General features: G+C 44.9%; 1 protein-coding gene and 1 pseudogene across 1 annotated transcript; one reads left to right on the top strand and one right to left on the bottom strand.

Annotated features, from left to right (window-relative positions):
• Positions 1-39,543: 39,543 nt before the first annotated feature.
• LOC125551727 (nucleolin-like) lies at positions 39,544-43,260 on the top strand. Its single transcript, XM_048715030.1, has 3 exons — positions 39,544-40,180; positions 42,272-42,527; positions 42,722-43,260. The coding sequence occupies exons 1-3, from the start codon at positions 39,872-39,874 to the stop codon at positions 43,084-43,086; spliced, it is 930 nt and encodes a 309-aa protein (XP_048570987.1). The 5' UTR covers positions 39,544-39,871; the 3' UTR covers positions 43,087-43,260.
• A 14,402-nt stretch (positions 43,261-57,662) lies between these two features.
• LOC125532768 lies at positions 57,663-58,807 on the bottom strand (annotated as a pseudogene).
• Between the last annotated feature and the right edge of the window lie 13,282 nt (positions 58,808-72,089).

Here is a 72,089-nt window from a genome sequence, read left to right as displayed (position 1 = left end):
TTTCTTCATGCGCTTTACACCGATATGACCTAAACGACAGTGCCACAAATAAGTTGCACTTTCATTATCAACTCTGCATCTTTTGGCTTCAACATTATGAATATGTGTATTACTACTATCGAGATTCAATAAGAATAGACCACTTCTCAAGGGTGCATGACCATAAAAGATATTACTCATATAAATAGAACAACCATTATTCTCTGATTTAAATGAATAGCCGTCTTGCATTAAACAAGATCCAGATATAATGTTCATGCTCAACGCTGGCACCAAAAAACAATTATTTAGGTCTAATACTAATACCGAAGGTAGATGTAGAGGTAGCGTGCCGACCGCGATCACATCGACTTTGGAACCGTTTCCCACGCGCATTGTCACCTCGTCCTTCGCCAGTGTTCGCTTAATCCGTAGTCCCTGTTTCGAGTTGCAAATATTAGCAACAGAACCAGTATCAAATACCTAGGTGCTACTGCGAGCTCTAGTAAGGTACACATCAATAACATGTATATCACATATACCTTTGTTCACCTTGCCATCCTTCTTATCCGCCAAATACTTGGGGCAGTTCCGCTTCCAGTGACCAGTCTGCTTGCAGTAGAAGCACTCAGTTTCAGGCTTAGGTCCAGACTTGGGTTTCTTCTCCTGAGCAGCAACTTGCTTGCTGTTCTTCTTGAAGTTCCCCTTCTTCTTCCCTTTTCCCTTTTTCTTGAAACTAGTGGTCTTGTTAACCATCAACACTTGATGCTCCTTCTTGATTTCTACCTCCATAGCTTTCAGCATTGCGAAGAGCTCGGGAATAGTCTTGTTCATCCCTTGCATATTATAGTTCATCATGAAGCTCTTGTAGCTTGGTGGCAGTGATTGGAGAATTCTGTCAATGACGCAATCATCCGGAAGATTAACTCCCAATTGAATCAAGTGATTATTATACCCAGACATTTTGAGTATATGCTCACTGACAGAACTGTTCTCCTCCATCTTGCAGCTGTAGAACTTATTGGAGACTTCATATCTCTCAATCCGGGCATTTGCTTGAAATATTAACTTCAACTCCTGGAACATCTCATATGCTCCATGACGTTCAAAACGTCGTTGAAGTCCCGATTCTAAGCCGTAAAGCATGGCACACTGAACTATCGAGTAGTCATCAGCTTTGCTCTGCCAGACGTTCATAACATCTGGTGTTGCTCCAGCAGCAGGCCTGGCACCTAGCGGTGCTTCCAGGACGTAATTCTTCTGAGCAGCAATGAGGATAATCCTCAAGTTACGGACCCAGTCCGTATAATTGCTACCATCATCTTTCAACTTTGCTTTCTCAAGGAACGCATTAAAATTCAACGGAACAACAGCACGAGCCATCTATCTACAATCAACATAAACAAGCAAGATACTATCAGGTACTAAGTTCATGATAAGTTTAAGTTCAATTAATCAAATTACTTAAGAACTCCCACTTAGATAGACATCCCTCTAATCCTCTAAGTGATCACGTGATCCAAATCAACTAAACCATAACCGATCATCATGTGAGATGGAGTAGTTTTCAATGGTGAACATCGTTATGTTGATCATATCTACTATATGATTCACGCTCGACCTTTCGGCCTCCGTGTTCCGAGGCCATATCTGCATATGCTAGGCTCGTCAAGTTTAACCTGAGTATTCTGCGTGTGCAAAACTGTCTTGCACCCGTTGTAGATGGACGTAGAGCTTATCACACCCGATCATCACATGGTGTCTGGGCACGACGAACTTTGGCAACGGTGCATACTCAGGGAGAACACTTCTTGATAATTTAGTGAGAGATCATCTTATAATGCTACCGTCAATCAAAGCAAGATAAGATGCATAAAAAGATAAACATCACATGCAATCAATATAAGTGATATGATATGGCCATCAACATCTTGTGCTTGTGATCTCCATCTCCGAAGCACCATCATGATCACCATCGTCACCGGCGCGACACCTTGATCTCCATCGTAGCATCGTTGTCGTCTAGCCAATCTTATGCTTCCACGACTATCACTACCGTTTAGTAATAAAGTAAAGCATTACATCGCGATTGCATTGCATACAATAAAGCGACAACCATATGGCTCCTGCCAGTTGCCGATAACTCGGTTACAAAACATGATCATCTCATACAATAAAATTCAGCATCATGCCTTGACCATATCACATCACAACATGCCCTGCAAAAACAAGTTAGACGTCCTCTACTTTGTTGTTGCAAGTTTTACGTGGCTGCTACGGGCTTAAGCAAGAACCAATCTCACCTACGCATCAAAACCACAACGATAGTTTGTCAAATAGACTCCGTTTTAACCTTCGCAAGGACCGGGCGTAGCCACATTTGGTTCAACTAAAGTTGGAGAGACAGTCGCCCGCAAGCCACCTATGTGCAAAGCACGTCGGGGGAACCGGTCTCGCGTAAGCGTACGCGTAATGTTGGTCCGGGTCGTCTCGTCCAACAATGCCGCCGAACCAAAGTATGACATGCTGGTAGGCAGTATGACTTATATCGCCCACAACTCACTTGTGTTCTACTCGTGCATATAACATCAACATAAATAACCTAGGCTCTGATACCACTGTTGGGTTTCGTAGTAATTTCAAAAAATTTCCTACGCACACGCAAGATCATGGTGATGCATAGCAACGAGAGGGGAGAGTGTTGTCTACGTACCCACGCAGACCGACTGCGGAAGCGTTGACACAACGTAGAGGAAGTAGTCGTACGTCTTCACGATCCAACCGATCAAGCACCAAAACTACGGCACCTCCAAGTTCGAGCACACGTTCAGCTCGATGACGATCCCCGGACTCCGATCCAGCAAAGTGTCGGGGAAGAGTTCTGTCAGCACGACGGCATGGTGACGATATTGATGTACTACAGCAGCAGGGCTTCGCCTAAACTCCGCTACAGTATTATCGAGGACTATGGTGGCTGGGGGCGCCGCACACGGCTAAGGAATAGATCACGTGGATCAACTTGTGTGTTCTTTGGGGTGCCCTGCCTCTGTATATAAAGGACTAGAGGGGGGAGGCTGGCCGGCCAAGGGAGGGCGCGCCAGGAGAGTCCTACTCCCTCTGGGAGTAGGATTCCCCCCCCCCCAATCCTAGTTGGAATAGGATTCCTTGAGGGGGGAAAGAGAGAGAGGGGGCCGGCCACCTCTCCTAGTCCTAATAGGACTAGGGGAAGGGGGGAGGCGCACAGCCACCTTGGGCTGCCCCTTTCTCCTTTCCACTAAAGCCCACTAAGGCCCATATAGCTCCCGGGGGGTTCCGGTAACCTCCCGGTACTCCGGTAAAATCCCGATTTCACCCGGAACACTTCCAATAACCAAACATAGGCTTCCAATATATCAATCTTTACGTCTCGACCATTTCGAGACTCCTCGTCATGTCCGTGATCACATCCGGGACTCCGAACAACCTTCGGTACATCAAAATGTATAAGCTCATAATATAACTATCATCGTAACCTTAAGCGTGCGGACCCTACGGGTTCGAGAACAATGTAGACATGACCGAGACTCGTCTCCGGTCAATAACCAATAGCGGGACCTGGATGGCCATATTGGTTCCTACATATTCTACGAAGATCTTTATCTGTCAGACCGCATAACAACATACGTTGTTCCCTTTGTCATCGGTATGTTACTTGCCCGAGATTCGATCGTCGGTATCCAATACCTAGTTCAATCTCGTTACCGGCAAGTCTCTTTACTCGTTCCGTAATACATCATCTCACAACTAACATATTAGTTGTAATGCTTGCAAGGCTTATGTGATGTGCATTACCGAGAGGGCCCAGAGATACCTCTCTGACAATCGGAGTGACAAATCCTAATCTCGAAATACGCCAACCCAACATGTACCTTTGGAGACACCTGTAGTACTCCTTTATAATCACCCAGTTACGTTTTGACGTTTGGTAGTACCCAAAGTGTTCCTCCGGTAAACGGGAGTTGCATAATCTCATAGTTATAGGAACATGTATAAGTCATGAAGAAAGCAATAGCAACATACTAAACGATCGGGTGCTAAGCTAATGGAATGGGTCATGTCAATCAGATCATTCAACTAATGATGTGACCTTGTTAATCAAATAACAACACTTTGTTCATGGTCAGGAAACATAACCATCTTTGATTAACGATCTAGTCAAGTAGAGGCATACTAGTGACACTAAGTTTGTCTATGTATTCACACATGTATTATGTTTCCGGTTAATACAATTCTAGCATGAATAATAAACATTTATCATGATATAAGGAAATAAATAATAACTTTATTGTTGCCTCTAGGGCATATTTCCTTCAATGGTCTCTCTCAAGCAACCCTGCAACCAAATAACAAAGAGTCTCTTGTGTCCCCAACACACCCAATACAATGGTAAATTGTATAGGTGCACTAGTTCGGCGAAGAGATGGTGATACAAGTGGTATATGGATGGTAGATAAAGGTTTTCGTAATCTGAAAATATAAAAACAGAAAGATAACTAATGATAAAAGTGAGCGTAATCGGTATTGCAATGATAGGAAACAAGGCCTAGGGTTCATACTTTCACTAGTGCAAGTTCTCTCAACAACAATAACATAATTGGATCACATAACTATCCCTCAACATGCAACAAAGAGTCACTCCAAAGTCACTAATAGCGGGGAACAAACGAAGAGATTATGGTAGGGTACGAAACCACCTCAAAGTTATTCTTTCCAACCAATCCGTTGGGCTATTCCTATAAGTGTCACAAACAGCCCTAGAGTTCGTACTAGAATAACACCTTAATAAACAAATCAACCAAAACCCTAATGTCACCTAGATACTCCAATGTCACCTCAAGTATCCGTGGTTATGATTATACGATATGCATCACACAATCTCAGATTCATCTATTCAACCAACACATTGAACCTCAAAGAGTGCCCCAAAGTTTCTACCGGAGAGTCAAGACGAAAACGTGTGCCAACCCCTATGCATAGGTTCATGGGCGGAACCCGCAAGTTGATCACCAAAACATACATCGAGTGAATCAATAGAATAACCCATTGTCACCACGGTTATCCCACGCAAGACATACATCAAGTGTTCTCAAATCCTTAAAAACTCAATCCGATAAGATAACTTCAAAGGGAAAACTCAATCCATTACAAGAGAGTAGAGGGGGGAGGAAACATCATAGGCTCCAAATATAATAGCAAAGCTCGTGATACATCAAGATCATACCACCTCAAGAACACGAGAGAGAGAGAGAGAGATCAAACACATAGATACTGGTACATACCCTCAACCCCGAGGGAGAACTACTCCCTCCTCATCATGGAGAGCACCGGGATGATGAATATGGCCATCAGAGAGAGATTGCCCCTCCGGCAGGGTGCTGGAATGGGTCTAGATTGGTTTTCGGTGGCTACGGAGGCTTCTAGCGGCAGAACTCCCGATCTATTCTGTACCCCGATAGTTTTAGGGTATATGGATATATATATATATATATGCGGAAGAAATACATCAGGGGAGCCATGAGGGGCCCACGAGGGTGGAGGGCACGTCCAGGGGGTGGGCGCGCCCCCTGCCTCGTGGCTTCCTCGTTGATCCCCTGACGTGCACTCCAAGTCTATCCGGTTGCTTTCCTTCCAAAAATAACTTCTTCGGAAGGTTTCATTCCATTTCGACTCCGTTTGATATTCGTTTTCTTCGAAACACTGAAACAAGGGGAAAAAACAGGAACTGGCACTGGGCTCTGGGTCAATAGGTTAGTCCCAAAAATAATATAAAAGTGGATAATAAAGCCCAATAATGTCCAAAACAGAAGATAATATAGCATGGAGCAATCAAAAATTATAGATACGTTGGAGACGTATCACGAGGCAAAAGAACTTTGACACGCCCCTACCTGGCGTGCTGAATGTCGGAATCGAGGCTCCACGGACCCAAACAAGGTTCGAACACTGGGGCGTGTGCGAAGGACTCTGCTAGGCTACGACTTGCTGCTCACTGCCTCATGGCCAAGCTCCGGCGTGTTCGAGTGGGATGAGAGGGCAAAGGGACGCTAGATTTACCAAGGTTCAGGCCACCTTGTAGTGTAAGACCCTACCCCTGCTTTGTGGTGGATTGCCTCGCGAGGAGGATGAGTATGAACTGGTACAAGGGATGAATCGCCTCGTGAGGGCTCGAGGGGTGAATGGATCGGATTCGGTCTCTCCCTCTCTATGGTGGAGGCTAGTCCATATTTGTACTGGCCCGGTCCTCTTCCCTCATGGCATAGGCGGGAAGGGATACCACAGTAGCCAATTTTGAAGGGGGCAGTAGTACACCCTATCCTGACTAAAGGTGGTCTTCACCTGCAAAGCTTATGGTCGTGATGCAGTGGTGGACTCAGTGATGACCTTCGTCCTGCTGAGCCCGTGGTCTTGATCTTATTGCACTGGAATGGAAACCCTTGGGGATTCCTTGGGAAACCGCATACATCCTTGCCTACTTAGCACCAAAGAGAAAATTGTCCTAGACTGCGCCCGCTGGCGCCCTTCTGGCTCCCTTCATCATGGCTCATGTCACCACATGCCTCGTGAGGCGGGGTGCGAGCCTCGGGATGTCCGCCCCTCCGGAGGAGGCCTCGGGAGACCCTCGCAGGAGGCCACGATGTAGTTCGCCTCGCGAGGCCAGGGGCACTTGCGAGGGTCTTGCTCAGGAAGTCTTGATGCTGGGCCGCGCCAGGCAGTTGGTGAAGTTGCGGGCTGGGCCGTAGGCAGACGGGTCTGGGTACCCTCGGTCCCAGAACCCTGACACATGTGTCGTACAACTTCTAAATCCGACCATGGCATGAGAAGGAAAATATTGAAACTTCCCTCTTGCGATGGCGGTTGGGAATGGAGCGAGCTCCATATGGGACCTCCCCAGCCTCCAAATATGGACAACACGAGGTCGATTACGGAGTGAGCTTCATAAATTATGCTGATCGACACCCTTGTGGCGACTCTGCAAGAGTGTCATTTTTGACGCAAAATCGCCATATGGGCGATTGGGGTCATATGGCCAGTTTGCTATAGTTGCTCTAAGAAAAGAGATATTTCCCACGAAATTGCGTTGGAGCACTCGGCAACGAACCCCATCGGAATCACGCCCACTTAGTTGTCTCGGGATTGACACTCACTATATTAGACCCTCTGTACTGGCATCATTAATCGTCTCAGTATTCTCTCTAGCTTCAGATGCACTCGAAGTGTTTGGAGATGCTTCTGACCACACCTAGCTACCAACACCCAACTACCTACTAGTCCATTCAATGCAGACATGCTCCTCTTCTTCCCAGCCATTTCATCTCATCTTCCACGCATCGGCTCCCCCCACACCCCCTTGCTATTACCATTGTTTCTTCATTGTTCTTTCAATAGCTCAAAGCATCAAGACTTCGTTCTACCCTGATCTCTCGATGGTCCTGACAACCATGTCAAGTTCAAGCACATCACATGTCAGCCTCGACGAGCAATCTCCGTTGCCGCTAATGGTTTATCCATACTGCAACAAGGGCATGGTATAGTGGTGGGTCTCTCGTACAATTTCCAACTCGAGGAATCACTTATACAAGGGTTAGCATAAATGGGAAAGTCTATCGCACATAAATCTATAATTTCAGCCCCATCTAGCACAGCTGGATTTGATCTTTTCCTCTGTCTGTTATTGTAGTCTGGCAAGTGCAACTTTTGAAAATGGGAGGAATGCTATGTCAACGTTATCCGTGCAAAGTGGCCGATGATGTTCACTATCCCAAATCGCAAACAGAGGATATTTCACCGTATCATCATCGGGCTTCTAGTCCTCAACCTGCTTGCTTTGCTCTACGTTGTCTCAAAGGTCGCCTGAGCAGTGGGATGCTGCTGCCGAGACGCCAATGCTACCGCACCATCCTCTGTCCGCGTGTGCTAGACATGGATTATCAACTACTATATATTTTTTATTCCAAAGCACCGGACCTAGTTGCTACGTGTTGAGAAACTTGTATGACCTACTTTGGGTTAATCTTAAATGTGTTTATGTGAATCTTTGGACGAAACAAATTATTAATTACGGTCTTCAATTTGTACTATGCATTTCGCCTGGCGGCATGTGATAATGCATCATACAAATTTACAATTACTGTCACATCCCCCAGCACCCACATTTTCACACACCAATGTTTACCTGGGCTTTGTTTCACTAGTGCAGAATTGTGTTTTAGCGCCGGTTCGTAAGGGCCTTTAGTGCCGGTTCTACAACCGACACTAAAGAGTGGGGCCTAAAGCCCCCCCTTTAGTACCGGTTCGGCACGAACCGGTGCTAAAGTGCCACCACATGGTGAAGGAAATATGCCCTATAGGCAATAATAAAGTTATTATTTATTTCCTTATATCATGATAAATGTTTATTATTCATGCTAGAATTGTATTAACCGGAAACATAATACATGTGTGAATACATAGACAGACAGAGTGTCACTAGTATGCCTCTACTTGACTAGCTCGTTGATCGAAGATGGTTATGTTTCCTAACCATAGACATGAGTTGTCATTTGATTAATGGGATCACATCATTAGGAGAATGATGTGATTGACTTGACCCATTCCGTTAGCTTAGCACTTGATCGTTTAGTTTGTTGCTATTGCTTTCTTCATAACTTATACATGTTCCTATGACTATGAGATTATGCAACTCCCGTTTACCAGAGGAACACTTTGTGTGCCACCAAACGTCACAACGTAACTGGGTGATTATAAAGGTGCTCTACAGGTGTCTCCGAAGGTACTTGTTGGGTTGGCGTATTTCGAGATTAGGATTTGTCACTTCGATTGTCGCAGAGGTATCTCTGGGCCCACTCGGTAATGCACATCACTTAAGCCTGGCAAGCATTGCAACTAATGAGTTAGTTGCGGAATGATGTATTACAGAACAAGTAAAGAGACTTGCCAATAACGAGATTGAACTAGGTATTGGAATACCGACGATCGAATCTCGGGCAAGTAACATACTGATGACAAAGGGAACAACGTATGTTGTTATGCGGTTTGACCGATAAAGATCTTTGTAGAATATGTAGGAACCAATATGAGCATCCAGGTTCCGCTATTGGTTATTGACCGGAGACGTGTCTCAGTCATGTCTACATAGTTCTCGAACCCGTAGGGTCCGCACGCTTGAAGTTCGGTGATGATCGTAATTAGGGTTTTTGTGTTTTGATGTACCGAAGGTTGTTCGGAGTCCCAGATGTGATCACGGACATGGCAAGGAGTCTCGAAATGGTCGATACATAAAGATTGATATATTGGAAGCCTATATTTGGATATTGAAATTGTTCCGGGTGAAATCGGGATTTTACCGGAGTACCGGGGGGTTACCGGAACCCCCCCGGGGGTTAATGGGCCTACATGGGCCCTAAGGGAGAAGAGGAGGGCCGGCCAGGGCAGGCCGCGCTCCCCCTCCCCCCTAGTCCGAATAGGACAAGGAAGGGGGGGTGCCCCCCTTTCCTCTTTCCCCCTTCCCCTTTCCTTCTCCAACAAGGCAAGAGGGGGGAGTCCTACTCCCGATGGGAGTAGGACTCCTCCAGGCGCACCCCTAGGGGCCGGCCGCACCTCCCCCCCCCCTCCCTCCTTTATATACGGGGGCAAGGGGCACCCCATAACACACAAGTTGATCTTCGTGATCATTCCTTAGTCGTGTGCGGTGCCCCCTTCCACCATATTCCACCTCGGTCATATCGTAGCAGTGCTTAGGCGAAGCCCTGCGTCGGTAGAACATCATCACCGTCATCACGCCGTCGTGCTGACGAAACTCTCCCTCAACACTCGGCTAAATCGGAGCCGGAGGGACGTCACTGAGTTGAACGTGTGCAGAACTCGGAGGTGCCGTACATTCGGTACTTGGATCGGTCGGATCGGGAAGACGTACGACTACTTCCTCTATGTTGTGTCAATGCTTCCGTTGCCGGTCTACGAGGGTACGTAGACAACACTCTCCCCTCTCGTTGCTATGCATCACCATGATCTTGCGTGTGCGTAGGAATATTTTTGAAATTACTACGTTCCCCAACAGTGGCATCCGAGCCAGGTTTTATGCGTTGATGTAATATGCACGAGTAGAACACAAGTGAGTTGTGGGAGATATAAGTCATACTGCTTACCAGCATGTCACACTTTGGTTTGGCGGTATTGTTGGATGAAGCGGCCCGGACCGACATTACGCGTACGCTTACGCGAGACTGGTTTTACCGCCGTGCTATGCACACAGGTGACTAGCGGGTGTCAGTTTCTCCAACTTTAGTTGAATCAAGTGTGGCTACGCCCGGTCCTTGAGAAGGTTAAAACAGCACTAACTTGACAAACTATTGTTGTGGTTTTGATGCGTAGGTAAGAATGATTTTTGCTAAGCCCGTAGCAGCCACGTAAAACTTGCAACAACAAAGTAGAGGACATCTAACTTGTTTTTGCAGGGCATGTTGTGATGTGATATGGTCAAGACGTGATGAGATATAAGTTGTTGTATAAGATGATCATGTTTTATTGAAGTTATCGGCAACTGGCAAAAGCCTTATGGTTGTCTCTTTATTGCATAAGATGCAAGTGTCAAATAATTGCTTTACTTTATCCCTATGCGATAGCAATAGTTGCAAGAGCAATAGTTGGCGAGACGACCATGTGATGACACATTGATATAGATCAAGATGATGGAGATCATGGTGTCATGCCGGTGACGATGGAAATCATGACGATGTTTTGGAGATGGTGATCAAAGGCACAAGATGATGATGGCCATATCATGCCACATATTTTGATTGCATGTGATGTTTATCTTTTATGCATCTTATCTTGCTTTAATTGACGGTAGCATTATAAGATGATCTCTCACTAAATTTCAAGATAAAAGTGTTCTCCCTGAGTATGCACCGTTGCCAAAGTTCGTCATGCCCAGACACCACGTGATGATCGGGTGTGATAAGCTCTACGTCCATCTACAACGGGTGCAAGCCAGTTTTGCACACGCAGAATACTCAGGTTAAACTTGACGAGCCTAGCATATGCAGATATGGCCTCGGAACACTGGAGACCGAAAGGTCGAGCGTGAATCATATAGTATATATGATCAACATAATGATGTTCACCATTGAAAACTACTCCATTTCACGTGAAGATCGGTTATGGTTTAGTTGATATGGATCACATGATCACTTAGATGATTAGAGGGATGTCTATCTAAGTGGGAGTTCTTAAGTAATATGATTAATTAAACTTTAATTTATCATGAACTTAGTCCTGATAGTATTTGCATATCTATGTTGTAGATCAATAGCTCGCGTTATTGCTTCCCTGTTTTATTTTTGATATGTTCCTAGAGAAAACTAAGTTGAAAGATGTTAGTAGCAATGATGCGGATTGGATCCGTGATCTAAGGTTTATCCTCATTGCTGCACAGAAGAATTATGTCCTTGATGCACCGCTAGGTGACAAACCTATTGCAGGAGCAAATGCAGATGTTATGAACGTTTGGCTAGCTCAATATGATGACTACTTGATAGTTTAGTGCACCATGCTTAAACGGCTTAGAATCGGGACTTCAAATACATTTTGAACGTCATGGACCATATGAGATGTTCCAGGAGTTGAAGTTAATATTTCAAGTAAATACCCGAGTTGAGAGATATGAAGTCTCCAACAATTTCTATAGCTAAAAGATGGAGGAGAATAGCTCAAGCAGTGAGCATGTGCTCGGATTGTATGGGTACTACAATCGCTTGAATCAAGTGGGAGTTAATCTTCCAGATAAAATAGTGATTGACAAAATTCTCTAGTCACCATCACCAAGTTAGTAGAACTTCGTGATGAACTATAATATGCAAGGGATAACGGAAACGATTCCCAAGCTCTTCATGATGCTGAAATCGACGAAGGTAGAAATCAAGAAAAGCATCAAGTGTTGATGGTAAACAAAACCACTGGTTTCAAGTAAAGGGGCAAAGGAAAGAAAGGGAACTTCAAGAAGAACGGCAAGCAAGTTGCTGCTCAAGTGAAGAAGCCCAAGTCTGGACCTAAGCCTAAGACTAAGTGCTTCTACTGCAAAGGGACTGGTGACTGGAAGCGGAACTGCCCCATGTATTTGGCGGATAAGAAGGATGGCAAAGTGAACAAAGGTATATTTGATATACATATTATTGATGTGTATTTTACTAGTGTTCGTAGCAACCCCTCGGTATTTGATACTGGTTCAGTTGCTAAGAGTAGTAACTCGAAACGGGAATTGCAGAATGAACAGAGACTAGTTAAGGGTGAAGAGACGATGTGTGTTGGAAGTGGTTCCAAGATTGATATGATCATCATCGCACACTCCCTATACTTTCGGGATTAGTGTTGAACCTAAATAAGTGTTATTTGGTGTTTGCGTTGAGCATGAATATGATTTGATCATGTTTATTGCAATATAGTTATTCATTTAAGTAAGAGAATAAATTGTTGTTCTGTTTACATGAATAAAACCTTCTAGGTTCATACACCCAATGAAAATGGTTTGTTGGATCTCGATCGTGGTGATACACATTCTCATAATATTGAAGCCAAAAGATGCAAAGTTAATAATGATAGTGCAACTTATTTGTGGCACTGCCATTTAGGTCATATTGGTGTAAAGCGCATGAAGAAAATCCATGCTGATGGGCTTTTGGAATCACTTGATTATGAATCAGTTGATTCTTGCGAACCGTGCCTCATGGGCAAGATGACTAAGACTCCGTTCTCCGGAACAATGGAGCAAGCAACTGACTTATTGGAAATAATACATACTGATGTATGCAGTCCGATGAATGTTGAGGCTCGTGGCGGGTATCGTTATTTTCTGACCTTCACAGATGATTTGAGAAGATATGGGTATATCTACTTGATGAAACATAAGTCTAAAACATTTGAAAAGTTCAAAAAACTTCAGAGTGAAGTGGAAAATCATCATGACAAGAAAATAAAGTTTCTACGATCTCATCGCAGAGACAAATATTTGAGTTACGAGTTTGGTCTTCAATTAAAACAATGTGGAATAGTTTCACAAAATCATGACACCTGGAACACCACAGCATAATGGTGTGTCCGAACGTCATAACCATACTATTATTGGATATAGTGCAATCTATGATGTTTCTTACCGATTAACCACTATAGTTTTGAGGTTATGCATTAGAGACAGCTACATTCACGTTAAACAGGGCACCATATAAATCCGTTGAGACGACACCGTATGAACTATGGTTTGGCAAGAAACCTAAGCTGTCGTTTCTTAAAGTTTGAGGTTGCAATGCTTATGTGAAAAAGTTTCAACCTGATAAGCTCAAACCCAAATCGGAGAAGTGCATCTTCATAGGATACCCAAAAGAAAATGTTGGGTACACCTTCTATCATAGATCCGAAGGCAAGATATTCATTGCTGAGAATGGATCCTTTCTAGAGAAGGAGTTTCTCTCGAAAGAAGTGAGTGGGAGGAAAGTAGAACTTGATGAGGTAACTGTACCTGCTCCCTTACTGGAAAGTAGTTCATCACAGAAATCTGTTCCTATGACTACTACACCAATTAGTGAGGAAGCTAATGATGATGATCATGTAACTTCAGATCAAGTTGCTACCGAACCTCGTAGGTAAACCAGAGTGAGATCCGCACCAGAGTGGTACGGTAATCCTGTTCTGGAGGTCATGTTACTTGACCATGACGAGCCTACGAACTATGAGGAAGCGATGATGAGCCCAGATTACGTGAAATGGCTTGAGGCCATGAAATCTGAGATGAGATCCATGTATGGACTTTGATTGACTTGCCCAATGATCGACGAGCCATTGAGATTAAATGGATCTTCAAGAGGAAGACAGACGCTAATAGTACTGTTACTATCTACAAAGCTAGAATTGTCGCAAAAAGGTTTTCGACAAGTTCAAGGTGTTGACTACGATGAGAGTTTCTCACTCGTATCTATGCTTAAGTATGTCCGAATCATGTTAGCAATTGCCGCATTTTATGAAATCTGGCAAATGGATAAACAAAACTGCATTCTTTAATGGATTTATTAAAGAAGAGTTGTATATGATGCAACCAGAAGGTTTTGTCAATCCTAAAGGTACTAACAAAATATGCAAGCTCTAGCGATCCATCTATGGACTGGTGCAAGCATCTCGGAGTTGGAATATACGCTTTGATAAGTTGATCAAAGCATATAGTTTTATACAGACTTGAGGTGAAGCCTGTATTTACAAGAAAGTGAGTGGGAGCACTACAACATTTTTGATAAGTATATGTGAATGACATATTGTTCGGAGATAATGTAGAATTATTTTGCAAAGCATAAAGGAATGTTTGAAAGGAGTTTTTCAAAGAAAGACCTTGATGAAGCTGCTTACATATTGAGCATCAAGATCTATAGAGATAGATCAAGACGCTTGATATTTTTCAATGAGTACATACCTTGACAGGATTTTGAAGTAGTTCAAAATGGAACAGTCAAAGAAAGAGTTCTTGCCTGTGTTACAAGGTGTGAAACTGAGTAAGACTCAAAACCCGACCACGGCAGAAGATTGAGAGAGAAAGAAAGTCATTCCCTATGCCTCAGCCATAGGTTCTATAAAGTATGCCATGCTGTGTACCAGACCTATTGTATACCCTGCCCTATGTTTGCCAAGGGAGTACAATAGTGATCTAGGAGTAGATCACTGGACATTGGTCAAAATTATCCTTAGTGGAATAAGGATATGTTTCTCGATTATGGAGGTGACAAAAGGTTCGTCGTAAAGGATTACGTCGATGCAAGTTTTGACACTGATCCAGATGACTCAAAGTCTCAATCTGGATACATATTGAAAGTGGGAGCAATTAGCTAGAGTAGCTCCGTGCAGAGCATTGTTGACTTAGAAATTTGCAAAATACATACGGATCTGAATGTGGCAGACCCGTTGACTAAACTTCCCTCACAAGCAAAACATGATCACACCTTAGTACTCTTTGGGTATTAATCACATAGCGATGTGAACTAGATTATTGACTCTAGTAAACCCTTTGGGTGTTGGTCACATGACGATGTGAACTATGGGTGTTAATCACATGGTGATGTGAACTATTGATGTTAAATCACATGGCGATGTGAACTAGATTATTGACTCTAGTGCAAGTGGAGACTAAAGAAAATATGCCCTAGGGGCAATAATAAAGTTATTATTTATTTCCTTATATCATGATAAATGTTTATTATTCATTCTAGAATTGTATTAACCAGAAACATAATACATGTGTGAATACATAGACGAACAGAGTGTCACTAGTATGCCTCTACTTGACTAGCTCGTTGATCGAGGATGGTTATGTTTCCTAACCATAGACATGAGTTGTCATTTGATTAACGGGATCATATCATTAGGAGAATGATGTGATTGACTTGACCCATTCCGTTAGCTTAGCACTTGATCGTTTAGTTTGTTTCTATTGCTTTCTTCATAACTTATACATGTTCCTATGACTATGAAATTAGGCAACTCCCGTTTACCGGAGGAACACTTTGTGTGCCACCAAACGTCACAACGTAACTGGGTGATTATAAAGGTGCTCTACAGGTGTCTCCGAAGGTACTTGTTGGGTTGGCGTATTTCGAGATTAGGATTTGTCACTCTGATTGTCGGAGAGGTATCTCTGGGCCCACTCGGTAATGCACATCACTTAAGCCTTGCAAGCATTGCAACAAATGAGTTAGTTGCAGAATGATGTATTACGGAACGAGTAAAAAGAGTTGCCGGTAACGAGATTGAGCTAGGTATTGGAATACCGACGATCGAATCTCGGGCAAGTAACATACCAATGACAAAGGGAAGAACGTATGTTGTTATGCGGTTTGACCGATAAAGATCTTCGTAGAATATGTAGGAGCCAATATGAGCATCCAGGTTCCGCTGTTGGTTATTGACCGGAGACGTGTCTCGGTCATGTCTACATAGTTCTTGAACCCGTAGGGTCCGCACGCTTAAAGTTCGGGGACGATCGTAATTAGGGTTTTTGTGTTTTGATGTACCGAAGGTTGTTCGGAGTACCGGATGTGATCACGAACATGACGAGGACTCTCGAAATGGTCGAGGCATAAAGATTGACATATTGGAAGCCTATATTTGGATATCGGAATCGTTCCGGGTGAAATCGGGATTTTACCGGAGTACCGGGGGGTTACCGGATCCCCCCCGAGGGTTAATGGGCCTACATGGGCCCTAAGGGAGAAGAGAAGGGCCAGCCAGGGCAGGCCGCACGCCCCCTCCCCCCTAGTCCGAATAGGACAAGGAAGGGAGGAGGCGCCCCCTTTCCTCTTTCCGCCTTCCCCTTTCCTTCTCCAACAAGGCAAGAGGGGGGAGTCCTACTCCCGGTGGGAGTAGGACTCCTCCAGGCACACCTCTAGGGGCCGGCTGCACCTCCCCCCTCCCTCCTTTATATACGGGGGCAGGGGGCTCCCCATAACACACAAGTTGATCTTCGTGATCGTTCCTTAGCCATGTGCGGTGCCCCCTTCCACCATATTCCACCTCGGTCATATCGTAGCGGTGCTTAGGCGAAGCCCTACGTCGGTAGAACATCATCACCATCATCACGCCGTCGTGCTGACGAAACTCTCCCTCAACACTCGGCTGGATCGGAGCTGGAGGGACGTCACCGAGTTGAACATGTGCAGAACTCGGAGGTGCCGTACGTTCGGTACTTGGATCGGTCGGATCGGGAAGGCATACGACTACTTCCTCTACGTTGTGTCAACGCTTCCGTTGCCGGTCTACGAGGGTACATAGACAACACTCTCCCCTCTCGTTGCTATGCATCACCATGATCTTGCGTGTGCATAGGAATATTTTTGAAATTACTACGTTCCCCAACACGTGGCACGAGCCAGGCCCGGGTGCGGGTAGACCATTAGTACTGGTTGGTAACACCGACCGGTACTAAATGTTTGGGGGGGTTGGTTTTATTTTTTATTTTTCCTTTAATTTTGTGTTTTCCATTTAATTCTTTTTTGTTTTGCTGGTATTTTACGATACTACATAGTATACACGTTATGCATATATATAAATAGATTTTCTCGTAGAACCGATCATATATATATATACACATAAACACTATTCTGATCACGGGATCAGAATAATATTCTGATCACAACCTGACCTGCCCCGCTACTAGTACATTGAACTTCCCTGTGAACTAGGTTGAACTTCTGCCAACATTGCCTAAATGAGGCTTACGATATACCGTTGGAAAGCTATGGACACCAATATCATGACCCAACTTAATTTTTTGGCAAAATATAAGCGGTTTAAGAGCAGTTTTGAAAACTGTTTTTTTCTTCGCACAAAAAATGTGAATCATATTTTCAATCGCATTTCTAAACCGTTTATCGGGATGAGGCATATAATATGGCGTTGGAAAGCTGCTGCAAAACCGCTCCTTCCACATGTTGAAAGTTTTCTCTAATTCCCTATGGTTAAAGTGTAATTTGAAAAAACATAAAATTTCGTAAACCAAACAGCTAAGTTCATTTTTTCGATGTCATTTCTAAATGGCTAATCCAATGGAGGCATATGATACGGCGTTGGAAAGCTTATAAAAATGCACTACTTTTTCATATTGATAGTTTTTTTTCTAATTTTGAATGGTTTAAGAGTAATTTAGAAAATGGTCCAAGTCCTACCGAGTTCACATTTTGGAGCTAATTTTTTTACCATGCGTCTGAATGCAGAAAATGATATGGCGTTGGAAAGCTTGAACAAATGCGAAACTTTTTTGTATGTATTGTTTCTCCCAATTCTTTACGGTTTTAAGTCAGTTCTGAAAATGGCGAAAAACGTATTTTCGCCGTAATTTCTACAAACTTTATCGGAATGGGGCAAATAATATACCGCTGAAAAGCTACGGAAAATGCGAAACTTTTTCATGTTGATGGTTTTCTCTGATTACTAGCCGTTTTCAAGTAATTTCGAAAACGGCGGGATCATGCGTTCTGCCTTTATCGCGAAACAGATTCTTCGAAAATGCACCGCGTGAAGAACCTGAACTTCTCGGCGCGTGTACCTGAACTTCACTCTGTTTTTCACATGATTTTTTTCTCGTAGGTCTCCATCCACTGCTCGTAACTCTCCATCCATTCACCGGAATTGAGCAGGTGATATACGGATGGAAAGCTGCTGTAAGCATGCAAGTTTCCCGTGTTGATCATCTTTTCATACTCGCGACGATTTTAAAAGTTTTTCATCTAAAATTCATTCAGCATAGTAGTTGAACTTCCTGCTGTTTTCACGTTGAACTTCTGTGACGTATTTTTGTTTGTAATTTTCTCATCCATTCGTTAGTGTTACACAAATAATATTCCTTTTGTACAAACGTCTCTCACAATAATTTTTTTATCTTTCTCTGATCGAGGACTTGAACTTACACAAATGATATTCCTATCGTTTTGAGGTAAATTAAAAAATGGCGAGATCATGATTTATGCGTTCATCGTGAATGAAAATGCACTGTGTGAAGTAGTTGAACTTCTGGGGCATGTTTGTTTGAACTTCACTCTGTTTTTGACGTGTTGTTTTTTGCACCGCGTGAAGTAGTTGAACTTCTGGGACATGTCTGTTTGAACTTCACTCAGTTTCACTTTATTGTATTTTTCTTATATGAAATACACACCATGTATTACGTGAACTTCCGATTGTTATCACTTTGAACTTCTCTCTGGTTTGAGAGAATTATTTTAAAACACAAAAAACTACATTTTTTATGTATTTTGGACATCTAAATACATGGTGAACCTCTCTCACAAGAATTTTTTGAAATTTTCCTCGCCGAGCACTTGAACTTCTAGCAACCATTTTTTCCATTTATGAGTTGTTTTTAAAAGTGCAAAAAATGGCGTTGTGTTTTTTATTTTTTGAACAGGTAAATCCTAGGTTTTAATAAACTCCGAACTTCTGTGTTATTTCAGTTTGAACTTCACCTTTTTATAGTTTGATTAAAGAATTGTATTCGATTTTTATATGAAAAAAATCGAGCATGGAAATACAAGGTGAACCTCTCTCACAAGAATTATGAATTTTTCTTGGGCCGATCACTTGAACTTCTAGCAACAAAGTTTGTAGAGTTTTCCTTCTAATTCTTCCTTTTGTTCTCGTTTGAACTTCGTCTTTTTTTAATGATGAACTTCCTTTTTTGATTTTCGGTGACGTGATAATTTCTTCCTTTTGTTCTCGTTTGAACTTCATCTTTTTTAATGATGAACTTCCTTTCTGATTATTAGTGACGTGATACTTTCTTCCTTTTGTGCTCGTTTGAACTTCTCCTTTTTTTAATGATGAACTTCTCGCGTGAATTTTACATGGCTTTTCCCATGTGTTTAGAAGTGAGAGAGTGAATGAAATCTGTTTGTTTATGTCATTGTTGTTTTTGACTTTTTTGAATGTTATTTTTCTTCTTTATTGTCAAGTATTACATATCTTGAAATTTAACTATTCTTGTTTTTGAACTGCAAGTAGTGAAAATGTTAGAGCAAATAATTTCAAATTCTTTTATAAAGTTCTAGTGTGAATTAGAGTTTAAAAAAAGTTCAAGAAGTTCAAGCTTTATAGCTGATCGTGAGCACTAGGTAAATAGAATGTTGCTTTTTCTCTAAACAACAAGTTATTTTTATCACTGAATAGTAACACACATCCCTTATCCTCTCACACACCACACGTTTCATATCCACACCACGTAGGCACTCTACTCTTTTATCTCTTTCACTCCATAATTTTCTCTCTTTGTCTTCTTCCTGGTAACGCCCAAATTGGCTATGCAAGCTAAAACAAGCAGTAGCAACAGTAGCTCGGTGCTGGCCTTTCTTCTCCTCTATTGGCGGTAGGAGAAACACATAAATTAAGACAATTTCAAGAGGAAAATGGTCCTACCGCCGCAGCCTACACCGCATAGCGAAATGTTGTTGTTGCCTTTTCTGAACCTGAAGATGTAGTAGAAGAGCAACAACAACAACATGATATCTTGGTCGTCCTTGTGGCGTGGAGGAGGGGTGCAATGAGACGCTGGCAGTAGTGGGGCACCACCTCGGTAGGCTTCGACGACCGGCGCAGGCAACCCAGTAGATCATACAGTCTAGAACTCCAGATTTAGACGACCTGAAACAACCTGACAAATTGTACATGTTTCTAACCCAATAGAACTCTGAACCTTCTGAAGAAAATCACGGTTTGAACAAGACTGTACGATAAGCTGAGTTCGCCTTAACCCAATAGAACTCTGAACCTTCTGAAGAAAAATCACTCTCCGACGGTCCCACACAACGCAAACACAGAAAGCACACCCAGTTCGCCATCTCACCTGGCATGCGGCGAAAAAATGTATTACATGTTGAAAACAATTTATCGCGGCACAAACTGAGCCCAGGGCGCATACAAGATTACTCTCGAAATTACTTGCTAATCCTGCTGTGTTCCCGACACCATATCTCGTTCCATCAAGTGATGCAGCAGCTCAAGATACACAAGGATGTTGTTTCTCCATGGGCTTGTCTATTTGCGGTCTTGAAGCTTCATCAGGCACTGTGGGTAGTCTGGGTACAAACAACATCAGCTAGGTAGTGGAAGGAACCAATCTGGCATGCACGCCTACTTATGTGCTATGGAAGATGAGTCCATGACGCTGCATTGATTTGTCCATGAACTGCAAAATGGGTACAAGAAATGAAGGAGATCAATACTTGGCGAACAAGTAGGCCGATAACAATCAGAATTCAGAACATCCAACCACGTATATCTAAGCATTCCAACAAGGAGTAACTAATGGAACTTATCATGCTTTGCTTGAAAGTATACACTAAAAGTAACTTCTGAGATGCTTCACTCAGCTGATCAGCTACAAGAAACCAAAAGTAATACACAGCGATCTAATATTTTCATTTTTAGGGGAGTAACATCTAAACACTAGGAAGTGCATAAACCAGAAAAATTTGTCAGCCACAAGTGTTTTTGTGTTCCCCTACATACACACAACAATCATCATCTTCCATATGCATGGACTTCATTTTTCTTACAACATGAACTTTGTTGCTGTCGCTGTATATGAACTTCTCCTGTAAACAAAGAGAGAGAATGCACTGAGCCAAGGTAGAATATTACAAAGAAAACACACTTTTTGTTTGAGGCATATACACAAACAGCTTGTGTGCACTGCCAGTTAAAGGAGAGGGCAGCTCAATGCGGAGGCTATGGAGTCCGGGGGCAGATTCGAAGGCAGCAGCAGCATGGAGGAAGAGGGCAGCAACAGCATGGAGGAAGAGGGGCGCTAATGCTGACTAGTGTGGTGCGCGGTGGCACTGCTCTGTACAGGAGCGCCGGATCCGGGAGGTCGACCGGGAGGAGCAAGGTGGCAGCGCGGGGTGGCGTGGGTAGCTCTCAGGCCGGCGATGGAGGGAAGAGAGTGAACTCAGGGGGAGGGTCATCGGTGGGGGAACGTGCATCGCGTCGCCGATCTGGGGAGGCACGTGAGGGAAGAAGGCCGCAGTGGCAGAGGTGGAAGGTCGCGGCAGCAGAGGAGAAAGGCCGCTGAGGGGCGAATTCCGGCGACGCGGGAGGTGAGTTGGTGGCTGTCGCGCGATGGCAGGATCCCGGCGATGGGAGGTTGGGTTGGTGGCGGATGTGCAGCGGCAGGGAGGTGGATTGGCGGCTGGATCCCGACGGCGGGGCGGTGGATTCGTGGCTGGATCCCGGCGGCGGGAAGGTGGGATGGTGGAGTTCGGGACGCGAGGTGGAAGAGATGGGGTGCAGGGATAGTGGGGGCGCTGTTTTTTCTTCTTTCCCACCGTTCGGGAGTTCGGGAACACCTAATCGGCCCTATATATGGTGATCGTGATCTAAATAGTTATTCTAATCTTGGGATTAGAATAGTGCTACTATATATATATACATACATATAAACACTATTCTGATCACGGGATCAGAATAATATTCTCATCACAACCTGACCTGCCCCGCTAGTAGTACATTGAACTTCCCTGTGAACTAGGTTGAACTTCCGCCAACATTGCCCAAATGGGGCTTGCGATATACCTTTGGAAAGCTATGGACCCCAATATCATGACCCAATTTAAATTTTTGGCAAAATATAAGCGGTTTAAGAGCAGTTTTGAAAACCGTTTTTCTTCGCACAAAAAACATGAATCGTATTTTCAATCGCATTTCTAAACCGTTTATCGGAATGAGGCATATAATATGGCGTTGGAAAGCTGCTGCAAAACCGCTCCTTCCACATGTTTAAAGTTTTCTCTAATTCCCTATGGTTAAAGAGTAATTTGAAAAAAAATGTAAAATTTCGTAAACCGAACAGCTAAGTTCGTTTTTTCGATGTCATTTCTAAACAGCTAATCCAATGGAGGCATATGATATGGCGTTGGAAAGCTTATGAAAATGCGCTATTTTTTCATCTTGAAAGTTTTTTTTTCTAATTTTGAATGGTTTAAGAGTAATTTAGAAAATGGTCCAAGTCCTACCGAGTTCGTATTTTCGAGCTAATTCTTTAACTGTGTGTCTGAATGCAGCAAATGATATGGCGTTGGAAAGCTTGAACAAATACGAAACTTTTTGGTATGTATTTTTTCTCCCAATTCTTTACGTTTTTAAGTCAGTTTTGAAAATGGCGAAAAATGTATTTTCGTCGTAATTTCTACAAACTTTATCGGAATTGGGAAAATAATATACCGTTGAAAAGCTACGAAAAATGCAAAACTTTTTCATGTTGATGGTTTTCTCTGATTCTTAGCCATTTTCAAGTAATTTTGAAAACGGCAGGATCATTTGTTCTGCCTCTATCGCGAAACAAATTCTTCAAAAATGCACCGCGTGAAGAACCTGAACTTTTCAGCATGTCTACCTGAACTTCACTCTGTTTTCGACGTGCTTTTTTCTCTCACAGATCTCTATCCACTACTCGTAGTTCTCCATCCACTCCCCGGAATTCAGCGAGTGATATACCGATGGAAAGCTGCTGTAAACACGCAACTTTCCCGTATTGATTATTTTCTCATACTCGCGATGGTTCTAAAAGTTTTTCATCTGAAATTCATTCAGTGTAGTAGTTGAACTTCCTATTGTTTTTCATGTTGAACTTCTATGACATATTTTTGTTTGTAAATTTTCTCATTCATTTGTCTGTATTACACAAATGATATTCCTTTTGTACAAACCTCTCTCACAATAAATTTTTAACTTTCACCGACCGAGGACTAGAAATTACACAAATGATATTCACAAGTGATATTCCTACCGTTTTGAAGTAATTAGAAAATGACGAGATCATGATTTGTGCCTTCATCATGAATGGAAATGCACTGTGTGAAGTAATTGAACTTCTCGGACATGTCTGTTTGAACTTCACTCTGTTTCTGACATGATTTTTTTGCCTGTAACTCCCAGACAACTTACTGGAATTGAGCAAATGATATACCGATGGAAAGCTGTTGAAAACACACAACTTTTTCGTGTTGTTCAGTTTTTCATACTCGAGATGGTTCGAAATATTTTTTTGAATGGGTAAACCATTCATCAGAATATAGCATATAATATATCATTAGAAAGCTTATGAATAGGAACATCTTTTTCATGTAGACACATCTTACAATTTTTTTTGTTTGAGAGCATTTTTAATTTTTTACCTGTAATTAAAGGTCGGACGTCTCGCACTAGAGATCTTGAACTTCACCGGGAGGAGCACGTGAACTTCTTGCAACAATCCTTTTAAGCTCTTTGTTTTCTATTCATATATTCTTACGTGAAACACATTCCGTGTAGTAGTTGAACTTCCTGTTGTTTTCACTTTGAACTCCTGCCATGTATTTTTGTTCATAATTTCTCACCCGTTCATCGGAGTTGCACAAATAATATACCATGGAGATTACCTCTCTCATAAGAAGTTTTGAACTTTGCCGTGCCGAGCACCTGAACTTCTTGCAACGAAAATTTTATAGTTTAACCTTTTATTCTGTTTTCTCATTTGAAAACACACACTATGCAATACGTGAACTTTTGCAGTTATTAATTTGAACTTCTCTCTGTTTTGCTTTTAGTAAGGAAAAAGTCTGAGTTTTTTATTGACATAGAACTGCTCTAACTTTTTTATTTTAAGTTCTTTGTGTTTTTTTAGAAATGTGAAAATTAAAGTTTTTTAGAAACATCAAACTTCTTCATTATTTTGAATGGAACTTATTAGTTTTATTCTTTTGCAACCGGAAAAACTGAGTTTTGAAATAAATATCAAACTGCTCCACTTTTTAAAAATTGAACTTCTCGGTTTTATTCTTCAGTAACAAGAAAAAACCGAGTTTTTTATATGCATTGAACCACTCTATTTTTTAAAATTGAACTTCTTGGTTTAAATCTTTAGTATCGGGGAGAATATGAGATCTTATAAACATCAACTTCAATTTTGAATTATGAATTCTTGGTGTTATTCATTAGTAACGGGAAAAGTCCTAGTTATACAAAAAAATGTTCCTTTATTGCAATTTTCTTGGTTTTATTATTAGAAGCAGGAAAATTTGTTATTTTTATTAAAATTGAACTACTCTGTATTTTAATTTGGACTTCTTGGATTTATTTATAGAAACGTAAAAAACCAAGTAGTACAAGCACATACAGACATGCCACTACGCATGGTGATTCACAAGCAAAATATTCAAGATAAGGCCACTATTTGAACTTGCGTGCACTTGTTCTTTCAGACACAAACAATTGTAGTTAAAAATTGGATCTCGTGTTTTTCAAGATAGGGCCAATATTTGAACTTGCGTGCACTTGTTCTTTCAGACACAAACAATAGTAGTTAAAAATTGGATCTCATGTTTTACGTGTACCTTCTCCTGTAAACGAGGTTAAGGAACCTTTTTTCACAAGCGAACTTTTGACATTTGAAAAGGAAAAATTACTATGAACCTTCAAATATGTCAAGAACATACATATGTGAGGAACACCTCCAGATTTGCATTATCTTTTAAACACATAACAAACATTAGACCGCGTACATTTTTCAACCATAACGGGCAACATTACAATAGCCAAGGAGATGCTGGGAAGAAACAAGCAGAGCAGACGCAGTTATAACCAATAATATGCCACAAGTACCAAAGTTTATGGGTCGACAGCCGAGGGGCATCTAAGAAAATTACAAACATAGAACGGATACTATGGCTGCACTTTTTGTCATCGTAGTCTTGACTTTTCAAAAGAATCTACATTCCCAAACTGAAGAGGTCGTATGTGTTGACAACTAGAGGAGCCAGACTAGAGAGAGCTTCTCGCAATCTCTAATGCATCTTCGACCGCAGTCGCACTCTTGAGCTTAGCTTTGTTGAAAATGGGCCGTGATCTTGCGAGCTGTGGAATAAGAGAGAATTCCTGAAATTTTGCAGAGATGTTGTTACGAATCCAGAATGGTTCTTACAAATGAAGTTGCAAGAAGATATTGCCATGTTGAAGGTGATGTCCGCTCGTTGGTAAAAAAGGTGTTGTCCGCAAGTTATTACCTCTGAGGTTCCACTCTCAAGGAAAACACCCTCAATCGCCAATCTACAAGATATAACAAGGTAGTAAAAGATTATAAAAGAGGTCAAGAAAGATTGCTGCGGCTACACAACAGGAAAATTTGTCAGCCACAAGTTTTTTGTGCTCCCCTGCATACACACAACAACCATCAACTTCCATATACATGGACTTCAATTTTCTGACAACATGAACTTCTCCTGTAACCAAAGAGAGAGGATGCACCCAGCCAAGGTAAAATCTAAAAAAACACGTTTTTGTTTGAGCCATATACACAAACAGCAACATGGAGGAAGAGAGCAGCAATAGCATGGAGGAAGATGCAATGAGTAGGCACCAGGAAGTTGTTCGGGGCAGGAAGGGTGGGGATGGGGCTGCGGCGGAGTAGGAGGGCAAGCCGGAGGGAAGGGAAGGTCGCAGCGGCATAGAAGGAAGGTCGCGACGGACGGGAGGGAAATTCGCGTTGGAGCAAAGGAAAGCTCGCGCCATAGGGGAAGTTGGGGCGAGGCAGAGGGCGTGTGGCCGGCGAGTGGTGGCGACGGATCTAGGCAGGTGCCGGTGGTTGGCAGGGAGTTTGCCGACGCATGGTGGCAATGTATCTGGGCAGGCACCAGTGGTTGGGGCAGAGTGTTTGCCTGTTGTGGCAGGGCGGGGTCGGCGACGCCGATTGTGGGCAGTGTGGGGGGCGGCAGCACGATTGGAGGTCGGGCCTCAGTGGCGGCGCGGTTGAAGGTCGGGCCTCGACGACAGCGTGTTTGGAGGCGGGCCTGGCTGCGGCGTGGTTGGTTGCAGGGGCCGGCAGAGGCGCGGTTGGAGGCGGGATCCGGGGAGGGAAGCGACGGCGACATGATCCATGGAGGGTGATGGGGGCAGCGGTGCGATCCGAGGAGGGAAGCGGCAGCCGGTTCTCAGGGTGGGGGCGGCGTGGCGGCTGTGCGGTGGTCGTATCCCGCGGTGGGCCAACGCCGGCGATGGTGGGTGGCTGGATCGGAGAGGGACTGGGGGCGCGGGGATGGTTGCTGGATCGGGGAGGGAGTGGGGGCGTGGGGAGGTACGGGTTTTTTCTTTTCTTTTTGTGTTCGGTGGCATTTTCAGATCTCAGGAACCTCCAGCGGGCCCTATATAGGGTTGGCTGTGATCCAAATAACTATTCTAATCCCAAGATTACATATATATATATATATCATCGAATGTCTCACAACCACCATTAATTACTCACACATACACATGTATATATATATACAATTTCTCCTACATGTTGCCTTGGTGCCTTCGGAGCACGATGACAAGTGGTTCATGGGGGCGGTAGCGGGTAATAGTATTCTCCTTTGGGATCTATGACCTGGTCGAGCAAAAGTCCCGCTATTTCCTCTTGAAGTGCTCATATGTGCTCCGTTGGTAGGAGCTACTCCCACACCTCTTTGAACTGTTAAGAAGGAGATCAATATGCATGTGTATTAGTTGTGTGACTAGATATCGATAATGGTGTAAAAATTGTGAATAGTGTTTTGGCAAACGTACCCATTCTTGTCTTTGAGATTTGCTCCTTTCGGACGCTATCATGCGAATGTTCTCGAAAACGTAGTATGCACACACATCAGTCCCCGGCGCCTGCTTCAGGGCCTTTACGAGAATAGAATTTAATTAGATAATAATTAATCAAGCATGATAATTATTTAATGGTATTGAAACAAGAATTAAAGAGATGGTAGCTAGTTAGTACTACTTAATTACTGACCTTGGGTCGATACCACAACAGGTTTTTTCGCCATTTGCCTGGAGTCACCTTGATGAACTTTTCCCAAGCCCTGCCCGCCGGCAAAGAAAATTAATAAAGGGGTTATTAAATATAGTTGATATCAGGAAATGACGAACTAAATAGGCCGAGATATAGTTAATGATGATTGAAATTACCTGTCGAGTATCCCCTTCACGATGGTGAAGGCACTTTATTTCTTAAGTAGTGAGTCCAGTACTTCAACTTATCCTTCTTCAACTTTAATGTCTAACAAGACCCAGTGGTAACTGCATGCGCACACGTTTGCATGTCTTAATTAAGTGGGCATGTGCATAACACTAATCAACTACCCTAAACCCTATACACTTGATTATTAACATCTAGCTAGCTAGTAAGCAAAAACAGAATTTGTACTACAAGACAGTGTGACTCACTTGAATTTGTAAGGAAGTAGTATATCTTCATTCCTATTGAGGCGCTTCAAGAATTCTAGCATTTTATTCTCTACATCTTGTTTACAATAATCATATGTCCATGTCTGTTCATTAATGGTATTTGGGTCAATGAACCCAATGCCATAGCGTCCAGCTTTTTTCATTTCATACATCTTCATCCTGCATAATACCACAAAAAGAATATAGTGAGGATAATTACAGGTAATGATCGATCAATGAGCACTAAATATAGCTTGAGACTTAAATTACAAAAAGAAATCACTTACAGACAATAGCAACTGACGGGAGATTTGTCGAGTGCATCTTGATTGAATAACTGAAATAGTTCTAAATACTCAACGCACAGAGCTAGCTTATGGAAGTAATGCTCTTCCTCGACCTTCACCATGAGGGACTCTCGATTGGAACTCTTGGTAATTTTCATGTACCAATCATGCAATTCATACATTCTCGTTGGGAGGTTCTTGACCTCGTCGGGCTCGACCAAAGGTTCGCCACAGACATATTTCCGTTTTATTTCCTCCTCTCTAAGAGGAGACATGGGCTCGATCTCGAGGAGTTGTCCAACAATGATTTTGAGCATTTGAGCGTGCATTATATGCTCCTCGGTTATTACCTATTGCCCAGTTGGGGAACGGTTTGCCCACATCTATATAGGGCGGCGGTACTCTCATGTGTTGTTGGCACAACAAGCGGGGGCATCGACTGCGCCGCCTGTTCTCCCAGCTGGGGAATAGTTTTCCCGCATTTCTTGCCAGCTGCTTGGCTCGAGCTCGAGCTTGACTCCTTCTGTAGTCGTGCTTGATGTGCCTTCCTGATTTGGCACTCATAGTCTGAGTCAACAGGCTTGGGAGCTGGTGGTCTAGCCATACGAATGAAGTGGTCAATCTTTTCCTCAGGCACTTTCTCCCTTGGCGGCGGTGCCGGTTTTGGTCCAAAATGGGCGTCCACTTGGGCCTGCACTATGGATGTGTTTTGCTCCTCGGTCATGTCGTAAGGCCTCTAAGGAAGAGGACTGAGGTTTGGACCATATTTATATCGCTTGCCTCCGCCTGTACCTCCTGTACTACCTCGACTCGTAGCGCTACGCACCATAGCTGCGGCGGCTCTCTTTGCGATTGCTGAGGCGGCGGAGACGGCTGACGTGGCTGAGTTGGAGCAGGAGTATGCTCACGCATTGGTGGACTTGGAGGAGCAGGAGTCCGCTGACACGGTGGCGGACTTCGAGGAGGAGTCGGCTCACATGTTCGTGGACTTGGAGGAGCGGGAGTCTGCTGACACGGTGGCGGACTTCGAGGAGGAGTCGGCTCACGCGTTCGTGGACTTGGAGGAGCGGGAGTCTTCTGACTCGGTGGCGGACTTCGAGGAGGAGTCGGCTGACGTGGTGTCAGTGGCCTTCGAAAGATGATGCAATCCTTTCTCCATAGGATGATACGATGTATGGCCTCTCCCAGTGTGTGCTCGTCGTCACCTCCGGGAATGTCAAGCTCTGGCCCCGAATATTGGTCCACCACCTCATCAACCAACACACAAGCATAGCCCGCTGGAATTGGGTTGCAATGGAAGGTTGCTTCGGGGGGATTTGTAAAAGCAACGACGTCCGCCACCTTCATGGATATGTTCTTCATTTTGAAATGTAGCTCACAGTTAGTGTTCTCTATGATGCCATCCATAGGGTATGTATCCAGCAGTGCGTCGCCCGGGGGCGGAACCAACGCTGCTTCTCGTCATGGATGTGACGGTGCTATCCAATGCTGGATCATCCGCTAGCTGCTGCCGCTGCTGAGACCCCCTTTCCTGGCTAAGTGAGTCAATCTGCTGCTGCTGCTGGAATTTGAGTGCCAAGTCTGCGTGCCTTGCTTCTAGGCCATGAAGGAGTTCTGCTTCCTGCTTCCTCCGCTCCTCCTCCAGCTTCCTTTTCTTCTCCTCCTCCATCTTCTTTCTTGCATTACACCTTTAGTCATCATTCCATTCCAAAAATCCCTCATACCAGGGAATAACGCCCTTGCCTCATGTTCTTCCCAGGTGTTCAGGATTTCCCAGGGCGCGCGTAAGCTCGTCGTTCTCTCTGTTGGGCGTGAACAGCCCCTTTCGAGCATCTTCTATTGCGTCAAGTAACTTTTGTTCGGCTCCTTTTAGACTTGCCTTCTTTGAAACCATGCATGTCTTCGGGTCCAACCCCCCCCCCCATGCGCATAGAACCAAGTTCTGCACCTGGAGGGCCAGCTCCTAGTAACTGGAGTGACCCCTGCATCCACCATTTCTTGCTCAGACTTATCCCACTTAGGCATTGCCACCGCGTAGCCACCTGGCCCCAGCCTATGGAACTACGTCTTTTTTGCGGCATTGGCCTTGTTTTTTCTCGACCATTCCTTAGATAATCCTGATTCCTTGAATTTCATGAAAGCGGGCCAGTGTTCTCTTTGCTTCTCCAGTGTTCCCTTGAATTCTGGAGTCTTCATTTCTGCAGCGACGTAGTTGGCCCATACTGTTTTCTTGTGGGTGTTGAATGCAATTGCCATCTTCCTAAGAGCAGGGCCCTTGACTTTCTACACATCTGCATTAGTGAAATGATCTTATAGGGTGAAATGTTCCATCAGAGATTCCCAAAGCTTTTCTTTTGCTCTGTCGTCTACCCAAGTAACATCTAGACATTTAGTTTTTGGCTCTTTCCATTCTTGAATGGAGATCGGGAGTTGGTCCTTCACAAGAACTCCGCACTGACGAACGAACTTGTTCGCAATGTTCTTAGGCATGAGGGGTTCGCCATTAACTTTGATGGAATCGATGTTGTACTTTACACCCTCCTTCAACTTTTTGCCCGGGCCTCGCTTTGTCCTGCTGTCTGTAGAAGCAGATTTGCTCGATCTGGATGGCTGAAAGAAGAAAGATTGATTCGTTAATATATCTTCAAATCAAAAAAACATGAGATGATCACCAGATGCCTGCTTATATAAATATACCTCGCCGGTAGTCTTTGTTATTTCAAGATCAACATTGTCTGCATCATCATAAACATTGTTTGTGTCATCATAATCATAATCATAGTTCATGACTTCATCAGCTCGGTCGTCGAGATCGAATATCTTATCATCACCCTCACTGGTATTGTTCAGATATTGGGAGCCGTCATCTGCTTCATTCAGATCATCTGGCCTGCGAGGGCTGCGTATGATCTCGAACAGGGCCTCTTCTCCCTCTCTGCCGGTATTGTCCGCCATAGCTTTTATTTAACTAATCCAGAAGAAATATAAAACAATTTAGTATTCAAATTACAATGCATGGATGCAATCAATAAGGAAAAACTGAATCATATAGTACATAATATGTATCGTCTTGAATAATATATAATCTCGAATACATCGTCTCGAATAATATATAATCTCGAATACATCGTCTCGAATAATATATAATCTCGAGTACATCGTCTCTAATAATATATATAATCTCGAATACATCATCTCGAATATTATATATCGAATACATCACTGGCTAGGTAGCTAATAAGGATCGAATACTACAGAAGAATCTAGGCCACTCTCGGTTCCTGGGGCGCGGGCGGTGGACACCCAAAGAGAAGGAACCATCATAGGATCATATCTCCGGTCATCTGCCCAAAGAACCTGCCAGGTATTGGAGAACCTGACGTCCATAGCAGCCATGTAGCGATGGACGTGCTCGTCCTCCTCCCTGACACGGCGACACACCACCTCCGGCAGGGCTGGCTACCTCTGCACCGAATGTGGCCCACGCGAACGCCAGCAAAGGAGATCAGGGTCGACCACGGGACCTGAGGCCGGGTTCCTCACCAAGCGGCGCGCCCCTGCAGGTAGCACCTCCCAGTGCCAGCCCGGCGGAGCCCAGTCCCGGACATGGGTTAGCTGGACGTCATCGCGAACGGGTCGATGGCGAGGATGCGGGCCGGGCATCGTCGAGAACAAATACTATATGCCCGCAAAAAGTAACATTTGTTAAATGATTGGATTGTGATAACTAAAATTCTATATGCAAATTCTAAATTTTTCTATAACTAAAATTATAAGAAACTAAAAAAAACATCAATCATCATCTAACAATTTGACATTAATCTAATTCATCTAGCTAAAACTAATTCTAAAATTTCTAACATTTCTATATAACTAACATTTCTAATATTTCTATAACTAAAAAACAGAAAAATTGCTAACATTTCTATAAATATTTCTATAACTAAAAAACAGAAAAATTTATAACATTTCTATATAACTAACATTTCTATAACATTTCTAATATTTCTATAACTAAAAAACAGAAAAGTTTCTATAACTAAAATTTATAACTAAAAAACTAAAAAACAATGTGTGTGTGTGTGGACATGGCGGCCGGGGCAGGAGCTCACCGGTGAGGCGAGGCGACGGGGGGCGATGACGACGGGGTGGGGACGGGGCGGCGACGACGGGGACGGGGACGACGGGGCGCGGCACGGCGACGGGGACAACAGGGACTGGGACGGCCGGGGCGGCGGCGACGGCGACGGACGGCGACGGGGGCGGCGACGAGGGGCGGTGACGATGGGGAAGAGGAGAAGAAGCAAAGGAAGAGATGAGAAACTGGTTTTTTTGAAGTGTTTTCTTATATAAAACCCCCCTTTAGTACCGGTTGGAGCCACCAACCGGTACTAAAGGTCTGCTTTGGCCAGGCGAAGCGGCGGGAAGTGCACCCCCTTTAGTACCGGGTGGTAGCTACAACCGGTACTAAAGACCCCCCCTTTAGTATCGGTTGGAGCCATGACCCGGTACTAAAGGGGGTGCGCTGGCGCAGGTGCGGTGTGGCAAGTTTAGTCCCACCTCGCTAGCCGAGGGGCGTCCGCACTAGTTTATAAGCCCTAGTGCGGTAGCTCTCTCGAGCTCCTCTCCAAAGTAGGCCTACCGGGCCTACCTGTTCTGTGCTGCCCTGTGGGCCTACTGGGGCCTTTGCGCGCGTGCATCCTGGCCCAACAACACGTTGGGTTTCTAGTCGTATGCAGGCCGCTGTGGTGCACTAGGCGGGCTTTTTTTTGCTTTATTTATTTTTGTTTTATTTATTTTTGAATTGTTTTTTGCTGTATTTAGAGTTTCTTTGTGACTATTTTTGCTTTAGATACAAAAAAATACAAACTTTTTGTTAGTGCCGGTAGTTTTCAAATTTGAATAGTTTAAATTTTGAATTATTTGAAATTTGTGTGAATCACTAGTTTGTTAATAACTTAACTTTGAAAATAGATTTTTCAGTGATTTTTTTCTTATGTTTAATATTAGTGTGTTTTATCATTATATTCAATATGGTAATGCGTAGGTTATTTAAAAAATGAAATGCCTTTGTAACAGATGAGTTTTCGTCCGAAACCCTGATACTTCGAAAGAGATTGTCCAGTTTGTACACGAAGTGCATCCAGTTTTTGCGGTAACCCTCTCTACTTGTTTGCACATGCTATGTGGGTGAAATTATGATACCATGCCAACGTTCAATCTTTTCTGAGTTCATTTGAAGTGCTTTTCAATTTCAGGGTCATTTAGCTGAAAAAATCAGTAAATGCATGAAAGAATTTGTTTGCACATAAAATTTCTTTGCGTTTCAAATGCCGAAACACATAACTACCCTAACTATTACAGAGATTCCCTCCTAGGTGTGAAACACAGAAGAAAGTGATGATAGTGAAGCCGATCACATCCCAGATCTTTGGGTGTGAAACTTTTTCTTCGCGTGTGTCCCTTTGCACCATAACCATGGAAAATCTTCATCATTTAACTGGATGCTTGGGTCAATATTCACTGTGAATGGAGCAATTGCATCAAACTTTTCATAATCTTCTGACATGTCTGTCTTGTCATCCACTCCCACGATGTTTCTCTTCCTAGAAAGAACTATGTGACGCTTTGGCTCATCGTATGATGCATTCGCTTGCTTATCTTTTCTTTTTCTTGGCTTGGTAGACATGTCCTTCACATAGAAAATCTGTGCCAGATCATTGGCTAGGATGAATGGTTCATCTGCATACGCAAGATTGTTGAGATCCACTATTGTCATTCCATACTGTGGGTCTTCCGTTACCCTGCCTCGTTGCATATTGACCCATTTGCACCGAAACAAAGGGACCTTCAAACCACGTCCATAGTCAAGTTCCCATATGTCCTGAACCATAATATGTTTCATTTCATGTCTTGGTTGCTGCATCAAAGCGGACACCACTGTTTTGGTTGATGCTCTTCTTATCTTGGGCGATCGTTTAAAATGTATTCCCATTTATCTCGTACCCTTTGAATGTCATTATATTCGAAGATGGTAACTGGGACAGCGAGTACAGGTCATCTTCAATGGAGGCGTCATGCATGGTACGTGTGTGGAACCAGCCGGCGAAAGTCCTCGTTTGTTCACGTGTAATCCAGTCATCAGACCGCTCCGGGTGTTTGGAGCGTAGAAAATTCTTATGTTCATCCATATACGGAGCCACCAAGGCGGAATTTTGTAGAACTGTGTAGTGTGCTTCGGTGAGAGAATGTTCGTCCATACATATCATTTGATCCCCTCCTAGCGTGCCTTTTCCATCCAGTCTGCCCTTATGCCGCGATTCAGGAACATCAATCAGCTTAAGGTCAGGAATAAAGTCAATACAAAACTCAATGACCTCCTCATTTTCATGGCCCTTGGAGATGCTTCCTTCTGGCCTAGCACAGTTATGAACATATTTTTTTAAGACTCCCATGAACCTCTCAAAGGGGAACATATTGTGTAGAAATATAGGACCCAAAACGTTAATCTCTTCGCATAGGTGAACTAGGATGTGCGTCATGATGTTGAAGAAGGATGTTGGGAACACCAACTCGAAACTGACAAGACATTGCACGAAATCATTCTCTTACCTTGGTATGATTACTGGATTGATTACCTTCTGAGAGATTGCATTGAGGAATGCACATAGCTTCACAATGGCTAATCAAACATTTTTTGGTAGAAGCCCCCTCAATGCAACCGGAAGCAGTTGTGTCATAATCACGTGGCAGTCATGAGACTTTAGGTTCTGAAACTTTTTCTCTATCATATTTATTATTCCTTTATATTCGATGAGAAGCCAGACGGTACCTTAATACCGAGCAGGCATTTAAAGAAGATTTCCTTCTCTTCTTTGGTAAGAGCGTAGCTGGCATGACCCTGATGTATGCCGTCTTTTCCGTGCATACGTTGCTGGTCCTCCCGTGCCCCAGGTGTATCTTTTGTCTTCCCATACATGCCCAAGAAGCCAAGCAGGGTCACGCAAAGATTCTTCATCACGTCGATTGTGGAGCGGACCTCTAGGTCTTTCCAATAGGGAAGGTCCCAAAATATAGATTTCTTCTTCCACATGGGTGCACGTCCGTCAGCGTCTTTCGAAACAGGTTGTCCGCCAGGACTCTTTCCAAAGACTACCTTCAAATCCTTGACCATATCATGTACATCAGCACCAGTACGGTGGCGAGGCTTCGTCCGGTGATCCGCCTCACCTTTGAAATGCTTGCCTTTCTTTCTTATGGGATGCCTGCTCGGAAGAAATCGACAATGTCCCAGGTACACGTTCTTCCTACAATTATCCAAATATATACTGTTGGTATCATCCAAACAGTGCATGCATGCGCGGTATCCCTTGTTTGTCTGTCCTGAAAGGTTACTGAGAGCAGGCCAATCATTGATGGTCACGAACAGCAACGCCTTTAGGTCAAATTCTTCCTGTCCGTGCTCATCCCACGCACGTACACATGTTCCATTCCATAGCTGTAAGAGTTCTTCAACTAATGGCCTTAGGTACACATCAATGTCGTTGCCGGGTTGCTTAGGGTCTTGGATGAGCACTGACATCATAATGAACTTCTGCTTCATGCACAACCAAGGAGGAAGGTTATACAAATATAGAGTCACAAGCCAGGTGCTATGGTTTTTGCTCTGCTCCCCAAAAGGATTAATGCCATCTGCGCTTAGACCAAACCATACGTTCCTTGCGTCACCTGCAAACTCCTTCCTATACTTTCTCTCAATTTTTCTCCACTGCGACCCGTCAGCAGGTACTCTCAACTTTTCGTCTTTCTTACGGTCTTCACTGTGCCATAGCATCGCCTTGGCATGCTCTTTGTTTTGGAACAAACGTTTCAACCGTGGTATTATAGGAGCATAGCACATCACCTTGGCAGGAATCTTCTTCCTGGGGCGCTCGCCCTCGACATCACCAGGGTCATCGCGGCTGATCTTATAGCGCAATGCATCGCATACCAGGCAAGCGTTCAAATCCTCGTACTCACCGCGGTAGAGTATGTAGTCATTAGGGCATGCATGTATCTTCTGCACCTCTAACCCTAGAGGGCAGACAGCCTTCTTTGCTTCGTACGTACTCTGGGGCATTTCGTTGTCCTTTGGAAGCATATTCTTTATCATTACCAGCAACTTTCCAAATCCCTTGCCAGATACACCATTCTCTGCCTTCCATTGCAGCAATTCCAATGTGGTGCCCAACTTTTTCTTGTCAGCTTCGCAATTTGGGTACAACAATTTCTTGTGATCCTCTAACATGCGCTGCAACTTCTTCTTCTCCAAATCACTTGCGCAGTTTCTCTTTGCATCGGCAATGGCCCAACCTAGATCATCAGCGGGCTCATCTGATGCCTCTTCTTTTGCTTCTTCCCGCATTGCCGGCTCGGCTTCTTCCCCCATTGTTGTATCATCATATTCAGGGAACCCATGGCCAGGATAGCTGTCGCCGTCCTCTTCTTCTTCATTGTCTTCCATCATAACCCCTCTTTCTCCGTGCTTGGTCCAAACATTATAGCGGGGCATGAAACCAGACTCAAATAGGTGGACGTGAATGGTTCTTAACGTAGAGTAATTGTGATCATCCTTACAGCCAGCACATGGACAAGGCATAAAACCATCCGCCCGCTTGTTTGCCTCAGCCGCAAGCAGAAAAGTATGCACACCATTAATGAACTCGGGAGAGCATCGGTCATCGTACATCCATTGTCGGCTCATCTTCATTACACAACACTGAAAAGACCAAATTAATACAAGTTCATACATAAAGTTCATACAACACTTAAATGCAACAAACAAATAACTCTCTAACTAACGAATTTAAATGCAACAACAAATGCGATCAAGATCGCAACTAAGGTAACAATTGATCCAACAACATAATGATACCAAGCCTCACTATGAATGGCATATTTTCTAATCTTTCTAATCTTCAGCGCATTTTCTCCATCTTGATCTTGTGATCATCGACGACATCGGCAACATGCAACTCCAATTCCATCTTCTCCCCCTCAATTCTTTTCAATATTTCTTTCAAATCTTTGTTTTCTCTTTCAACTAAATTTAACCTCTCGACAATAGGGTCGGTTGGAATTTCCAGTTCACATACCTCCTACATACAAATATCTATACCAACTTGATGGGCATAATTTATCATAAACACGAAATGCAACAAATAGTTTTAAAAGAGAATATACCACATCTGAATCATAACAAGGACGAGGGCCGACGGGGACGGATATCAAAACCATGGCACTATGTATAACAAACAACGTACGGGTAACATAATTATACGAGTAACTATATATTTAAATCACACAAACATCAATTTTTTATATAAAACATTCATGAACAAGAGGCTCACCGCAAGGTGGTGCCGGCGACGGGACGGTGCGAGCGATCGACGGTGGTTACGACGGAGATTTAGAAGGCACTAAGTAAACCACACCTACATATGCAAACTAAGTGTTATTTTTTTTACCTCAAATTGCATATAAATCAAATACTGGTACATATAATTCCTCCCAAATTACTAAACTCACAAATTAATCACTATATAAAGCATTGCAAGGGCTAATCTAGCAATGAGAAATGAAAGGACAAAGTTGCTAACCTTTGTGATCATTTGAATGGATGGGGCCCTTCAAATCTTGACAAATTTTGGACAAAATATGTGATGAGCTCGAGAGGAAGAGGGGAAGAGCAGAGAGGAGAGGGGAAAGGGGAAGAACAGAGCTCACTCGGGTGGACGAAGGCTTTATGTAGGACGACCTTTAGTATCGGTTCGTGCCACCAACCGGTACTAAAGGTGCTGGAGGGGTCCTAGACTGACAACATCCTGCCACCACTCTCTTAAGTACCGGTTCGTGGCACGAACCGGTGCTAAAGGTTCGCCACGAACCGGTACTAATGAGAGCGGCCCGGCTAGCCATTGGAACCGGCACTAATGGACATATTAGTGCCGGCTCAAATTCAAACCGACACTAATGTGCTTCACATTTGACCATTTTTCTACTAGTGAAAAGTCGTTCCTGTAGTCTTTATTTTGGAAACTTTACAACACTATAGACCCACCGCGCTGCCATATATTGTATGGACATGTACGAACTGTTTGGGTGTACGCATCGGTCAGGTATTCACAAATAAGAAATCATTTCGTCAAAAGGTGCACACATCCCAAGTGAGCACGAGAGCGCATATGATTTTAGCGTGTTGCGTCGCCGAGTGCTCCTAGATCGCTTTCATGTTTCCCACATATTCAAGAATTGCCATGCTAGATCATAGGAGAGTCTCATGCTACAAATATGGCTGAGAGGGTGTTTGAGAGCGAACGTGTGTGCCCTTCACTTGAAATGATGCATGAGAGTGAACAAGCATTGCCATGCTGTCGTCGCTTTGAGATTCATGTTCATGTCTGGATGCATTGGTGAGCATTAAACATATAAAAACATTCCGTTTTTATGATGTTTGCGTGATTTAGGCTTCAAATATCTTAAGGCATGTATAATGATACTATATTAGAAATGTCACGTAGGATAAACGTTGACGTAGAGAAGAGAGAAATAATAAGAAACGCCTTGTATTCTCTTATTTAAGAAATGATCTCTTAGCACAATATACCTCATCATATTTTTTGGAAGAACTACTCATTAAAGATAAGAGGAAGAGTCTGTTCGGATCTCATCAACTCTGCAACTCCTCTCCTAGAGTGGCCAGAGTGACGCCGAACGCCACACCTTCATGGAGTTAGAAAAGTGGAGCGGAGCCGGCCGTAGTACAATCTGGTGGAGTGGCAAAAACCGAGCTCCGTGTGCGACACCGCAATTTACTGGTTGGCTCATCGAAATGTCCTCTCTCACGGATATCAACCCCCTCCCCTGACCATATGGAGTGGAGTTGGTAGCCGAACATGTTATCTAACTCTCGATTTTGCACGTGGAGCCAACAATTCAGGAGCAAGGAGCGGAGTTAAGAATTTGAAGGAGGGGAGGGGATCCGAACAGACTGTAAGAAATAACTGAGTGTAGACATTCTAACAGGTTGATGCCTCGTGGTGAACTTAATATTTCCTCCATTCCAAAATATAGTGCGCCCGCGTTTTCCGAGGTCTAACTTTGATTATAAATTTAACCAACGAGACCAACTGCGGCGGGAGAAAAAATTACATAATTGAAAACTTCTTTCGAATAAGAATTCACTGATATAATTTTTGCTCCCGTCACAATTAGTTTTGGTTATTAAATTTATGATCAAAATTGAAACACGTGGATAGAGAAAGCACTACATTGTGGAATATGGAATGGAGGGAGTATCTCTCGGCAGTCTGATCACCCCTCAGAGGCTCAGATCTCCACCCTACCCTAGCCTTTCGATGTTGGATAGAGACCGTGCCCGAAGGAAGGGCACGTGTCGGCTGCAAGACCAAGGTTCCCGTTCAACTCCAGATAAGTACGATCCGAGTTGTACTACCATCTGCCGTGGCGAAAGCGAAACGCAGCGAGAGGCGTAGAGTAGCACGCACGCCGCCGCCGCCGCCGTCGTCTTCGTCTTCTCCACTGCTAACCCAACAGAGGACGAAACCAAATAGCGCAAATTCCTATCCGGCCTCCAACAAGCAACCCCGCGGAAGCTCTGCCCGTCGGCGTGTCTCCTTGGTTCCTCGCGCCCGATTCTCCCCGATCCGAAGCAAGCAAGCGCGAGTGCGTGCCCCGCCCGCGCCTTGCCGCAGATCGGGGAGTCCCGAGAGCCCCAGGTAGCCTTTTCCTCTTCGGTTGTGGTTGTTGTTGCGGGTGACGGAGAGATGGCCGGGGGAGGCAACAGGAAAGGGTCTGGCGCCGAGGAGCTGAGGATCGGCAGCGGCAACGTGTTCGCGGCGCTCGAGACGCTCAAGAAGAAGAAGAAGAAGCCGGCGGCGGCCGAGAAGAAGCAGGCGCCGTTGGTGGAAAAGCCAGAGGTGTTCTGGGCGCCCGCGCCGCTCACGGCCAAGTCCTGGGCCGACGTTGAGGACGATGACGATGATGACTACTTCGCCACCACCGCGCCGCTGTGCCCCGTCCGGGAGTCCCAGGGGGGCGACGCTGATGCCGGCCATGAGGACGACATTGAACAGGTCCACCTCGCTTCTCCCACTGCTCGCTTGCGTCCCCTTCTTTATATTCTTTACATGCATGTTTAGTTGTTTGCATATGTGCTGTCTCTGGACTACAACGATTCAGCGACATCTCACCATTGCAAGGCTCTCCTCGTGTGCCGGTTTATTTGTGATACATGGCATGATGTAATGCCGTGGGAACAAGTGGTATTGGGGACTTCAGGATAGAAATTCCCAGCATGAGCCAATTTTTGTCTGTCGTCTTCAGGGCATCGATTAGCTCTACGGTGTCACGCACTGCATTCACGGGTAGCACATGGACGGTTGACTGCTATGGACAATTTATTGTTGCATGAAAATGTGATTTGTCCATTTTTCCCATTACCGGAATGTTTTGAGATCGTTGGCATGCTCTATTTATGAAGGCTCAAATTTGCTATTCACGAAGTAGTCAATTTAGGTAACGTTGTTGCACGGGTATTTGATGTGAGGATATGGCGATATGTAACTAAAATTAGTTTATTTATGGCGTACTTGATATTGGTGGCACCGATAGTATAGTTCTTGCTGACCCAGTCTGTAGAAATTAATCTGGTTATAGCTTTGTGACGCAAGCTAATTTGTGCCTGTATGTAATTGGGAAGAAAAATAATGCAAATTATTAAGTGAAAAAATATGTCCTGATTACAATAAGATAACTGATTACAACTTACTAGTGGCACATCTTGAAGAATATTTATGTTAGACTAATAGTCTTTGGGCAATCAGGTTGAGTTAAAGATAGATTTGGATGTGTGAGGATTTACCTGGCATAATTAGCACGGAATCACCTGCCTACATTCGGTGTATGCCTTCAGCATACTCTTGGTATGGAAGCAGACAAACTATAATGCAAATAATTAAGTGGGAAAAAACTAGTCCCTCTCTAAACTTTTATAAGATGTTTTAGATCACTGCTTCAGTGACCTACTAACGGCCCATATCAAAACAATACTGATGTCAGAGCCCTTTGTGTAATCAGTTGGAATCTACATATATATATTTGGATGGTGGCATTACTACCACTTGCCTGTTTGGGTATGTGCCATGGAAGCGTTTTTGGGCAGGTGTGATATTTTGATTGATAAGAAATGTCTGGCCATAGTTATTCTAGGGTTCTAGCTCAAACTGATACATTTATTTTCTTTCCAGATTTGGTCTTATTTATTCTCATTTTATTTACTCCAGAAATCTAGCTGGTGTTCTGCCTTCCGTTGAATCAAAGGAAACAGGGTGGAATTTTTTTTTCCTGTAAGAGACTATCACTCACGGGTGTGAAACAATGCCATCAGCCAGGGCGTTATTTTTATTTCCTTTAGCATTTCCTTCTGGTTTTGGGTCCAACCAATGATAAAAAGAAAGTGCTTAAGCTTGTGCCTAGGTGTTAGGTGTCAGCAGAATGCCTGACCTTAAGCTTAGTGTGCTTCCGCGAGATATGCACTGGGCAGAGGCAAATCTAGGAATTTATGCCCAGTGCATTTTTTTCTTTTTATCTTGGGTATAATCAAGGATATGTTTCATCGTAGCCCACAACGGTCCAGTACCCAGCCTGGGGCTTGGCAAATTCCCTGCTCTGCCTGACTCAATTGTGACATGGGACCACTTGTACTCGATGTTGACTTGTGCTGTGAACTGCATCCTGCATCTTTAATTATGTTTTAATTCTGTTGAGTTCTACACAACTGGATTTTTGTTGTATAAGATGTTATGTTGACTTCTAGAATATTCCGAGTATCAGAAGAAGTGACTTTACTGGGTTGTACCTCTGGAAAACCTGAATTCGAGGTCACGTGTGTTATCTGTGAGCAATTCCTACTACTTGAAAACAGAAAATGTACTTCAACTGATCTGTTTTATTTAGCTTTCTCCATATATCTTGCGGTGTTAGCTTTAGATTCTAGGTTTTATGATGAATGAAATTGGGGGTGCTGCTCCTACATTCGAGAAAACTTTAGATTTCAGGTCAAATTGAATGGGATCACACAAAACATCTACTACTTAAAGCACAGTATGTGCCCTTTACATTTTGTAGTATAAGGGTTAACTCTCCATATGCCAAATGCACTGCAGGAAATTGAGAGTGAAGATGATAGCCTTGATGATGAGGTTGATGCTTCTGCTGAGGATGAACATGAAGCAGGAGATGCTGTCCTCTCTGAGCCGGCAGTTCAGAAAGCTGTAGCTCCACTAGTACCTCCTAAAGATACAGAAAGACAGCTCTCCAAGAAGGAGCTAAAGAAAAAGGAGTTGGAAGAGCTTGATGCTGTATTGGCTGAGTTGGGAATCTCACATGAATCAAGTAATGCTACTCAAGATGAAACAAATGGTAAGTTAGAATATCTTCTTGCCATTAAATTATCCCAGAAGAAACATTTTGTGAAAACTGAGCATACCTAGATATATGTTTTTATATTGGTAATTGCTGTGCTGTTAACATTTTGTGACTAATTTTGGAAGGCCTGAAGATGGTTATTTTTGAAAGTTTAAGCATTGTGTTCATGTGTTGAGCATATTTTGCAGACAAGAATGGTATGTGTCAGGCTGCTGATGGAGGGAAAAAGGAAGATGCATCCGCTCCTCTGGAGAGTAAGACCTCCAAGAAGAAGAAAGCTAAGAAAGACAAGTCCTCAAAGGAGGCAGAAGAAACACTGGATCAGAACAATGTGGTCGACGGTGCTGCTAGTGTGGAACCTGATGAAGATGTTGCTTCAGTGGATGTCAAGGAGCGCATAAAGAAGGTAGCATCAATGAAGAAAAAGAAGTCGAGCAAAGAGATGGACGCAGCAGCAAAGATTGCAGCATCTGAGGCGGCCGCTAGGAGAGCAAAGCTTGAGGCAGCGAAGAAGAAAGACAAGAACCACTATAATCAGCAGCCCCTGCGGTGAATTACTCCTCAGATTATGCAATTCCTTAGATACTGTGTGCCTCGACTAGGAGGAGGCCACCGTCTGGTGCGCATCTTGGAATTCTCTATAGATGGACTTGTGGTGTACTGAGCTCTGAATTGTTCATCACATAAACCCTTTTGAATACATGGTAAATGTGGATATTTAGTACTACATGTTTTCTTTTGTGGTTGCTTGCGTTGGTTTGCTGATTTGCTTTGATTTTGCTTGTTGTTTTGATTTTTCTTTAACGGAATCCGCTACACTCTAATATTGTGAGTCGGGTTGAGTTATTTCTATTGATTTTCTTCTTCTGTACAATTCATCCAGTGTTTTTTTGTTGTTGGAAAGGCCTTGATAGCTAGCTTTATTAGAACTGTGGTTGGGGAGCTAATGCGATGGCATACCTCTTGAGGCGGTCTGTGCGTTTCTTTCTTGTCTACCTGCAACTAATCAAACAAAGAATTGTTGAAGATTACATGAGCCAAACAAATGCATGTTGTCAAGTCAAGCAAATGGGCCTAAATCTACTTGCACATGCAGCGGAAAAAGGAACATCACCTCCATCTTAAAAATAAAACCTTTTCTCGCCTTGCCCAACCACCGGCTGCCACTTGGCATAGCCCATAGCTCGCCCTTATTTCCCTCTCACCTAAAGTTAAGTATTTAATGAATATATTTATATGTACTTAAAATGCGCACATGAAATCTTAGTTGGTGTACTCACGTCATATATTTTGGGGTCTAAAATAGTCAGTGTTTTTTTAACATAATTTAATTTAGTCTTCTACCCCTCCCCCTCCACCTAAAAAAACCAAGACATTGAAACGACCCAAAAAAAGACCGTGGTAGTTACGTACTTGCTAAGATTTTCAACAAAGCCGTAATAAAATTGCAATAGACACATAATTGTCGAGTACCAAACTGAACAAAGTTATGCGAGTGTGTGTGATAGTCTGACTTATTAGGGATGATAGACTACTCATATCAATAAGGAATTCCTTCTTTTCCGGGAGCCCATTCGGACAGAACTCCAAAGTTAAGTATGCTCAGCTTGAAGTAGTGTCAGGATGGGTGACCGACCAGGAAGTTACTCCCGGGTGCGCACGAGTGAGGACAAAGTGCGCAGAAAAGACTAGTATTGATCTGTGAGGCCAGTCTAGATCCCGCCAGGAGTAACGACCACCGGCGGCTGTGTCTGGAGCGTTACAAGTTGGTATCAGAGCCGGCCCTCGCGGTTACACGGATGGTTGCCGACAGGTGCGTGGTCAGGTTGTTCATGACGTTTGTGACCCGTCGTGGCACCCGACATGGCACATGTACCGGACTGGAAGCACAAACGTTTGTGCCAAGAGGGAACGTTCCTGTGGCCCGACGAGGACGTCGGTTCCTCTGAGTGGGGGTGTATATGATAGCCTGGTTTATTACGGATGATAGACTACCCATATCAATAAGGAATTCCTTCTTTTCCGGGAGCCCATTCATACAGAACTCCAAAGTTAAGCGTGCTCAGCTTGAAGTAGTGTCAGGATGGGTGACCGACCAGGAAGTTGCTCCCGGGTGCGCACGAGTGAGGACAAAGTGCGCAGGAAAGACTAGTATTGATCTGTGGGGCCAGTCTAGATCCCGCCAGGAGTAACGACCACCGGCGGGTGTGTCTGGGGCGTTACAGTGTGCCTGACAAAAACATCACCACACAAAGAGTAGGAGGAACCAACCATCAAGTTCTGTAGCAAGGTTCTCCATGGTTCAGAACATTAACATGATGGCAAAGGCAAAATAATAGTCAACAAATGATGATACCAGAGGTGCTCTTCTGCCATCCAGAATGTTCAGTTCTTTAACTAGCAACCCTAAGAAGAACAAGTAAGAATAAAATACAAGACTCATACATTATAGATACTCCAATGGAGTAGCAAACCAGCAATAATGCAGAACATCCATATCAAGCACTTCCTATAGCCCTATAAAAATGGAGGACCCTGAGTTGCACCATCTTGTTCTCTCATCTCATCGAATAGTGGAAGGGGAATACAACTTTACTGGAAGTAATACTTGGTAATCCACATGCTGATTCTTGGTCACCCATTGTCGGTGTCAAAACTGGCGGATCTCGGGTAGGGGGTCCCGAACTGTGCGTCAAGGCCGGATGGTAACAGGAGGCAAGGGACACGAAGTTTTACCCAGGTTCGGGCCCTCTCGATGGAGGTAAAACCCTACGTCCTGCTTGATTAATATTGATGATATGGGTAGTACAAGAGTAGATCTACCACGAGGTCAGAGAGGCTAAACCCTAGAAGCTAGCCTATGGTATGATTGTTGATGTGTATGTTGTCCTACGGACTAAAACCCTCCGGTTTATATAGACACTGGATAGGGTTAGGGTTACATAGAGTCGGTTACAATGGTAGGAGATCTTCATATCCGTATCGCCAAGCTTGCCTTCCACGCCAAGGAAAGTCCCTTCCGGACGCGGGACGGAGTCTTCAATCTTGTATCTTCATAGTCCGGGAGTCCGGCTGAAGGTATAGTTCGGCTATCCGAACACCCCCTAATCCAGGACTCCCTCAGTAGCCCCTGAACCAGGCTTCAATGACGACGAGTCCGACGTGCAGATTGTCTTCAGCATTGCAAGGCGGGTTCCTCCTCCAAGTACTTTATAGAAGATTTTAAACACGAAGATAGTGTCCGGCTCTGCAAAATAAGTTTTCCACATATTGACATAGAGAGAATAATATTTACACAAATCTAATCTGCTGACGTATTCCGTAGTGCGACACACCACGGCCAAGCTTTTATCCGAGTCGTTTCATTATCCCACCTCAGCGCGTCATGCGAGGCGGTTTCCTTGGCATGTCTTGTCAAAGCAGAGATCGTGTCCCCTTATTCCGGGATTCTCATCAATACGGGCATGGGTAACTCAATCGCGCCTTTGATTACGGCGCTTGGAGATAAGCGAGTTTTACCAGACTGGTGGGGACATGTAGTTGCGTCCACCCATATAAGGGGATAAGGATCCACCTTTTCACCCACGCCTTCTTCCTCCTTTGCCTATCCATTCTTGCGCACTCGAGCTCCAGCGCCCAAGTCCGCACTACCAGCTCAACCTTCTCCAGTCATGTCCGGAGCGGGAGGCAAGTGGATGGTCTCCTCCGTCACGGAGGGACACATCAAAAAGCTGAGGAAGGCCGGATATCTGGCTAGCGACATCGCGCACCGGCTTCCCGAAAAGGGGCAGCTCATCCCCACTCCTAGGCCCCATGAGAGGGTGGTATTCCTCCCCCATTTCCTCCGTGGACTGGGCTTCCCTCTGCATCCATTTGTCCGGGGGCTCATGTTCTACTACGGCCTGGATTTCCACGATCTGGCCCCGAACTTCGTCCTCAACATCTCGGCGTTTATCGTCGTGTGCGAGGCGTTCCTCCGCATCCGCCCCCATTTCGGCCTATGGCTTAAGACTTTCAACGTCAAGCCAAAGGTGGTGCGCGGCAGCCAGGCGGAGTGCGGCGGTGCCATGGTTGGCAAGATGGCCAACGTCCTGTGGCTCGAGGGCTCCTTTGAGGAGACCCTAAAAGGGTGGCAATCATGGTGGTTTTACGTCACTAAGCCGCGCGACGCCGAATGGGTCGCACCCCCTGAGTTTCGATCCGCCCCCCCTATGCGGCTCACCTCCTAGAAGGAGACCAGCCTGTCTTGGGGTAAAAAAGGAGAGCTGACCGGACTCCAAACATGCATCCAAACCCTGATGGACAAGAAGCTCAAGCTTGTCAACGTTGTCCAGGTTATGCTCATCCGCCTGATCCTCCCGTGTCAACGACGGGCCTTCAACCTGTGGGAGTTCGACCCGGCGCAGGATCGAACTCTAAACAGGCTCTTTGACACGACGTACGAAGATGCCTGGAGGATGCTTTTCAAAGGCACCGAGGCTCCCGCATCCGCTACCGAGGATCGCGGATTCAGTACTCAGCATCACGCTCATGCGGTAAGCTATTTTTGTCCTTTTACAGGGTATCAGTTTTTCATAGTTTGACTCTATGCGGGATCTAAGCTCCCTTATCTTTGACAGGATTGGGAGGTGACGTCCGGACAGATCAACTGTCCGGCTCCTTTGCCCGAAGGCCCAGCGGACGCTCGCTTGGCGAAGCTGCTGGTTCCGGCGCCCTATGTGGTGCCGGAGAAGAAGGCCATGAAAAGGGCCACGGGGACTCGAAAGAGTGCCCGGCACCAGAGGTGTCGGATTCATCATCCGACGGTCCCGAAGCACCTTCCTCTCGTGAAGACGAGGAGGAAGAAGAAGAGACCTCTCCCCCTCCAGCGGGAGGAGAGAAGAAAAGGAAGGCCGCCCTCTCTGAGGAGGCCGGAGGGTCCAAGAAGGGGAAAACCCTTCCTCCGGACTACTCCAACGACGCCGACGACGGCGGAGAGGAGTGGCAGCCCAGGGCCAAGCCCCTGGAAAAATTGTAAGTATCCGGATACCGGAGTAATTCATAGTATTCGTTTATTGCACAGCTTTCCCTTATGTCGAACATGCTTATGCAGCCCACCCAAAGACCGGCTCGACGCGTCGTCAGCGGCTCACTGGACTCGTCGGATGTGAACTCGCTTCCGACGGCTTCCTCCCCCCGCCCTATGGACGACACCGAGGTGTTGTCCCAACAGGTTCCAAGCAGGGAGGAGGTGGTCCCGGAGGCGCCGCAAGGCGACCTCCCGGACTCCAGGAGTAAAGGGGATGAAACCCCCCAGGGCTCCAAGTCCGGCTCTAGGCCGGACACCGCTCCGGAACCTTCAAGGGTTCCGGAGTCCGGCGGGGGACCTCCTTCCAAGAGGAGCAAGTCCACCATGCCGGCGACCCCCGTCCACCCGGAGGCGCCGGACAATATGTTGGAGGCGCTCCAAGGCGCCTCCATCGACGAGGAGCACTGCGCTATTATGAGTGCGGTGGTCCAGAAGGTTCAGTCCGCCAAGAGCGGACTGACTGAAGCTTGTACTAGCCTTTTGATAGGCTTTGAGGTAAGTAAATAATGTGTAAATAATATTACCGCATAGACAGTAGCCCCTGATGCTCTGTTGGGCGTTCGGGAAGAAAAGCTGAATAGAGGATCAAAAAAATTCGCAGGAGTCTAACAAAAGGAGTCAATATGCGTGTGCAGGCTTCTCTGCTGGCATCCGCCGTACTCACTGCGGAAGTGGACACGCTGAAGCAGAGCCTCGAGAAGTCCGAGCAAGAGCTTGGGCGTGCCAAGAAGCAGCTCGAGGAGAAGGAAGGTAAGAAATACCTTGGTTGAATATGTATATAAAAAAGGTGCAATTGCAAGAAATGACAGGATTAACATGGCTATTGTAGGGGCCACATCTGAGGTGGAGACCCTTAAGCAAGCGCTGCTCGAGGCCGAGAAGAGTGCGGCTGCGGAGTGCACCGAGCGGGAGAGGTATGAGGCCGAGGTTGGCAAGGTGCGGCAAGAGCTCCAGGTTCTCATGAAGAAACATGAGAGTTTGGAGCTTGACTCGAAGACGCGAGCGTCCGAGCTCGCGGCGGCTATTGAAAATGCCAAGTCTGCCAAGGCCGAATCCCAGAAGACCCTCCAGGAGTTGGATGAGGTGAAGAAAATAGCGGCGGGTAAGGCATTCTTTATGCAAAGTAAACACATAAACGTGAGTTACTTGATACTTACCAGAATCCGGAGCTCTCCAGGGGCATTTGCAGATCTTCTCCGGAGTGTATTCGATGCCGCCGCATTCAATCGAGCCGAGGAGGGCAGCTCGACGGAGAAGGTGTTCTGGTCTCAGTATGCTAAGGCCGGACACCCCGTGCCCCTAAGTGACCAGCTGAAACAACTGGTCGAGCTCCACAAGGCGGCCGAACAGGCCATGAAGGGCCTCCTAGTTCGGCTGTGGCCTGGAGAGGCTCTGCCTGGGAGCTATCTCGGGCTGGTGCGGCGGCTGGTGGAGGCCTGTCCAAGGCTCGAAGTCATCAAGCGCTCCGTCTGTATTGAAGGTGCCCGTAGGGCCTTTGCCCGTGCTAAGGTGCACTGGGGCAGGCTGGATGCGGAGAAGCTTGTGAAGGACGGGCCACCAGCGGGGAAAGAGCATCGCAAGCCCGAAAATTACTATAAGGATGTTCTGAAGGGTGCCCGCCTTGTGGCGGATGAATGTACTAGGGATGTAATTTTTGAGTAAAACTCGCTCATTTTTGTCCTATGCGCTGAAAACTTGTTCATATGCGCTGAGCAATGCTGCTTGAATTTAAAATATTACCTTCTGTGCGGCTGTTTATCAATACTGAGAGATGGCGAGTCGTCGGCTTCTGCCCCCTTGCCACTAGTGCTGGGGTGTTCGGGGATAAATCTGGGCGCTCTTTTTCCCATGTTTGGGTCCTTTGAGGGAGGCGCTCAGCCCGGCGAATGAGGCAATCGGACTATAATGCGTGAACACTCTCACTTAGCCATAGAATTCTATAATTTTAAATTTCGGTGAAGCCCCTAGTATTCGGAAGACCGAGTTCGGGGCACTATCCACGCCTTGGCCGAACAGAGCCGACTCGTCGCCCTAAGCGGCATAAGTCTTTAGGGACTCGAAAAAAAACCTCTCGAACAGCGACCAGCTCTCGCTTCATCATGACAGTCAGTTTTTAGCTTTCTCCACTGAGGTGCTCGGCCCAGCTCAACTGGGGCACAATCGCAGTGGTTCTCCTAGTGCTACCTTAGCCGATATAGCGGAACGTAAGGCACCAAAACATAGGAGCCGGGCAAACCCAACTATTGACCCAAGACATGATTCGAAGCCGATGCATATAATGCTATAAGTTCGGGGTGCCGCACTTGTGAAAGTGTTCGAACTTCTCACACCATATTGACCCAAGACATGATTCGGAGCCGATGCATATAATGCTATAAGTTCGGGGTGCCGCACTTGTGAAAGTGTTCGAACTTCTCACACCATATTGAGGGGTGCTAAAAGCCCCTGGCGTATTTTGGCCGTACCAAGTTGTACGGGTGCAACATGTCGTTAAGGAACATTTATTTATAAAAAGATAGTGCAAAAATAGACAAAAGCTATGCATTGTTTATGAAAAATAGTTGCGATCAAAGCAGAACGATACAAGTAATGCGATAAACGAAAAGTTGGACTATTTAACATGTCTTCTCCAGGGGCAAGCTGCGGAATAGTATGCGAAACAGGTATACTGCTCGTGATAGAGACCACCTGGGATTTGCGTAATGCGGCATGGCTTGTGTGCTTCCCTGGTTCTTGCATTGTTTGTGCGGCAATTGAACTGCCGAACAGGCCTTCCGAAGAGTAGAGTCCTGGAAGTAAGAGAAAAGTAAAAAATCGGCAGCCCCTGGTGCGGTTTAAGCCGTGTTTTGGGCGTGCCGTGATGGTGCCCCTCCCCCTATGCCCATGGTATTTCCAGAGCGTAATTATGTACGCGAAGTACTGGCGTCACCTTTTTTGCTAGGGTTGGGGTTGGGGCCGTATTTCTATGCCTGCTCGGAACGTGCCAGGCGGTCTTGTTGTAGGTTACTCCGGGCGCGCTTGACGGTGTTCGGACGTTTAATGGCCGGATTGGAGATCTGCCTGGAGAGGCTGCTTTGTACTTCCGCTGCAAGGGCCGCCGTGTGCTCCTCTGTTCGGAGGGAGCGTTCGGTGTTTCCATTGACCGTAATTACTCCATGAGGGCCTGGCATCTTGAGCTTAAGGTATGCGTAGTGCGGTACCGCATTGAATTTGGCGAATGCGGTTCGTCCGAGCAGTGCATGATAGCCACTGCGGAATGGGACTATGTCGAAGACCAATTCCTCGCTTTGGAAATTATCCGGGGATCCGAAGACCACTTCAAGTGTGACTGAGCCTGTACAGTTGGCCTCTACACCTGGTATTACGCCTTTAAAGGTCGTTTTGGTGGGCTTAATCCTTGAGGGATCGATGCCCATTTTTCGCACTGTATCCTGGTAAAGCAGGTTCAGGCTGCTGCCGCCGTTCATGAGGACTCTAGTGAGATGAAATCCGTCAATAATTGGGTGTAGAACCAATGCGGCAAATCCGCCATGACGGATGCTAGTGGGATGGTCTCTTCGATCAAAGGTGATCGGGCAGGAGGACCATGGGTTGAACTTTGGGGCGACTGGCTCTACCGTGTATACGTCCCTTAACGCGCGCTTTCGCTCCCTTTTTGGGACGTGGGTGGCGTATATCATGTTCACCGTCCGCACTTGTGGGGGAAAACCCTTCTGTCCATTGTTGTTCGGCGGCCGGGGCTCCTCGTCGTCATCGCTATGCAGCCCCTTGTCTTCATTGTCGGCGCTTAACTTGCCTGCCTGCTTGAACAGCCAACAATCCCTGTTGGTGTGATTGGCCGGCTTTTCGGGGGTGCCATGTATTTGGCACAAGCGGTCAAGTATTCGGTCCAAGCTGGACGGGCCCCTAGGATTCCTTTTGAATGGCTTTTTCCGCTGACCGGATTTAGAGCCTCTGAATCCGGCATTAACTGCTGTATCCTCAGCATTGTCGCCGTTAATGCGGCGCTTCTGCTTGTTGCGACGCGACCTGCCACTAATGTCCCTAGTGTCCAAACTACCAGGGTTCTTGGTCATATTGTTTCTACGAGCAAGCCAGCTATCTTCTCCCGTGCAAAAGCGGGTCATGAGTGTCGTGAGTGCTGCCATAGATTTCGGCTTTTCCTGCCCAAGGTGCCGAGCCAGCCACTCGTCACGGATATTGTGCTTGAAGGCTGCTAGGGCCTCAGCGTCCGGACAGTCGACTATTTGATTTTTCTTTGTTAGGAACCGTGTCCAGAATTGCCTGGCCGATTCCTCTGGCTGCTGAATTACGTGACTTAGGTCATCGGCGTCTGGGGGTCACACATAAGTGCCCTGCAAATTGTCGAGGAATGCGGCTTCCAGGTCCTCCCAACAACTGATTGATCCTGTTGGCAGGCTGTTGAGCCAATGCCGAGCTGGTCCTTTAAGCTTGAGTGGGAGGTATTTGATGGCGTGAAAATCGTCGCCGCGGGCCATGTGGATATGAAGGAGATAATCCTCGATCCATACCGCAGGGTCTGTTGTGCCATCATATGATTCGATGTTTACGGGTTTGAAACCCTCGAGGATTTGATGATCCATTATTTCGTCTGTAAAGCACAGTGGGTGTGCGGCGCCTCTGTACTGGGCGATATCATGACATAGCTCCAATGAGTTTTTGTCTACTGTGTTCGGCCCTGCCGAATTTGTGGCCGGCGTGAAGGTTACCATCTCGAGACATGGGGTGCCCACGCGATCCGTAGATCGATCGTGTTTGCCCTGCCTTGTCCTCCAACATGTCTCATAAGTCCGGCGCATATTCCCGTGCCTTGGTACGGGGTGCAGCTTGAGTGGAGGGCCGGGAGGCCTCTCTGTCGCGGCCACGAGGTGGCCGTTCGGCCGCATCAAGTGCTTCCTCCTCTAATTGGGGTAGCAACCTGCGCTTTGGGTAACTCTTGGAGGGGCGTTCGAGTTTATGCTCTTTGGCCGCAAGGGCTTCGGTCCATCTGTCAACCAGCAAATCTTGATCAGCTCGGAGCTGTTGCTGTTTTTTCTTGAGGCTTCTTGCCGTGGCCATAAGCCTGCGTTGGAAACGCTTTTTCTCAACGGGGTCCTCTGGCACGACGAATTCGTCGTCGTCGAGGCTTGCCTCGTCTTCGGAGGGAGGCATATAATTATCGTCCTCGACCTCTCTGTCTGCCACTCTCTCATGAGGGCTGGTTTCTCCATCCTCCTGCGCTAAACCTTGCTGGAGGGGGTTTTCTTCGGCACTCTCCGGAGTATTATTATCTCCCGTGCTGGAATCACCGTTTTTTTGTTGGCGGGATTTTGAGCGGCGCCGCTGACGCCGACGCTTGGGCTGTTTCTTGGAGGGGTCATCCTCCGCTGTTCCATCGCCCTCTCCCTCTTTGTGGGTGTCCACCATGTATATGTCATATGAGAGGTGGCTTTTCAGGGCCTAGTAGGCGCTGGTTCTTCATCATCTCCTTCATCGGCGTCCATACCGTCGATGTCTTCGGAGTCGAAGTCGAGCATGTCGGTTAAGTTGTCGACAGTGGCTACAAAGTGGGTGGTGGGTGGGTTTTGAATTTCTTCATCGTCCGTACCCTAACCTTGCTGACCGTAGTCCGACCAGGGCTCTCCTGATAAAGAGAGAGACTTCAGTGACTTCAGGATATTGCCGAAAGGCGAGTGCTGAAAGACGTCCGCGGCCGTGAACTCCATGATCGGCGCCCAATCGGATTCGATCAGCAGGGGCGCGGAGGGTTCGGAGTCTGGAGAAGAATCCGGCTCCGTGGAGTCACGAGTCTCGCAGAGTACGGGGCTGGTGTTCGGCTCAACCGCTGTTGGGATCACAGCCCCCGAGGTGGCGTCCAACCGCCCATCCTCGATCGGCGCGGTTGGCCCCGGACTAAGGGTCGGAGCCGATGCGGGTGCGGCCTCCAGGGCACTGTTCGGCAGAAGAGCTAGATCATGCTCGTCGTGACAGTGCAGCGCGCTTGGCGGTGGTTCGAATCCGCCGAAGATCAAGTCCCCGCGGATGTCAGCCGTGTAGTTTAAATTTCCGAATCTGACCTAACGGCCAAGGGCGTAGCTTTCGATCTGCTCTAGATGGCCAAGTGAATTGGCCCGCAGTGCGAAGCCGCCAAAGACGAAGATCTGTCCGGGGAGGAAGGCCTCACCCTGGATTGCATCGCCATTGATGATCGTAGGAGCCATCGGGCCTGACGGCGACGGCACAGAGGAACTCTCAATGAAAGCACCAATGTCGGTGTCAAAACCGGCGGATCTCGGGTAGGGGGTCCCAAACTGTGCGTCTAGGCCGGATGGTAACAGGAGGCAAGGGACACAAAGTTTTACCCAGGTTCGGGCCCTCTCGATGGAGGTAAAACCCTACGTCCTGCTTGATTAATATTGATGATATGGGTAGTACAAGAGTAGATCTACCACGAGATCAGAGAGGCTAAACCCTAGAAGCTAGCCTATGGTATGATTGTTGATGTGTATGTTGTCCTACGGACTAAAACCCTCCGGTTTATATAGACACCGGATAGGGTTAGGGTTACAATGGTAGGAGATCTTCATATCCGTATCGCCAAGCTTGCCTTCCACGCCAAGGAAAGTCCCTTCCGGACGCGGGACAGAGTCTTCAATCTTGTATCTTCATAGTCCGGGAGTCCGGCTGAAGGTATAGTTCAGCTATCCGAACACCCCCTAATCCAGGACTCCCTCACCCATGCTTTTCAGATATTCTAAGAACTTGCCATCGATTTCACAATGAAACACACGACCACGACCACGAGTGAGATGGATTAGCAACTCACCGTCATTGAGCACAACCATCGTAGGGAACCACATAACCTTTGAACATAGTATGGGATCAAATCTCGACAAATTAATCTGATGCTTGAAAGTCTAGGTTTCCGTTGCAGCGCCGTAGTCTTCTATTACCCAAACATCTATGGTCATTTGGTCACGCTAGTGCTGCACAAAGCAATAGTGCCATCCATCTTCAACAACTCGTGGAAGCTCAGCTGGAACAGATGACCCATTGACCGAAATGTTTCGGCTGCTATGTTGAACACCATTATTGTGCAACCGGGAAGACCCCAATGTAGGGTGCCCTGGTGGTGGACCGGTGGACACTGGAAAACCAGACGAATTCGGTAGGCCTGCACATAGCACAATCTTCATGGGTGTTGTTTTCGTGATATTTCCTTCTACGAAGCAACTTGTGTCACTGGATCCCACTGCTACAATGTAGTAAAATGTCATAAAGGTTGTTTATGCTATGTCATAGTATGTTAGAGTAGAGGTATTCTTCGGATGGTTGGTGCCGATACAAGCCGACGATGTGATGCATGAATCAATGTAGGCCTTGGGCCCTAAGGGAGCACACTCATGAGTAATTGGGTTGAAGACGGAGAAGTTTTCAGGAGGAGTGCGAAGAAGTTTGCACACTCACGGATCCATGGGAGACGATTATGAGGCCATCATGGATAGCCTGGAGTTTATTGTAGGCCTGGACCATGTGGCAATAGTTGTTGATGGCTTGCACCGGTGTCGAGCGAAAACACGAGGCAGGTGGTCTATGGCTAGATGATGTGGCTGAGGAGCGGGAGCCAGGGCTGGTGGCGACGGTGGTCTAGCATGAACTTGTCGGTGAAGGTGGCATTGCGCCTCCATTGGTTGTTGCTGTTCCATCAGATCCAGTTCTGAATAACTAGAAACAAGAGAGATGTAAGAATGGTGCATAATGGATTTGCCGCAGGGGCGAAAGGATTTTAGCTGGGGCGGATAAAGGAGATAGATGATGCCTTGTCTGTACAGACATGGTAGGTCACCATTGTCTGACTCCTCTGTCCACCCTTGGTGAAATCCTCTCGCCCCTGCGACAAACCTATCATGCACCATTCTTACATCTCCTCTCTTGTTTCTAGTTATTCGGAATCGGATATGATGGAGCACCAGCAACCAGTAGTCACCATGCCAGGCCATGGAGTCGTGACCGTGCTCGACAAGCTTCCCGAGTTGATCATTGTCAAAGAGATCCTCGTCCTTTTGCCGGCCAGGGACGTCATGCGCTGCAGTCGTGTCCGCAAGTGGTGGTGCAGTGCCACATCCACCTATAAGTACATGTGTACCACCACCACCGCCTGCCCTTGCTCCCGTTGCTCAGCCACCTCATCCAACAACAAACCACCCACCTCTTGTTTTCGCTTTACACCAGTGCAGGCAAACAACAGCTATGCCCCGAGGTCCGGGCCTACAATAAACTCCAGGCTGCCCATGATGGCCTAATCACCGTCTCTCATGGATCCGTGAGTGTGCGAACTTCTTCTTCTCCTCCAGAAAATTTCTTCGTCAGCAACTCGATCACCCATGGGTGTGCCCCCCTATGGAGTCCAAGCCTACAATGAATTATGCATCACATTGCTAGCTTCTATCTACACCAACCATCTGAAGAATACCAGGTGCTTCGGTTCTCTACTCCAACAGTGGGATCCAGTGACCCAAGATGCATCGTAGAACGAAACATCACACGGACAACACCCATGGAAATTGTGTTATGTGTGGGCCTATCGGATTCGTCCGATTGTCCACCAGTTCACCACCATATTAGCCTCCACTGAGGACTTCGTGGCTGCATAATGATGGTGTTCAACACAACGGTCGAAACATCCCGGTTGATGGCTCGTCCATTCCAGCTGTGCTTCCATGAGTTGTTGAAGATGGATGGCACTCTTGCTTTATGCAGTGTCATCCGTGACCAAATGGCCATAAATGTTTGGGTAATAGAAGACTACGATGCTGAAACGGATAACTTGGACTTTCAAGCAACATATTATTATTTGGGTATTTGGTCCAATACCACGTTCAAAGGTGACGAGGTTCCCTAGGATGGCTGTTCACAATGATGGTGAGCTACTAATCCAACTCACTCATGGTCGTGGGCGTGTGTTTCATTGTGACATCGATGGCAAGTTCTTAGGATATCTGAAAAGCATGGATGCCCAAGAAATCAACCTTTGGATCACCAAGCATTACCTCAAGGAGAGCCTTATTCCCCTTCCACTATTCGATGATATGAGAGAAGAAGATTGTGCAACTTAGGGGTCTCCGTTTCTTGTAGGGCTATAGGAAGTGCTTGATATGGATGTCCTACATCATTGCTGGTTTGTTACGCCATTGGAGTATCTATTATGTATGAGTCTTGCCTTTTATTCTTACTTGTTCTTCTTAGGGCTACTAGCTAGTAGAACTGAACATTCTGGATGGTAGAAGAGCACCTCTGCTACCATTATTTGTTGTCTAAAAGTTTTGAACCATGGAGAATCTTGCTATAGAACTTGAAGGCTTGCTCTTTGTGTGGTGATGTTTTTGTTTGGCACTCTCGCATAACTTTGTTCAGTTTGGTACTCGGCAATTATGTGTCCATTGTAATTTTATTACGGCTTTGTTGAAAATCTTAGCAAGTAATTACCATGGTCTTATTACTGGTCGTTTCTATGTCTTGGATTGTTTGTTGTACTGGCATATACTGTATGTGTGTGTACATACTAAAAATTATCATACCAATTGCAAGATAAAGAGGGCATTGGTTGCTTTGTTTTAATAGTGACATACATGTTTTCCTTGTTTTTATAGCTATATGTTCCCTCCCTTCCAGTTTGAGGGCCTATCTCAAAATGTTTGTTTTTTCGTTTGATAAGTCTCATTTTATTGCTCCTCATCACATGTTAAGATTTTGAGGTGCATTAAATCGTTGAATGTAAGGACTAAGAGAAAATTCACCAATGCATGTAAACAATCTTGGTCATTTAGTGGCCAGGCGTGCATGCATTGCAGTTAATGCATTGATAAACACAATGTTTGGAGAAAAACGGGCATGTTAATTGAGCACTTTTGCAAATTACACAACTCATAATCTATCTTGATTGGCTAGATCTTTGAATCGAGCTCTTTAAACCGAAAGGAAGGGAGTACTATCATTGACATCATCTACTTGATATCATTATATTGTAAAATTTGAACGGTCCATATATACTTGCGAGCATGTTATAAAAGAGCTTTGTAAACACATACCTTATTTCTCTTCATGATATCGTTCTCACCTTTCCTCCTAAATTTCACCTGATATGACGTGTACATGAGGATGCCGCATAAACTCTCCTCAGCGTGACCACTAACGTTGTGCGCCATGCGGATGTAGTCGTTTTCACCCCAATCTGGCCCAATGAGTATTTGATGATCCAGTAACTTATGGGTCCCTTTGACTCATACTCATCGGTGATGCCATATACTACCACCATCATTTCATGGTTCAGGTTTGTCCCACGCGGCCCAGCGAAGACGCCTCTGCCATAGCGCTGAAATGCCATCGAGTTGGCGTTGATTGCCATGATGACGGGCTGTGGCACCACTGCCTGCATCAACACAACCTCATTCGGCGACATTTGTTGTAGCTGTTGATAGTGATGATGGGGCTCCGTTCGGCTTGCGAATCAAGTAGTAGTCATGCTCATGGCCAACATATGGGTAATCAACCTCTGTTTCGATGCCGCCATGGTGGATGTACTTGAAGGCCCCTTCCATGTTGCCGCCATGACAACCCTCATCCCCTTGTCATGGTCTAGAAGTTGTTGCACAAACAATGACTCTAGGTTTCGAGTCCTGATGGAGTTGATGCCCTCCACCGCTGCTATCGTCGCGAAGGCCCAACAGCCCCCACAGGTCCCCTGGTGCTTCGCATTCGTCACCGGCGACGAATGTTGGTCATATCCCATCATTCGCTAGTCCACAATAGCTGGGTGGTCATCATGGGCGGTGATGGTGCCATGCATGAGCAGACCCTGGCGCTAGCGCTTTCGGTCGTTGGACATGATGTTGGAGCAGCGACCATATGTGCGGTCGACTTCTTCATCGGCCATGCCGCCGAAGAGGTTGAGGCTCAGCTTCTAGGGCACGTTGCGTTGGTTGAACTCATGGACCATGGGTGCGTTCTCCTTAAACATGTTGAAGCATTGGGCCTTGTCGCCGAGGTCGCATGCCACCCTGTGGTGCTTGCACCGGTGCTCATATAGCGCCCACATGGACTCCTCAGATGCTAGGTCCTTATCTACGATGTCCATGGTGCTTGCCGCCGGTGTAGTGGCAACCAGCGCGATGGCCATGAGTAGCATCACCGCAAGTGCTCCTGCCATTGTGTGTAGTTACTTTGAGTATCCTAGGTAACGATGGAGCTTCTTACAACAATCTAACACCTCCTTATATATGGAAAATTCTCTTTGCGAACCATCCTAAAGTACTAGACCGATCGTACGCAAGGTCGTCACTGAAAATTTTGAGCTGTGTGGCGAATCAGGTAGTAATTGAGCAAAACTTGTACTATCTCCATCTCTGTTTATCAATCCCTATTGTTTTTGGTTTAAATTTTGACCACACATTTGACTAACAAAATGTTAATGCATGTCATGATTTGTATTTTAATGTAGTTCTCAATGATATTATATTTGCTACACATAACTTATATTTTATTAGTTAAAATCATGATTAAAATATGATCCAAAATGAACAATCAGGATGTAGATAGTATATTTCATGTGTAGATCTTAACCGATCCTGAACAATTCTTATTATATATCAGGGAAGAATGAACAATCAACCGTGTGGCCTTCGAGAAAGAGTAGACAAAAAAGTAAATGTGAAGACCATCTGTTAGCCACTCACACCTAGCAAATATGTCTATTTAATATAAGATCATCTGTTAGCCACTCACACCTAGCAAATCTGTCTATTTAATATAAGATCATCTGTTAGCCACTCACACCTAGCAAATTTGTCTATTTAATATAAGATCATCTGTTAGCCACTCACACCTAGCAAATCTGTCTATTTAATATAAGATCATTAGAAAAAGCAACAAAATCACCATATTCATTCTCATATGCTACAGATATATAATACGTTGATTGTAAGTTTTAATGGTCTAGATTTCAAATTAAACTAAATCAATGTATATCTCGGTTGATTAGATGCTAGGTGAAAGTGCGTTATATCAACTAGAGGGGGTGAATAGGCGATTTTTATGAAATTCTTCACTGAGGAATTTGCCGGTGAGGAAATTCCTTAGCGAAGAACTACTAGCAGCGGAATAAGTACTCAAAAGTAAACATAACAGAATACAAGCATAGTCATCATGATGAAATGAAGACAGGCACAAAGTACACGAAGCGTAAGCACAAGATAACACAGGATGAAGACAAACAGACTGAAGAAATTGAACTGAGGAAATTGAGAAAGTCTTCAGTCAAAGTCTTCAAACACATATATGAACAAACACACAACACAGTTATGAGGAAATGAACGAGTTGAGGGAATAGAAACAGTAAGCTTGGTGAAGACAATGATTTGGTAGACCAGTTCCAACTGCTGTCTCAGTTGTACGTCTGGTTGGAGCAGCTGAGTATTTAAACTCGAGGACACACAGTCCCGGACACCCAGTCCTGAACACGCAGCTCAGGACACCCAGTCCTCACCGTATCGTCCTTGAATAAGGTCACACAGACCTCGTCCAATCACTCGTGGTAAGTCTCCAGGTGACTTCCGAAATTTCACAAACTTGGTCACTCGGCGATCCACAATTCCTCTTGGATGCTCTAGACCATGACGCCTAACCGTCTGGAAGAAGCACAGTCTTCAAAGGTAACAAGCATCAGATCCACGTAGGATCAATCTCTTCAGTGATGCTCAATCACTTGGGGTTTGTAGGTGTTTGGGTTTTTGGTTTTTTCCTCACTTGATGATTTTCGCTCAAAGTCCTCGGAGGATGGGTTGCTCTTAAATGACAAGTGTCAGTTTCTCTCGGAGCAGCCAGCCAGCTAGTGGTTGTAGGGGGTGGCTATTTATAGCCTACGGAGCATCCTGACATGATAAGACATAAATGCCCTTCAATGATATGACCGTTAGATGGATAGATATTTTGGGACAGCTGGCGCATAGCACAGCAACGGTCAGAATTTTGAGTAGCAAAATCCTCAAGGCTATCATGTTCCTCACTGTGTAGGAAATCCGCACTGGCGAATTCCTAACTCCTTAGTCAGAACAAATTCCTCAGAGACCAGAAGAACTTCGTCTCTGTCGCTGAAGAATATGACTGGACTGTATGAGATTTCCAATGGCTTCACTCGAAGGGATTGGTAGGTGTAGGATTTTGAGTTGAGCATCACATGGAAATTTTTCCTTAGTATTTCCTCGACCCCCTTTAACAGTACGGTGTTTCCTATGACTCAAGAAAGAGAAAATGAAACTACGAAAACAAAAGTCTTCACGCTTCATGTTCCTCGAATGAATACCAAGTCTTCAAGGTCACACCAATTTCTTCACTTTCAAAGTCTTCGGAAAGTCTTCAGAGATTTAAAGTCTTCAGTCGAAGAACTTCATTTTTAGGGGTCGACTTTCTCTGTAAAGATCAAACTCCTCATTGACTTATAGACCTGTGTACACTCACAAACGCATTAGTCCCTTAACCTATAAGTCTTCAATACACCAAAATCACTAAGGGGCACTAGATGCACTTACAATCTCCCCCTTTTTGGTGATTGATGACAATATAGGTTAAGTTTTCAATAGGGATAAACGTATTAAGTGTAAATACTGATATTGAGGAATTTGATTGCAAGATATAGAAGAACTCCCCCTGAAGATGTGCATAGTGAGGAATTTGCTTTTGAAGCAATGCACACTTGAAGAGTTGAATCATGGAGATCTCCCCCTATATCTTGTAATTCATACACACATTTGACATATAACAGTGAAGAATTTGAAATGCATGATGAAATATGGTGACTGATGTAATTCAGCATGCGTGCAATAATATTAACGAGGAATAAGCATGCAGAAAACGTCTCAAGAGTATCAGAGCACCATCGGGTTTAAGTTTACAACTCGATCCAATAAAGTCTCAGAAGAACGAGAGTCGTAACTTGAAAAAATGCCCATATGGAAAGACCCGCTTGAAGACTAACTCAAAATTCTCCCCCTTTGTCATCAAATGACCAAAAGGATCGAATATGAGGACTAACGCCCCTGAAGAATATCAAGTTGATGAAGGAGCGTCAGCGTTGTTGGGGTCGTTTGTTGTAGTAGGGCCTGCCGCAGTGTCGTCCAATTCTTCATTTTCATCAGTGTCGCGCGATGAAGAATATGAGCTGGCCACTAAGGAAGGAACCTTGACCTTCTTGAATTTCTTCGGTGGAGGTGCAGACTAGTCAAAATCTTCCTTGAGACCCATTTTCTTCAGATCATCTTCACCATACAGATGTGACAGAATGGCCCAGGTGCGACTGAACACTTCATGGAGGTAGTAATGGTTTTTCTTCACTGCATTGTGTGTAGCAGTCATGTTGTGAAGAAATGAACCAAACTGACGCTTAACCCATTTATGATTTTGATCCACCTTCTGGTGAAGACTAAGCAGAAGCTCATGATCAGTCATCACACGAGGAGCAGTGGCTTGAGGAGTAGACTTGGGTGCATTGGCAGAGTCATGTGTGGCAGAGTCATGATTGGTGGAATAAGAGGCAGCTTTGTGAAACTGTCCATCCAATGGACGAATGCTTTCATCTATAACAGCTGGTGCCTTGCCCTTTTCATCAACTGAGGAATAGGTCTGCTTGAAGACTTCAATTGGGGGCAAGTAGCTAAGGTGATTCTGAAAATCAGCTTTGTAGTTGAGTGAAGACCTTGTCGTGAGGAATCTCATAATCCAAGGTGCATAAGGCTTCAACTCAAACGGAGACAGTGTAACATTTGCCAGAGTCCTGATGAAGAAATCGTGATAATTGACAGGAATGCCATGAACGATGTTGAATACCAGATTCTTCATGATGCCAACAATTTCCTCATCAGATGAGTCATGGCCTTTGATAGGACTCATTGTCCTCGTAAGAATACGATGGACAATTCTGGACACATAAAGTAATTCCTTCACGAGGAATTTGGTTCGTGGGGCCTGACCTGGCTTCAAAGGTTTCATCAGAACCTGCATGTAGTGATTTGTAAGCTCAGGTTCACTGTAGATGCAACGAGCTTCTTCAAGGGGAGGACTGAGTGGTAAGGCATGAAGCAATTTAGAAGCTGGTGCAGTGTAGTGAGTGTTTTCAGACATCTAGTCCAGCACCCATGAATTCACATCTTCAGAATCTCCTGTGATGTGCAACATTGTATAAAATTGAAGAATCAGTTCTTCATTCCAATCGCAGATGTCAGAGCAAAAATTTAACAGTCCAGCATCATGAAGAACACTGAGGACTGGTGCGAAGCACGACAGAGATTCCATATCCACGTGAGGAATATGCTCATGGTAGAAGATTTTCTCTTTGTTGAACATCACTGAGGAATAGAAATTGGCTTGACTAGCAGTCCAGAAATGCCTCTTCCTAATGCGAGCAGAGTTATAAGGGTTGTAGTCTTCGAAGAATACATGCTCGCCGAAGAAATCATCAGCCTTGAACTTTTTCTTGCGTGAGAATGGATCCTTTGGCTTGGGAAGAGGAGTGTCAGTGAGTTGCATCACGACCTCAGGAATCACAATCTCAGGTTCTTCAGGCTGAGGAATTTCTGGTTCCTCTTCAGTGGCAGTCTGTGTCTTTAGATGTTCAGCAGCAGCAGTTTCTTCAGCACTAGTGGCTGGAATTTCCTCATGTACAGATGAAGTGGGGTGAGTTTCTTCAGAGCCCATTTGAACAGTTTGTGCGGGGGACTGAGGTATTTGCTGCAACGGTGTGAACATTGGAGAGTTTGGATGCCGACTTTCCCAGAATTCATTACTCATCACGGGTGTGGAGCAGCCAACGTCCACATCTTCATCTTCCATTTCTTCAACGCCAACCTCTTCAGCTGTGAACTGAGGCATAGACGAGGAGATAATAGGTGTTGAAGGGAGCGTATCTACTTCAATTTCTTCATCAATCTGCTCTGACGAAGCAGCAGAATGATTTTCTTCATCAGATCCGTTAGGGATATCATATTCTTCATCAAAAGGAACAAGGTCCTTTGATGGCATGGTTGAGATTGGAACAACATCAATGGGATTAGCAAATGAACTGGTCAAAGGCTTCATCTTCTTCGGAGCTGAAGAATCTGAAGTAGCTGATGCTTTCCTTTTCTTCACTGTTGCACGCTCTGCAGCCTTGGTCTTCTTCACATCTGATGCAGATGGCAGGATCGGAGTTGGTGTTGACGCAGGAGGAGCAGAGGAATTTGGTTGATTTTTTTCAGGCACAACTGATGCAGTTGCCCTGATTTCTTCAGTTTCTTCAGGCGCACCACTAGTGGATGCCCTGGCAATTTCTTCAGCGGCCGGAATGCAGTCATCAGCCCTGGAACTCACATTTTCTTCAGCAACCTGATTTTCATCAGCGGTGCTGGCATGTTCTTCAGTCGGCTGAGCAGATGCTTCAGCCTGAGGAACTTCCTGTTGCGTTGGGGCAGCAACATTGGAAGTGAAGTTATCCACAAGTTTCACAAAACGAACCTTGGCTCCAAGTCAATCAGCATGGTATGCGTCAAATTCATCACTGAGTTTCTTGATCTCAGATTGAGTAGTGACAAGTTCTTCAGTTGTCATAGAGACAACGTTTTTCTTCAGATAGCGCTCCTTTTTGTACTGCGCTTTCTTGATCTGCCTGGCCTTCTCATATTTCCATTTTTCTTCTTGGATGAAGTGAGTCAGCATGTGACTTTGGCCAGGAGTCAGCTTGAAATCAGTCATGGGAGTGTTGGGGTCCTTGTGCCAAACATCAATGTATTCAAGGATCAACTTGGGATCCAAAAGCAGTGGCACATCTGTTCCCTTGGCTCTAGCGGCCCTGACTTGCCTATCTCTACTGAAGCTCCTGAGGCAATTGAGATGCCTGCAGTCCTTTGGCACGAGGCAAGATGCACAGTTGCAGAGGACTTTGTCGGAGCTGAGGATTTTGGAAGAGCAGGAGCAGCATGAGGAATTGGCCTTGAGAGCTTTGAGGATTCTGGCCGTGAGGGCATTGCTGAGGAACTTGGCCTTGAGGGCACTGTTGGTGAAGCACTTGGCTTGTGCGTAGGCTTCTTTGACATAGCCTTCTTCGGCTTGACAGCAGAGGCCTCAGCAGAGGCAGTAGCAGCAGAGTCTTCATTGAATTTCCTCACTGCTTCTCTGGCTTGCTTAGCCAACTTGGCTTGGCTCTTGGCCCATTCATCAGGATAGTCCTCACCGTGCTTGAGGCTGGTGGGATCAGCTATTTGGCCAGGCGCCAATGGAGGTCTTGGGCATGGAGGATTGAGTGCGAATTTCTTTATGTATTTGGGAGTGACATATTTGTACTCCCTCCACTCTCTAGCTCATCTCCTCTCTATCTTCTGAATGCGCACCTTGCGCTCATTCTTGGTTTCCTCAGGAGGTGTGCAGTACCCAGCATATATTTCATCAGGGATCTCAAACGTTGTATTAACCTCAGGCCTCTTTCCTCCTTTCTGTGGCTTCTTACCGTTAGCCATTTTCTTCAGTTGAGGAATTTGGACAATTAAATTCTCTGAAGAAGTATGCAACTTTTCTTCGAGGAACGCTGCAAATGAGTTAAGTTGATGAGAACCTAGTGATTTAGTAGCTGACATGAGTACCTGTGAACAGAGTATAGTTGCGAGGAATTTGGAGAGGTCATATGCGTTCTCAGAAAGTTTTTAAAAAAGGAACAAGTTTGAGGAATTTGACCAGGTGAGTCTTGAAGAATTTCACTAAGCGTTCTTTGTCTTAGCTTCCAGAGTTGTATAGATCGAAGATCCACACAATTGAGGAATCTTGAACAAAAATGATGCTTAGAGAAACGAATCAAGAACATATGACTTGTGAGGTGTTTAGTGTGTGAAGATATGAAGAGAAACACCTTTGAAGATTTTGTAGATAATAATTTGAATCAACGAGGGCAGTAAAAGTAACTTTTAATTACCCTGGATGAAGAACACGACGAACAGTGAAGTGGAGAGGTGAAGTTCGTCTGTGTAGATCTTCCACGCCCTAACTCGGCGGAGGAAGACGGCTACGGCGGCGGCAGAGTGAAGATTTCCGTGGCCGGCGCGTATACGGCGGCGACGAGGTCGAGGCAGTGAAGCTCTTCCTCACCGGCGACGATGAAGTAGCGGTGGCGCTAGGGTTTGAGAAGCTCGAGCTGGAGAGAGGTCGAGCTGAGTAAAAGAAGTGAGGAAGGGAAGGAGGGGTATTTATAGCCACGGTGAAAAACTGTTCGCCCGAAGAAATTAGACGAACGTGCCCCTGACCCTTCTCATTCGCTTGACATGTGTCACCCACATACTGAGAGGTGGAGATCGTGTGCGATCGTGGGTGAATGGATAAGTGTATCATGGGATGCGGAACGGTTTGAGCGGCAAAGCCGAAAATTTAGACAGGATAGGTTTTAAAGTTTCGTTCGCAATTTCCTCAGCTGACAAGGACATAGTGAAGATTTTGAACGAGTTTCAAATAGAACGCATATGAAGAATTTGTGAACAGATTGGGTTGAGTATAGCATAGAGAGGAAGGGTCCGATCACATTCACTTAGTAGAAAAATCAACTTGAAGAGTTAGCAATAAGTGAATGCTGTAGAGGACATAAACTCATATATATATATATATAGCTGATGAAGAAAAACGACGGAAGCAGTGAAGACAAAGCAAAGTTGAAGAATATGAACAACTGAGGAATTTCAACTTTTAGTGGTGGCGTGACCCACCGTATAAGAATGATGATTTCAGACACCACGTACAATTATCGTAGGGTTCTGAGAATCAAATTCTTCGTTAATTTGTTCACACTAAGAGTGTTATTCTTCATTGATTGAAGAAAAACGTTTCTTCATGTGTTGCACATCTAAGTCATCAATTTTGCATAAGTGTTAGGATGAGTGTCCTTTTCAAAGAACATTCAAAGATTCTAGGATATTTAGCTCACACCGCAACTTGCTAAATCTCTTCTCATCCAAGGGCTTTGTGAAGATATCAGCTAGCTGTTCTTCAGTATTCACATGCTCAATAGAAATGTCGCCCTTCAACACATGATCACGAAGAAAATGATGACGAATCTGAATGTGCTTAGTCTTCGAGTGCTGAACTGGGTTGTGAGCAATCTTGATGGCACTCTCATTGTCACAGAAGAGAGGCACATTCTTCATGTTGACGCCGTAGTCCTTGAGAGTTTGCTTCATCCATAGCAACTGAGCACAGCAAGAACCAGCGGCAATGTACTCAGCTTCAGCAGTAGATAGTGATACACAGTTCTATTTCTTCGAGGACCAACAGACCAAAGATCGTTCGAGGAAATGACATGTACCAGATGTTGACTTGAGGTCCACACGATCACCAGCATAGTCAGAGTCAGAATATCCAATGAGATCAAAAGCCGAGCCCTTGGGGTACCATAATCCAAGTGTTGGCGTGTGAGCTAGATATCGAAGAATATGCTTCATAGCCTTATGGTGTGATTCCTTCGGTGTAGCTTGAAATCAGGCACACATGCAAACACTAAGCATTATGTCTGGCCTAGATGCACATAAGTACAATAAAGAGCCGATCATGGAGCGGTATACCTTATGATCGAAGTCAATACCATTTTCATCAGTGCACAGATGGCCATTTGTGGGCATAGGAATTTTGAGGCCTTTGCAATCTTGCATGCCGAATTTCCTCAGTACATCCTTGAGGTATTTCTCCTGGGATATGAATATGCCATTGCATTGTTGATGAATTTGAAGACCTAAGAAGAATTTCAACTCTCCCATCATAGAAATTTGATATTCTTCACTCATCATATAGGCAAATTCATCACTATAATGTTGGTCAGTACAGCCAAAGATAATATCATCAACATATATTTGGCACACAAACAATTCACCATCATAAGATTTAGTGAAAAGAGTAGGGTCGAGTGAACCGGGTCTGAAGCCTTTCTTCATGAAGAAATCCTTCAAGGTATCATACCACGCCCGTGGGGCCTGCTTGAGGCCATAGAGGGCCTTCTTGAGTCTGAAGACTTTGTCAGGATTCTTTGGATCTTCAAAACCCGGGGGTTGAGCAACATATACTTCTTCCTCAAGCTTACCATTGAGGAATGCACTTTTCACATCCATTTGATATAAAGTGATATCATGATGGTTAGCATAAGAAAGTAATATGCGAATAGCTTCAAGTCTAGCAACAGGTGCAAAAGTTTCATCGAAATCAATTCCTTCAACCTGTGTGTAGCCTTGAGCTACGAGCCGTGCCTTATTCCTCACCACAAGGCCATTTTCATCTTGCTTGTTGCGATAGATCCACTTTGTGCCAATGATATTGTGCTTGCGAGGATCTGGACGTTTGACCAGTTCCCAGACATTGTTGAGCTCAAACTAATGTAATTCTTCTTGAATGGCCCGAATCCACTCAGGCTCCAGAAATGCTTCATCTACCTTAGTGGGCTCTGTGATAGAGACAAAAGCATAGTGCCCACAAAAGTTAGATAAATGTGAAGCTTTTGAGTGTGTGAGAGGACCTGGCGCTTTGATGTCATTGATGATCTTTTCAACATGCACTTCTTTTGCAATGCGAGGATGAGCTGGTTGTCGTTGAAGAATTTTATCAGCATTCTCTTCAGCACCATTTTCTTCATTATTTTCTTCAGGTGCATTAGCTCGACGTTCTTCATGTTCTGGAATGAATTCTTCAGCAGATTCTTCAGTAGGAATGACATCCTCAGTAGCCTTGAACTTGATAGTTTCCTCAGGTGCTGGTTCATCTATCACAGTAGGTAGGTGCTCTCTTTGCGAGCCATTAGTTTCATCGAACTGCACATCTACAGTTTCAACAACCTTGTGAAGAATGTTGTTGAAGACTCTATAGGTGTGCGAGTCCTTTCCGTAACCAAGAATAAAACCTTCATGTGCTTTCGGTGCAAATTTTGAGTTGTGATGAGGATCTCTAATCCAACATTTAGCACCGAAGACTTTGAAATAACTTACATTGGGTTTCTTATCAGTGAGGAGTTCATAGGCAGTCTTCTTGAAGAATTTGTGAAGATATACTCTATTGATGATGTGGCACGTAGTATCAATTGCCTCAATCCAGAACCGACGAGGCGTTTTGTATTCATCAAGCATAGTGCGAGCCATCTCAGCAAGTGTCCTGTTCTTGCGCTCCACGATGCCATTCTGCTGAGGAGTGTAAGGGGCAGATAACTCATGAGTAATACCAAGTTCATCAAGATAGTCATCGAGACCAGAATTCTTGAACTCAGTGCCATTGTCACTTCTGATGTGCTTAATCTTCACACCAAAGTTGGTTGAAGCCCTCGAGGAAAATCGTTTGAAGACTTCCTGCACTTCATGTTTGTAAGTAACAAGGTGTACCCATGTGTAACGAGAGTAATCATTAACAATAACAAAGTCATATTGAGATGCATCATTTGAAACAGCAGAATAATGATTAGGACCCAAGAGATCCATGTGAAGCAATTCAAATGGGCGAGTAGTGGTCATGATAGTCTTCGCTGGATGCTTGGCCTTTGTCATCTTCCCAGCTTCACAGGCTCCGCGTAGGTGATCCTTGAGGAATTTGACATTCTCGATGCCAATGACATGCTTCTTCTTCACAAGCGTGTGCAAATTCCTCATGCCCGCATGACCAAGTCGTCGATGCCAGAGCCAACCTTCTGAAGCTTTTGCAAGTAGACACACGGCTGGTTGTGGTCCTGTAGAGAAATCAACAATATACAGGTCTCCTCTCCTAAAGCCTTCGAAGACTTTGGAATTGTCAGCTTCCATAACCACAACAACGGTACTTGCCAAAGACAACAACCATATCAAGATCACAAAGCATTGAGACAGACATAAGGTTGTATCCTAAGGACTCAACAAGCATGACTTTGTCCATGTGTCAATCCTTTGTGATCGCAACCTTACCTAGACCCAATACCTGACTTTTGCCTTTGTCGGCAAAGATGATATGCTTCAGATGCGACGGAGATAATGGAGCATCCATCAATAGATTCTTGTCACCATTCATGTGATTTGTACATCCACTATCGAGGACCCACTCAGTGGCTTTGGGTTGATCATCCTGCAGATGAATTAGTGCAGCTTACAAACTCATATACTTTATCAGTGAAGAATATGACATCAATTCATGAGATCAATTTCATCAAGCAAAAGAATAGATAAAGCAATATGAGGACGTGAGAAATGAAAGTTCATTTCTTCATGATTAGCCTACGTCCTATCAGGCATGCTCGGGTCTCCAGCAAATTCTTCAGATGATTACGTACGCCTGGAGACCTGACCCTGCAGAAGAGATTAGTACTTTTTCTTCACCACCCACATCTGAAGGGGTGGCAAAGAGTTCATCATTCTGCGATCTCCATACGAGAAGGATGGCATAGAAGCCAGTCCATTTCGTTTCACATAAGAGGGGTTAGAGTAAGCATAAGAGTAAGCAGAGAAATTCTTCGAGGACTTATGGACATAATGATTTGAAGAATAATGCACATATCCATAATCCTTAGATCTTCCCTGCGAAACAGACGGGTTAGCATGATGATGTTCATATGAGGAGTTTGATCCTTTTGAGGAGTATGATCCATGTGAGGAGTTTGGTCCATATGAGGACTTGAATCCATATGAAGAATTTGGTTCATATGAAGAATTTGATCTGGGGTTCCTTTTCTTCACAGGTGGTGTCATGATGACATTCACCTGAAGATTTTCAAGGCATCTTTTGGGAACCCAGATTTTCTTCATAGGGGAACCGTTCCTGCAGTTAGTGCCAACATATCTAGCAAATACTTCACCATTCTGATTTTTGAACAGTTTATAGTTGGAGTCAAATGACTCATCATCAGAATGAGGAGATTCACATGAAAATCCAGATAAGTTAGATGGATCAACTGGAGGTCCCTTTGCAGCAACCCATGTAGTTTTGGGTTACTGCTCAGGCTTCCAATATGTACCATCAGCATTGAGTTTCCTCTCAAAGGCAATACCCTCTTTCCTAGGGTTCCTGTTGAGGATCTGCTTTTTAAGCACATCACAAAGAGTCTGATGCCCTTTGAGGTTTTTGACATGCCTGTCATGTACAATTCCTTCAGCCCTACATCGTCAGTGATACTAGCAATGTCCTCAGATGAGGAATTAGTGATAGTATAGGCATGTGAAGAATTTGAAACATTAGCAGTATTTGAACATTCAGGTGAAGAATTAGCAGATTCACGTTCAATGCATTTCAAACAAGGAGGAACAAATTCTTCCTGAGAAGCACTGATTTGTTGAGCAAGTAATGAATCGTGCTTCTTCTGAAGATCTTCATAACTCACTCTTAGCTTCTCAAGGTCTTGCTTTCTTTGAAGAAATTCATAAGAAAGCTTCTCATGATCGGATAAGAGAGTGTTATGATGACCTTGAAGATTATCAAACCTAGTCTAAAGTCTCTGAAGATTTTCAGTCAAGGCTTTAATGCGATCCATTTCTTCACCCAACATATCATCACTTTTGTCTAGCATGTTTTGAACCTTTTTAAGAGCCCTTTGTTGTTTTACAGCAATCTTAGCAAGTTTAGAATAGCTGGGCTTAAGGTTTTCATCAGATTCATGCTCACTGGATTCAGAGGAGGTATATTTGAGTACCTTGGCACCCTTTGCCATGAAGCAATAGGTGGGAGCGTAGTCATCATCGCCTTCATCAACCTTGTTGGTGAGGTCATTTTCTTCAGTGTTGAAGATAGACTTGCTGACGAATGCAGTAGCGAGAGCTAGGCTCGCCACTCCGGATTCGGATTCCTCAGATGTCTCCTCTTCCTCATTTTCTTCAGATTCAGCCTCAAAGTCCATTTCCTTGCCAATGAATGCCCTAGCCTTCTTGGAGCTGCTCTTCTGGTGATATGGAGACTTTGAGGATTTTGATGATGAAGATTTTGTGGATTTCTTATTTTTCTTCACATCATCAGAAATGTAATCCTTGTATTTCTTCTTCTTTGATTCCTTTTCCCACTGAGGACAATCTTGAATGTAATGTCCAGGTTTCTTGCACTTGTGACAGAGCCTCCTTTTGTAGTCACTGGATGAGGAATCATTGCTCCTTGAGGGTCTTCCAAGGCGACCACATCTTGAGAACTTTTGGAACTTCTTCACGAGCAGAGCCAGATCATGGCTTAGTTCTTCAGGATCACCAAGGCTGCTACCAGAGTCTTCATCTTTGGACTCAGATACTGCCTTGGCTTTCAGTGCGCGTGATCTGCCATAGCTCGAACCATAGAGATATCTTTTTTAGCAAGTTGGAACTCATGAGTATTTAGCCTCTTGAGAATATTAGCGGGATCAAGTGACTTGTAATCAGCACGTTCTTGTATCATCAATGCCAGAGTGTCAAATGAGGAATCAAGCGATCTCAGCAATTTCTTCACCACCTCATGATCAGTGATGTCAGTGGCACCAA

The sequence above is a fragment of the Triticum urartu genome, chromosome 1 (assembly GCF_003073215.2).
Source record: "Triticum urartu cultivar G1812 chromosome 1, Tu2.1, whole genome shotgun sequence".
Taxonomy (NCBI): Eukaryota; Viridiplantae; Streptophyta; class Magnoliopsida; order Poales; family Poaceae; genus Triticum; species Triticum urartu.
This window is presented reverse-complemented; position numbering and strand designations above follow the sequence as displayed.

What these genes read in the sequence shown, in the direction of transcription:
- LOC125551727 (XM_048715030.1), top strand. Translation starts at nt 39,872, where the DNA reads ATGGCCGGGGGAGGCAACAGGAAAGGGTCTGGCGCCGAGGAGCTGAGG. An exon ending in ATGAGGACGACATTGAACAG is followed by an intron (nt 40,181 to 42,271) that starts GTCCACCTCGCT and finishes AATGCACTGCAG; the next exon opens with GAAATTGAGAGTGAAGATGA. An exon ending in TACTCAAGATGAAACAAATG is followed by an intron (nt 42,528 to 42,721) that starts GTAAGTTAGAAT and finishes CATATTTTGCAG; the next exon opens with ACAAGAATGGTATGTGTCAG.